Source organism: Rhododendron vialii, chromosome 8a (genome assembly GCF_030253575.1).
Source record: "Rhododendron vialii isolate Sample 1 chromosome 8a, ASM3025357v1".
Classification (NCBI taxonomy): domain Eukaryota; kingdom Viridiplantae; phylum Streptophyta; class Magnoliopsida; order Ericales; family Ericaceae; genus Rhododendron; species Rhododendron vialii.
In genome coordinates, this window is record NC_080564.1 from 15,501,660 (window position 1) to 15,558,516 (window position 56,857).

The 56,857-nt window shown below is 41.0% G+C and overlaps 4 protein-coding genes, 1 long non-coding RNA gene and 1 other non-coding gene across 8 annotated transcripts; 3 read left to right on the forward strand and 3 right to left on the reverse strand.

The window, feature by feature from the left end:
- Positions 1–498: 498 nt before the first annotated feature.
- Positions 499–606, reverse strand: LOC131299349 (small nucleolar RNA snoR100). Its single transcript, XR_009190735.1, has one exon. It is a non-coding gene; the product is annotated as a small nucleolar RNA snoR100 (small nucleolar RNA).
- Positions 607–1,699: 1,093 nt separating this feature from the next.
- On the forward strand, positions 1,700–8,239 carry LOC131335991 (dihydropyrimidine dehydrogenase (NADP(+)), chloroplastic). 3 transcript variants are annotated; one of them, XR_009202707.1, is made up of 8 exons: positions 1,707–2,272; positions 3,133–3,396; positions 3,503–3,673; positions 4,704–4,816; positions 4,898–5,084; positions 7,262–7,371; positions 7,557–7,825; positions 8,159–8,239. XR_009202707.1 is itself a non-coding variant. In XM_058371594.1 (7 exons), the coding sequence occupies exons 1-7, from the start codon at positions 1,982–1,984 to the stop codon at positions 7,711–7,713; spliced, it is 1,293 nt and encodes a 430-aa protein (XP_058227577.1). In that variant the 5' UTR covers positions 1,700–1,981; the 3' UTR covers positions 7,714–7,913. The 3 variants fall into 3 exon arrangements, 1 of the variants encoding a protein (XP_058227577.1); XM_058371594.1 differs by lacking the exon at positions 8,159–8,239 and having other exon boundaries at positions 1,700–2,272; positions 7,557–7,913; XR_009202708.1 differs by lacking the exon at positions 8,159–8,239 and having other exon boundaries at positions 7,262–7,446; positions 7,557–7,685.
- Positions 8,240–13,238: 4,999 nt separating this feature from the next.
- Positions 13,239–24,000, forward strand: LOC131335992 (uncharacterized). Its single transcript, XM_058371596.1, has 4 exons — positions 13,239–13,551; positions 13,710–13,792; positions 23,474–23,529; positions 23,638–24,000. Exons 1-4 carry the CDS (start codon positions 13,380–13,382, stop codon positions 23,714–23,716), a joined length of 390 nt encoding a protein of 129 aa, XP_058227579.1. The 5' UTR covers positions 13,239–13,379; the 3' UTR covers positions 23,717–24,000.
- On the forward strand, positions 13,800–20,575 carry LOC131335993 (uncharacterized). Its single transcript, XR_009202709.1, has 2 exons — positions 13,800–17,363; positions 17,565–20,575. It is a non-coding gene; the product is annotated as an uncharacterized LOC131335993 (long non-coding RNA).
- A 14,047-nt stretch (positions 24,001–38,047) lies between the features above and the next one.
- Positions 38,048–41,912, reverse strand: LOC131298596 (uncharacterized). The gene is made up of 6 exons (XM_058324077.1): positions 41,215–41,912; positions 40,285–41,097; positions 40,069–40,187; positions 39,879–39,989; positions 38,864–38,916; positions 38,048–38,327 (listed from the first exon to the last, which is right to left on the reverse strand). Exons 1-6 carry the CDS (start codon positions 41,219–41,221, stop codon positions 38,048–38,050), a joined length of 1,383 nt encoding a protein of 460 aa, XP_058180060.1. The 5' UTR covers positions 41,222–41,912.
- LOC131298597 (uncharacterized) lies at positions 41,276–43,253 on the reverse strand. Its single transcript, XM_058324078.1, has 3 exons — positions 43,156–43,253; positions 42,358–42,373; positions 41,276–42,154 (listed from the first exon to the last, which is right to left on the reverse strand). Exons 1-3 carry the CDS (start codon positions 43,251–43,253, stop codon positions 41,276–41,278), a joined length of 993 nt encoding a protein of 330 aa, XP_058180061.1.
- Positions 43,254–56,857: the final 13,604 nt, after the last annotated feature.

The following is a 56,857-nucleotide window of genomic DNA, read 5'->3' on the forward strand; positions in this document are numbered from 1 at the left end:
TCCCCTCCTGGGAAATGCTATTGTACACACCTCCTTCTTTTCTTCTTCCCTTTTGGGAAATGCTACTGTACACATCTCCGTACCATATGGTACATATTTTTAAGAGGTGTGTATTGTAGACTTTTCCGAGGGAAATTACAATAACATTTTACCATTGAAAGGCAAAATCAGGGACGGAACCAAGATTTCACCCTAACAGTGGCGAAATGTATACTAAAAAAATAAAAAAATGCATTATAATATTAATAGTCATCAGCTCCAGAAAAAATTAAAATAACATAATAAAAATTATAGTAAATGATGTTTTTCATTTGCACATGGAATATGAAAAAGGATTAATTTTAATTTTGGGTATCGATAACAACAACAACAGAACCCATGTAGTCCTCAATGATTGGGGATATGAGCGGGGGAGGATTGGAGACAGACCTAACTTTTGGCAATATGTACAAAGTGGCTGATCTCAGAATACCACTTAAACAGTAGCTCCCCTATACATATTTTACTGCGGAACCATGCCCCAAAATCAAAGCCAAATGGCATCAGAGAGGGCAGGCCTAGAGACCCAATTCAATTTATGTGCACATTACCATGCTTCCTTTATTGATAGTTCAAAACCTCGATATGCACAAAGATAATGCCACTCCCAAATTTATAATGTCACTCCCCAGATCCCTATATGGATTTTGCTAAAATGATAACCGCACTCGCTTTTAGGAATGATATTATAAATTTGGGGAGTTGCATAATAATTAAATTCCCTTAATTTTTTAGGTTAAGCTATTTTAAGGTTAGAATTAATATGAAGTTTTTTTTTTCTTAATTACACATCATCATTTATATTATTTCGTTTTGGCCCATTGATTTAGTTTTAAAATACTTTTTTGGGTCTTCTTTCTTGAAAAGAAAAATAGAAGATTTATGACTAGTATATAATAAAAAATAAGTAAAAAAAATCTAATAGTGGCGAGACTATATAAGTAGAGGATAAATTTTTTATTTCACATATAATAATTGTGTTTTCTAAAATTCTTGTCGTGGCGGCCGCCGCCACTAGACCCCCCTAGTTCCATCTTTAGACATAACAATTGAAGGAATATTTGATTAAGCCTTTCAATGGTTTGGTCATACGGGTACATATGGTACGGAGATGTGTACAGTAGGAAAGTCTACAATACACATCCTTTAAAAGTGTATACCAAATAAAAGATGGGCGACCATTCGCAGCCCCGTATTTTCTTCCTTCGGTAAATAGTTGTTGAAAATCATACATAACATTTCGGTAAATAGCTGTTGAAAATAAGATTATATTTCGGTAACTACATGTCGAAAATATGTTCAACCTTCGGTAAACAACTGACGAACATACATTTTCGAAAAATAGCTGTTGAAAAAATATTATATTTCGGTAATTGTATGCTGAAAATGTATTTCAATTTTCAGTGACTAACTGTCAAGTATAATTGAAAATTTTTAACGGGCTAAGAAAAAAAATACGGGACTGTGAATAATCGTCCCTTAAAAAATGTGTATTATAGTCTTTCCCATAACGAAACACTTCCTTAAATTGTTATGCCTCTCAATTGTAAAATATTATGTCTCTTAGTGACTTAATTATACCTCTCAATAATTTGATTATGCATTTTAGTAGTTTGATTATACGGGTGCATAAAGCACAGGCAGCATGACCCCCTCTTCTTCTCTTTCTTCACTGTGGAATTTTGTATTGTTGCCGACTTGTCAATGTTTATCTAAGCAGAGTAAGATATTCGTGTTAAGGAACTCCTCGTCGTCGTCGTCGTCATACATCGTCAATCCATCAAACAATACTCCGTATAAAATAAAAGACCCATACGATTCCCTCTCTCTCTCCGATCCCAAAATAATAAATACTGTACTAGCTTTAATCCTATTTGTTTCCTCAAAACTCACAACCAGCGAAGAGAGAGAGAGATAGAGAAAGCAGAAAGTGCTTTGATTCATGGCGTCGATGAGCTTCTTGAGTAATCAGATCACGGGTAAAAACTCATCATGGGTCGAGTTTGGGACAAGTCGTAGTGGGCGGGTGGGAATTGAGCGATGTGGCGCAGCGAGAGTCGGGCGGTTGAGGGTCTTTGCTTCGGAGGCTCGGACACAGCCCGATCTCAGCGTCACCGTTAACGGGCTCAAGATGCCCAACCCGTTTGTCATCGCGTCGGGTCCTCCCGGGACTAATTACACTGTCATGAAGAAAGCTTTCGATGAAGGTTGGGGCGCTGTCATCTCCAAAACAGTAAGCGTTCTTCCTTTTTAGTAGTTCTAATTTTCGAGCTATCCTTTGCGTTTTCGTTTTGGTTTTTTCAGATACTAAATCGTATTGATATTCCTGCAATTTGATACACCAGGCTTAATATAAGCACATGCCACATGCAGTTAACTAAATTTGGGCCACCCTCATTGTGCGAAATGCCTATGGCAGGGGAGCAGGGTCAGGTCCAGTTTGGGCCCATCCACTTTGGGGACTGAGCTCCTGTCCAGTCGTCCTTCCCCTCCAGTCCGGTCCAGTTTGGGCCCATTTGTGGGCCCTTCCATGCTCACAACAGTGATCGGAACCATTAACTTTTTAAAGCTTGCCGAGAACATTGACCATGTCGAAAGTCATGTTGATCGGATTCGGTTTGATATGTTTTTTTATAGCATTAAGCTTCAGGTAATTGTGTCAAATGGATCCCAATCGAGTGTTGCATACTTTTTTTACAAGCTAATGCATTTCGAAATCATATTAATCGGGATCTGATTAACGTGTTTTTTGATGTGGTCATGTTCTCGGCGAGCTCTAAAAAGTGAACGCGCCCAAACTGGACCGGACTGGAGGAGAGTTCATTTTGGGCCCTTTTCAGGCTCAATACAGTGATCCCAACCATTTATTTTGTAGCTCTTAAAAAAATTTTAGTGTGACGAATGTTGATAGATATGTAAACAAATCCTCTTAGCACAAACAAAAAGGAACAATATATGTGTAAATTCATATTTGCCGGCCATTTTTCTTGTATTTACGTGATTTATTCACTTAGCTATCAAGGTCTGATCAAATTAACTTTTTGCTCTAATGTACATTTCTGCGAGAGCTAAAAAATGAACTACAATGGTCAGGTATCATTGGATGCTGCAAAAGTTGTAAATGTTACCCCTCGATATGCTAGGCTACGAGCAGGAGCAAATGGTTCAGCAAAAGGACAAATTATTGGTTGGGAGAATATTGAACTCATAAGTGATAGGCCTCTTGAAACCATGTTAAAGGAATTCAAGCAATTGAAAGAAGAGTATCCTGATAGGATACTTATTGCTTCTATCATGGAGGAGTATGACAAAGCCGCATGGGAGGAACTTATTGACCGAGTTGAGCAAACTGGAGTTGTAAGCTCGTGCTCTCACTAAGAAAGTTTTTATCAATCGTGTCTGTGGCTAAGTAGTATATACAATGTAATTTTGTTCATCTAACATTTATAGCATTCTTTTTTAGGATGCTATTGAAATCAATTTCTCATGTCCTCATGGTATGCCTGAGCGTAAGATGGGTGCTGCAGTTGGGCAAGATTGTGCTCTTTTGGAGGAAGTTTGTGGATGGATTAATGCGAAGGCCACTGTTCCAGTTTGGGCAAAAATGACTCCAAATATTACAGACATTACGCAGGTTTGCTTGTCATCTTGTTTCCTCTTGTCATGGTTATTTGAGAACTTAATTTACTCTTCTAGAGAAAACTCAAAGATGTTGTGGCATGATTTCTTGTTTCCAGTCACATGGAAGAAGTTACAATATAAAATGTGTTTCATCAGTTTTATGTATTTGTTTTCTTTTTTTTGAACAGCAAAAAAAGAATGTTATTGGTCACTTGAAAAGACTACAATGCTTAAAAGGAACAAGAGCACAGTTTATATATTTGTGGTTTGAGCTATCCAAAGTCCAAACTTGTTTAGGAGTTGAGTTTTTAGAGCTCTCCTTCTCGCTATCTTGTTGAATCCTTGACATGTCTGCCCCATATATTTTATGAAGGGGATGATACTAATTTAGGTTTGTCTATAAGTACTTCTATTAGTACTTTATAAGTGGGGGCCAATAGAAACAGGAACATAAGGTTTTGAGCACTACTTGTCCAAGAAGGTTTAGGTTTTGATGGAGGGGACAATACTAAGTTAGGTTTGTCTATAAGTACATCTATTAGTACTTTATAAGTTTGGGGGCCAATAGAAACAGAGCACAAGGTTTTGAGCACTACTTTTTCAGTTCATGGCCATATGAAAGTTGAACTTATGTTTACTATGATAGCTTAGCTACTTGGCTGAGCATCTAATGTTCTTTGTCTCTCCTTTTTTGTATCCCTCCTTTTCCCCACTTACAATTCTTTTTCCAAGCACAGGCGTGAAGTGTCATAAAACTTTGCTATCAATACCCATGGCTAAGTGAACTCCTTGTTTCCTGGGGTTTAGGCATACCTTTTTCGAACAAGGGGTTTAGACATATTGACCAGCGGAATTTATTCTTTCAACACATAACAGTGAGGAGTGCATTTCTCTCTTCTTCTTCTTTTTGTCACCTTTCTATTTGTATGTGTTAGTTTCTTTTCCTTCAGATAAGTGCATTTTACCATGTTTTTGTCATTTATGAGAAGGAATGTATGGGTTTAGATTCTTATTCTTCTATTTCCATTCTTTGATTTTTATAGCCAGCTAAGGTGGCTCTAAGTTCCGGATGCGAGGGAATATCCGCAATAAACACAATAATGAGTGTTATGGGAATCAATCTCAGTACCTTGCATCCAGAGCCTTGTGTGGAGGGGTTAGCACTTTCACCCGACTATATGAGATTTTATATCGACTTTTATAATTCAGCAAGTTTTACATACAAAAATGATTTCAGATACTCAACTCCTGGGGGCTATTCTGCCAAGGCAGTCCATCCTATTGCACTTGCAAAGGTGATGAATATTGCACAGATGATGAAAGCAGAATATGGAGGTAAGGATTATTCACTCTCTGGCATTGGAGGTGTCGAGACAGGTGGTGATGCTGCTGAATTTATACTTCTTGGATCGAATACTGTTCAGGTTTGACATGATATGATGGCGTTTTATTTCTTTTTAATTTATGCAATGTTTTCACGTATTTATAGTTTGTGGCAGGTAAACTTTGGCTGCGTGTAGGCATGTCTTTCATTTCCTCTCATTGGTTTCTTTTTGAAACTCTGCATTGCCAATGTTTTTCATTTTAGGATGCAGATCAAAATACTGTCATGTTTGTTTTGATATTAGATGTGGTGATGAAGTATGGATCTGTTTTATCACATATTTTCATGCGGTGATGAAGCATGGATCTGTTTTATCACTCATTTTCACAGTCGTCTCTAAACAAATACAAGATGACTTTCATGCTATGGTGGAGCTCCCACTTAGGTTATGTCACACTCCTAGTCCTACTGATCTTAGTCTATTTGCTCCTCTAACCTGAGTTTCCTAAAGTTTCGTCTCAAGGATCTCACATCCAGCATTATACAGACGTCATGGAGGTATGGATATGCTCCATGTTCGATTTTTCAGTCTCATCTTAGAGCTTGCTTAAGGAGATAAATAGTTTTGATTGTAACTCCTTAGCAGCCTTCATATATCTGATCATACATCACAGTTAGGTGCTCAGCCATGGTATGCTCCTATTTCCTGGGTATTGAAAGATAGTAGTTGCCTATCTCAGAGGAAGTATGTGTTAGATATATTGTGTTGATTAGGGAGAGTTACTTTCTAAGCCTGACCAGTATCGTCCCTTGGTTGGTAAGTTGAACTATATTGCCATTACCTGTCAAGTTATCTTGTTTGTTGTTAGTTTGGCAAGTCAGTTTATGTCTGCTCCTTGTCTTCCACATTGAGAAGCTATTCTTAGGATTGTGAGATATCCCAAGGCTTATTCAAGGTGTGGTTTGCTTTATCAAGCTAGTGGGCACCTGCGTTTACCTTTCTTGGTGATCCACCCCAGGATATTTTACCCGTGATGAAAATCTTGTTACCTGGAAGAGTGAAAAGGAGGCAGTTTTTGCATGATTGAGTACATAGGCAGAGTACAGTGTCGTGGCCCATACTACATGTGAAATCGTGTGGGTGTACTCCAGCACATTACAGTTGATTGTTCTCCTGATCGAGAAAAGCTGGATAGTAGTGTGATAACACTCCCTTTGTCTATTGATGCCCAATTGGCCGAGATATTTACTAAACTGTTGTTCAGGCCACAATAAGAGATATTATGCACCAAGCTGGGACTTTGTGATGTTTATTCTCGAGTTTGAAGGCGAGTGTTAGAAGATATAGCTGTTAGTAAATAAGGAGGGTATTGTTGTCGTGAGTGAATAATGAGGAGGGTATTGTTGTCATTGTATTCAATCACGCTCTTTTATACAAGTATAATCCGTGTATCAGCATTAATTAACTGTTGGTTAACCCGAAACACTTGTACTCCATACATCTGGTGGCATCCCCTTCTTCTGTACAAGGGTGGCATCCCTTTGATGTGTTTTGAATAAAATCTATTACTTATCCAAAAGAAATGCATCACTTTCTGCAATTAGCATAATCCATCCAAATTCTTGTTGAAGTGCACTAGTTAAAGGCAAAAATGGGAGATGAGATCCAGTGTGTTTCGTGCATGAGAAGTCCAAAAACGAATGATCAATTAGGCGGCATGTACGAGAAGCCAACTGATGGCTGCTCTAGCTGCTTGGACTTCTAACGTGTTTCACCCTATCCATTGTGCATAAAGGGAGAAAACAAGCACTAAAAGCTCTGATACCCCCTTGGGCCACATGTAACAATTAGGTTTGAACAGAACTCCCTTTGAAATTTGAGCAGTGTGGTTATTCGGGTTGACCATGCAACCTTCCACAATATTCTGTTTTTGTCCACCTGAGACAAAAATTAACCATCTTAATCTAAAAATGCACTGAAATTCCATATAACTTGAACATTTTTTCAAGTCTGATCTAAAGTATTTTGATAGACCTTGAACTCTTGGACATCTTTTTTGTTACAGAGGAGCATACCATTTAAATGCAATGGCCAAAACTACTATGTGTTTTTTCTTATACGACTACTTGACTTTTTTTTTATCAGACTGCGACGTTTAGATGACCAATATTTTGTTGCACTTAATCAGATTTCTATGGCAGTTCACTTCAGAAGAGATGTGCCATTTTTTTTTATCTTCTACGAGTTAATGAGTTTATGCATTCATTTGCTTCTAGGTCTGCACTGGTGTTATGATGCATGGATATGGCATTGTTAAGAAACTTTGCTCCGAGCTGCAGGATTTCATGACGATGCACAATTTTTCTTCTATAGAAGATTTCAGAGGGTATTTTGTTTATTGAACAGTTTAACTACGACATTTTTACCTTGCTGATGTTCAACAATCTGAAGATTTTGTTTAGTGAGCAGTTTTCCAACAATCTGAAGATTTTTACGACTTCCATTGTCAACAATCTAAAGGATTTCCTATTTCTCTTTTTCTTATGTGTGTTTTATTGATTTATTGCCCAGGGTATCTCTTCAGTATTTTACAACCCACACGGATTTGGTCCGAAGGCAACAAGCAGCGATTCAACAAAGGAAAGCTATCAGGAAAGGTTTGCAGTCTGACAAAGACTGGACAGGAGATGGTTTTGTGCATGAAACTGAGAGTATGGTTTCCAATTGACTTGATAATTATACTGCAAATTGCACTGTCGCTGAAAAAATGACATAAACAAGCCTTCTCTGTTGTGCAATCTGAAATAAATTCTAGTTAACCACTCTGTATGTGGGATTGAGTGAAAAGAGACTTGTTTCTCCTTGAAATGTTGTAAATCCATATGGAAATCGATTGGTTTATTGAAGAATGTTTCTCATATTTCTCTATTGTACGTGTGTTCTTGAAAGTTGAACTATGAATTGGGAATTCGATGGGATAACCTGGATTTAGTTGATTGGTGGGCTTCCTACAATCCTACTTGACAGAGTGCAATTTTGTTCACCCTTGTTAAAAAATGGTGAATATTACCCTCCATTTTATTGGTGGAAATGGTGTGGATTCCACCACAAGTGATGTCATGCTTACCCCTGCAATATACTTTTTGGTAAACATGACATCACTTTGTGGTGAGATCTACAGAGACTTATTTCTCCTTGAAATGTTGTAAATCCTTAAGGAAAATCGATTGGTTTATCGAAGCTTGTTTCTCATATTTCTCTATTGTCCGTGTGTTCTTGAAAGTTGAACTATGAGTTGGGAATTTGATGGGATAACCTAGATTCAGTGAAATCGATTGGTTTATCGAAGCTTGTTTCTCATATTTCTCTATTGTCCGTGTGTTCTTGAAAGTTGAACTATGAGTTGGGAATTTGATGGGATAACCTGGATTCAGTTGACTGGTGGGTTTCCTACAATCCTACTTGAAAGAGTGCAATTTTGTTCACCTTCGTTAAAAAATGATAAATATTATCCTCTTTTATTGGTTAAAATGGTGTGGATTTCACCACAAGTGATGTCATGCTTACCCCTACAATATACTTTTTGGTAAGCATGACATCACTTTGTGGTGAGATCCACAAAGAGACTTATTTCTCCTTGAAATGTTGTAAATCCTTAAGGAAAATCGATTGGTTTATCGAAGCTTGTTTCTCATATTTCTCTATTGTACGTGTGTTCTTGAAAGTTGAACTATGAATTGGGAATTCGATGGGATAACCTGGATTTAGTTGATTGGTGGGCTTCCTACAATCCTACTTGACAGAGTGCAATTTTGTCCACCCTCGTTAAAATAGGGTGAACATTATCCTTCATTTTATTGATTGAAATGATGTAGATTCAATCACAAGTGATGTCATGCTTATCCCTGCAATATACTTTTTGGTAAACATGACATTACTTTGTGGTAGAATCTACACCATTTAAACTAATAGAAAGTAGGGTAATGTTCACCCTCTTTTAAGGAGGGTGAACAAAACTCAACTCTGCTTGACAAATGGTTAATGTGGCTGTGTGTACACATTTCTTAATCCCTCCTCAACTTCCCCTATTAATGATTTCTTGACCCATTGATCCAACCCAATGTATTCATCATGGAATGAGATACCAGTGAGGGGAGACCAAAGAAATAAGTAAGGTATATTTGGGCGATGGATGTGGTGGGGAAAGAAAAATCAAAGGGGGGAAAAAAAAAATTATGTTGCCATGCTGTTCAGCCAAATTTTACTTTGACCTCAATTATATGTGGCAGTTAAAGTCATGTACTTCAGTTAAAGCCATGTACTTTCCTCTCAAAAAGAAGTCATGTACTTAATTTAATTAATTGAATAACAGCTTCATAATTTAGGTGTCTAATTGGCATTTATTTAAGTTTGAGTGTCTATTGAGGTCAAAGTTTGTGAGGTATTTTACAAATTTCTCTTCCAACTTAAGCCATCTCAGGTTTTCAGTGCCAATCAGCTCTCTAAAATTTTTCTCCCATCGTCTGTCTAAGTCAGCAAATTCTATTTGCAATTTGATAAAATTAGACGGTAGAGGCTAATTGAACAACGAAGGAATAGTTAGGAGTAACATTGAAGTTTATAAATGTACAGATGTCTATAAATAGTTAGGAGTAACATTGAAGTTTATAAACGTATAGATGTCTATAAGACCATGAAAGTAAAGTTTCGGAGGTATTTTGAAAATTTCCCAAAACCGAATGGTATTGTTGATTAGTTTGGGTGATTCTATTTGCAACCCTTTATTTTCTTCATAGAACCCAATTTCTCCATACAAACCACAACTCATACCTACTTTCACAAATATATGCTTCTTTTTTTTTTTGAATCAGTCAATTAATTTCAAGCCCGAAGGCAAAGATTACCTCGCAAAATACAAAAGTGCACCAAACTACCTACTCCAGGATTACAGAACACCCTGCAAAAGCAAATCAGCACTAGGTGCCGATATGAGAATCTCATCCGGGACTAGGCAGAGAGATATCAAACAAAATCCCAGTATAAACCAGTAAACAATAATAACAGATGTAATCAAAACAACAAACAGATCACAAGCAAAAAAAGAAATCTAATCCCGTGCTGGAGACCGAACACTGCTTCACGCCTGAAACTGCCGTTAACGGCCTAGAACAAGAAAACAACGCGGGCGAACAAACAGGTCGAAGCTGCTACCGGAAAACCCCAACAACAACATCACTACTACCACTGCCGGAAACCCCCAAAAAGCACCACCGACACCACCGTCGACCACCACAGACCTCACTCTGAACACCCACCAAAACTGTAAATAAAATTATTTGCCCACCACCCAACACCCACCGGATCTAGAGCACTAGACCGGTACAAACCGGACTGGGGGAGACCCAGTCGGTAGAAATCGAGCCAAACGGCCGGAAAAAAACAAAAAAACAAAAAAAAAAGCCTAACCCCAAACCGCCATTATTACCTCCTCAGACGGCCACTAAACTCTGGATTCTGGGAAGACAAGGTGGAGCCGTGATGAAACCAGCCCACAGGTCACCAGCCGAAGGTTGGAACACCTGAAACAAGGTCACCACGAACACTGCAGCATATGCTCCCAAACCGATGAGAAGATACACCGACGGAGACGGGGGGGGGGAGGGCGGAGGAGGAGGCAGCGGCCCCCCTCCCCCAAAACCAGATCTGCTTTGGGGCTTTCTTTCTTTTTTTGAGAGAGAGAAAGAGAGAGAGATTTTTAGAGTTTTCGATAGCAGCTTTGAGCTGTCAAACTCACAAATATATGCTAATACAGCCCAATATGGAGAATTTTGATATGCTAGGACCCCCAAGTCATCTCTATCAGAGTTTTGGACTCAACGAGCCAACTTGTCCATTGCGAAGTCCATTCTCTTTGTTAATGATCATGTTTTCTTAAACATATTTTTTAATATATAGATAAACTTAAAAAGAATTAAGTGCTCAAATTTTCAATTCGTTTGAACCGGTGCGAAGATCTAGCTTTGTTTGGTTTCCATCTTTGGGTATTTTAGTTTTGGTAGTGGGTGGAGAGAGAAATATAGTAATAATTGTAGAGATGAGTAATGAGTAGAGAGAGATAGAGAAAGAAATGAAAGTAATAATTAGAGTAATATGGTAATGATTGAAGAGAAAAATAGGGTAATAATTAGAAGGGAGAGAAAACAAAAACAAAACAAAGTTAAAATGGAAAACGAACAAAGCCTTATTTTTTTTTATCATTTTATTCTAAAAGAGCATAATCAAATTTTGTCTTTAAGCCTCTTATAATCAAGTTTCTGCTCCATAGAATCCCAAATAATCATTTTCCAAGGAACACGTGTGACGTGTGGAATAAATTGGTGAGTTGTCATGTTTTCATTGGGTTGGCGGGAATTTCATTCTACACGAACCCTCTGTATAGAATTTATTCTCTCATGAATTTTTGAGCAATTTCTAACAAAGTACAAGACAATAAACTCCAACTTGCTTCCCTTCAAAAGGAACTGAGTCTTAATTCCAACAATCCTGTCACTCAGTCCAAGGAAAGAGAGATGTATAAGCAATTTCTTGTCCTTGTTAGGCGGAGGAAAGTCTTGCTAGTCAAAAGTCAAAGATTCGGTTAGCCTTTTTTTAATTTCAAGCTGATTTACCAAAAAAAAATAAAAATGGTGACCAATGCACCTCTTTCTTCTTCAAATCCTCAAATGTTAATTATTACTCCAACTCTCTTGGGCACATCACATATCACACCATCTAGTAAATCTAAACCCATCCAGAATAGGCCATATTATTTCTAAAATATTGTCTTTGGATCAGAGTTCAATTATGATTACTAAGATCACAGACATTGATATTAAGAACACCTTTTGGTCTCTTAATTCTCATGAAGTTCTTAGACCTGATGGGTATAATGTTGGATTCTTTAAGAGGCTTGGCCTGTAGTCGGGCACAAGGTGACTGCTAGAGTTAGAGCTTTCTTTAGATCGGGTCAACTTGTGAGGAAAACAAACTCCACAATTGTTGCTATTGTGCCTAAGATCCTTAATCCTTCAAAGGTTAGTGATTTTAGGCCTATTTCATGTTATGCCACCATATAAAAGTGCATTGCTGAAATCCATACTAAGAGAATCTAGTCTGCCCTCCCTTTTCTTATAGATCAAGTTCAGTCAAGTTTAGTCAAGGGTAGGAGAATAGCAGACAACATTTTTCTCACACAATAACTGATGAGAGGATACCATAAATTCTCATCTTCTCCTAGATGTGCAATGAAGGTTAACATCATAAAATCCTTCGACAATGTTAGATGGGAGTTTCTATGTGCTATTCTTACCTCTATGAATTTCCACCCCAAATGATTGAGTGGTTACAGGCTTGTGTTACCACAGCAAACTACTCCCTTAGTATCAATGGTGAAGTCACTGGTTTCATCGAAGGCAAGAAAGGCTGTAGGTAAGATGACCCTTTGTCATCTTAATTGTGATGGAAGTCTTACCAGTATTTTGAAAGAGAAATCTACATTGCCTGACTTCTATTTTCAATGGAGACGTGAGCAAAACAAACTGATTACCCTTCGTTTTACTGATGATCTCATGATCTTTTGTAAGGGGATACCAATTGATCTATCACTGAGTGCACTGCTTGAATTTGAAACATTATCTGGTTTATCTCCTAGTCCAGGCAAAAAGAACAGTGGACTTCGACTCAAATACACCACCACTAAGGTACATTCCATCAAAGATCCAATCGAAGGTGTTACGATCCTTTTGTATGCTCCATATGGGGGGGGTGTTTGGATAGTCATTTACTAATTCGAACTATGCATGAATCATCTTTTTCCTGCTTCACCAGTAGTTGCAGCAATGGAGAACAAGAGTGGGTAATGGGTGATACGGAGAAAATAATGAATTGTATTTAGAGTTGTCGGTGTTTACGCTAGTAATTAATTTATGCAGAATAATTTTTTGGTTTTGTTCTTATTCAATTTTTTTTTGCGTTTGATAATTTTACGCCAAATTTTTATTTAATATGAGTGAGTAAAGACGGGAGAAATCAGAAAAATAAAAATTCTGCACTCAAAAAAATAAAAATTATGATTCATTAGTTAATTTACGTTAAATGTAAATGGGGCAGTCGAATAGAACATAAAAAAATAGTAATAATAATAATAGCCAATAGCTTCAGAATCCAACGGCCAGGATAGTAAGTTAATGATGAGGGGTCCAGATTGTGTATGACGGTATTGATACGCCCCCTTCGGTACGCCAGAGTCATTCGCTTTGCTATCGAAGACCTGGAGCCGATCGAAACACATCGTCGAAGAAGAAGAAGAAGAAGAAGAAGAAGAAGAAGAGGGCTCGAGAGAGAGAGGGAAGAGAAATGGCGTTACAGTGGATGATACTGACGTACGTGGTAGCAGTGGAGGCGGCCATAGCGGTTCTACTGACTATACCATCTCCAAAGCTTGTCAAGTCTCGCATCGTGTCTCTCGTCTCTCTCATCCTCCAACCTTCCATGTTCATCGTCCCTTTCTCTGCTTTCCAGCTCCTAGGTCTTTCCCTTTCTTTTCTCCTCTTCATCCCTCCCTACTTGCACTTGTACGGATTACTCAATTGGGGTCCGTTGAATTCTTTTCAGGATTTTGGATTCTGAATTAGGTTATATATTTATTCTCCTGTTTTTTTTTTTTTTCTTTCTTTCTTTCTATAGATATCTATTGGAAGAATGAGCACCGATTGATGTGCACTGGGGAGTTATGCACTGCAGCTGAAAGAGATCGCTATGAGAAATCGGTTAGCAGTTTTATTTCTTGCGTGTTTCTGATTAGTTGATTACTTAATTTGAATTGTGAAATTATAGGGTACGCATTTAGGTGTTTTTTGTTATCGAGTCACTTTGCCAAGTCTTGGAAACCAAAGTTGCTTGAAATTTGCGGTGGGTTGTTGTCGTTCTCAGTCTGGATCATTTATATGTTTTATCAGCTGCGAAAAAGTCTTTCCATGTGTGTGTGTCTGTGTGTGGAAGTATTGATAGCATAGAAACGGTCAAACCTCACAGAAGGGTTCTAGAAGAGCCTAAAACAAGAGTTCAGGAAGCTGAAGTGTGTGATGTTAGACTTTAGATGTTTAGAAACTGCGGTTTCGAGGAGCAAGAGGGAATACGTAGATTGGTAGGTTGATACTGTTGAGTACTTGCATTTGTTAGTTGGCTATTGTGTCCCTTATGATTTTAGATTATTAACGTATGTTTGTTGTGTCTCAACTTTGTTTTGTTTCGTTGTTTTTTCTGCCTCCTAAGTTGTGTCAACTTGTTAGGGACAACATTTGCTTATAGGTCAATTATAACCTAAGAAGCTATAAGAATTAAGATTTTTGAGAAGCTCTGTAAATCGTTTTGGTTCTGCTTATGCTTTTATCACAATATAGGCTAGAAATAACACCCACTGGGTCTTAATTAAATTATTCATATCGAATTTGACACTGGTGACGGCTGGTCATTATCCTTATTATTCTGAGGCATTAGGACTCATGGTGTCTATTTCAGTTGAACTTTTAAGCTTAGGTTTGGGGGGATCTTAATTTATTAATCTTTTTTTTGACTAGGAGAGAAATTTAATTTGTTTATCATAGATTGAATACCTATTGCATGGGAAGATCAAGAGCAAATGCGTGGATTAATTAGTTGATAATGTTGACTACTCATACTAGTCAGGTGGCTAAATTTCTCTCTTGTCAAGTTCTCTTATGGGAATTAACATGCACTTTTCTATCCTTAAGAAGTAATTTTCTCCTCTTATTAGGTCTATGAGGTCTATGTTGTACTGGTCTTAGCGCCTGGAAAACTAGCAGATATAGGTCATTTAAGTGTGATTTTAATTAGCTTTACTGCATATGGTAATCATCAATTTTGTCCTACATCTAGGTTCTCTAACTTCTCTTAGGCCATGTGAGAGTTTCTTTCCCTATTTCACTTCCTTGAGCCGATTACTTAATCTACAGTCAACCTTTGCTTTTAGTTATTAGATCCATGGGAATGATATTGGTAGGGAACTTGGGATCGTCTCTCTTCCTTAAAGATTGCCTTTAGTCATATTTAAAGGGAAAATTCACAAGCGCATCTGATTTAAAGCTGTGGCTTTTAATAAAGAAGGGGAATGACAGTTACTATATCTAGGAACTTATCCTTTTCTTTCCTCATAGAGGCGGGTGGGCAGAACCTCATTTAAAGGAGACCAGAATTGCCCAAACTCATGATGTATCCACTTTTGTTTGTAATGTACTCCTTTAATCCTTATCTAACTAAGATGTTATCAATGATCTAAGGAGAGAAAGATTAGCCAAAAAAAGAGACCAAACACCCTTAGTAAATAAAAGATGTGTAGCATAGTGAGGGATCCCTGGTAGTGGGAGCTTGAACCTATCTATTTCGATTGGGAGAGCTATCCAATTCAGGGGTGGGCCAGTAATACTGATGAGCGGGCTAAAAAACACGTGTTAATAATCATGGGAGTAATTGCTTTTTATATATTTAACATGTTTAAGTCTTCATCAATATATAAGATATGAATTTGATTAAAAAAGACACCGATGACTTGTCATATTGAAAAGTAATGCACAATAGCCTCATAAGGATTAGTCCTAAATACAATCTTCCCGATATAAAAATATATCTATCGTTCATCTGTCCATTCCTCGTTGGACTACATGCCAGTTCTACACAAGTTTGGCTGTCAAAATAATTTCCTTTATAATTTGATGGGTGCTTAGGGCAATTTGATGAGTTTTATAGCTAGCTTGGGGCAATATTACAATTCTAATGGGGCAAATTTGTAAAGCAAACAGCAAATATGGTAGTGGAATAGAGATTTTGGAAACTTCAGTGGGGTCAAGTGACCCCACATACTCCTTCCCTCTGCCCTTGCTATCCATAGTCTACATGGAGCGGGTTAAGGTTGCCTTTTTTTTTGACAAACAAATATGGGTTTTTTTTTTACGAATGGTCCTCAAAGTATTAGTGAAATGTCAATTTGGTCCTCAAAATATAAATCGCGTCTATTGCATCCTCAATGTTTACAATGCACATTTAAATGGTCCCTGAGACTAACTCCGTCTATATTTACCGTCCAGTGCGAGGGTATACTTGTAACTTCGTCTTAAAAAATTCCGATACCCAAAATCCAGATAAGTTTTGAACAAAAGTAAAACCCAAAAAAATTCAAGGACATCGAAACAAAAACTAATCAAATGCAGTAAGACCAATCACAAGTTCTCCTATATCTGCATAAACAAAGAAACACAACCACCTATATACAAATCAAGCCAGATTCAACCAAATTCCCGAACTGTCAACTGAGGCTAGACTCAACATCGATTTAACCCATAAAAAATCAACGCTAAAAAAATTGGTCGAAACAATTTTGTGGGTCTATATACCTGTTTCAGCTCAAATCAATCGAAGATGTACGATGGCCGTTGGTTTCGGGCGAGACCTAGTTGGAAGAATCAGGGAATTTTTGTAGAGAGAAGAGAAGAAGAGAGAACGGTCATGGTTTTTGGATAGGGCCGCAAATCTGTTGGGATAAGCGGGTTCCATTCCAAGAGCAGAGGAGAATGATGGTGGAGTGCGACCGTGGGGCCCACTCTAGGAAAAATCCCTCTCTCCCTCTCTGTAACACTTCATCGTGAGCCGGCCGCCACAACCGGCGACGCCATCGTACAGGTGAGGACATGAAGATCTACGAGCTAAGGGGAGGAGACGGCAGAAATGTTTGGGGTTGTTTTCGGTGTTTCAGATTCAGGGGTTTTCCATTTGGCTGATATCGAGGCGGTTTCATAATCAATTTGCGGTTCGGCGATTGATTTCAAGTTGAATTCATTTTGAGTGATCCACGGCGGTTCTGACTGCGGCAAGGCGGTTCTACTTGACCTAGATTTTCCACACTCCTTTGCAGATGAAGAAGATAATGAATGTTGGGTACTTTTTTTTTTTTTGATTGTAAGGTGGGGTGATGGGTTGTGTAAATATAAAGTTATGAGTATACCCTCCCACTGGACGGTAAATATAGATGGAGTTAATTTCAAGGACCATTTAAATGTACATTCTAAACGTTGGGGATGCAATAGACGCGATTTGTATATTGGGGACCAAATTGACATTTCGCTAATATTTTGAGGACCATTCGTAAAAAAAGCCCACAAATATGACACAATATGATAGCATGGGTAATAAATTGGTCATCGTTAAACCCGAATAACTTGAACTAGACACCTGTAGACAACCGATGACAACCAATTTGAACTCCGTATGATTTTTCAAGAAATTTCTTGGATGTCTCTCCGATGATGAAAATGGAGCCTAGAAAATGTCATGAATTAATAACAATGTTCTAAAAGTCGCTCAGCGCTAGTCGGACGGTCAGCCACCTTCGAGCGATTAATCAGATTAATCGGCAATTAATCGGTGCATATTAATTAGTAATCAGCGATTAACGTTACTCGGACCTAATCGGGTAGGCCCCGCTAGCTATTAATCGGTGATTAATCACCGATTAATTCCTTGTTTTAGAACATTGATTAATAATCAAATCTCTTTGCTGTAAGGAAGTTTTCTGGAGAAAAAATTCCTTCAAAACAAATAGAAGAGACATACATAACCTCTGGCTTCGTCAAATTCAAATTGATGTAGGCCAAAATCTGCAAGGTTAGGAGAGTGTCGGGATGCTGCTCGACGGGGGCTAGTGGATGCCACTCAACAACCAAGCCACTCGCTGCGACCAAGCCACTTGCTTGATTGTAGGTGGAATCACTCACTCCAAGCAAGACACACTTGCAAATAATTCAATAATCAACTCAACTCCCCTTCTTGGTTCTTTAGATTACCTATTTATAGGCATTACAAAGATGATGCTTCCAAGATCTAGATAATTTCCAACAAGAGCTTTCCAAATACGTAGACCACTATTAAAACAAAGACACAACTTTCTAGATAGTCAAACTCAACTTTAAAACTACAATTACTAGGCTGTAGCCTGTAGCTAATTCCCACACATAAAAAATACTTTGACTAGAAACTTGACAGACTCAGTTGGCTAAAAGCGAAAAATGCATTTCTAAACGTAATCAAAATACGCCTAGGTTCCACATTACCATTGTTATGCTCATGTATCACAAACTGGCTGCAAACTGTATGCTAAGTCAACTTTATTGTTATGAAAGTCAAACATGGCGTACGCCACCATCAACGTGCCGCACCACCTTCAACATGACGCTAGGTTTGACAAGAAACGGTCTTTTTACTTGGCAGAATGCAAATGGGGTGTCAGCTCCTCGATCTAAGGCCATGCTGAGCATGTCCACCAATTGGAGAAAACCCCATTTGCCTATTAACAAGACCCTTGGCCTTTGGCATAAGGGTCCCATTTTGGCTAGATCTTGGGAGGTTTTAGAGAGTGAAAGTCATGAAATCTAGAGAGAGAAAGTCCAAATCTTTTGAAAATGCAGGCACAAGCACTTAAGCAAGAGTGACAATACTTAGTTATAGACCTGAAAAAAGGTAGAGAAAAGCTTGAATACTTGAAAAGTAGAAGTGTGAGAGCAGTATCTGGACCAGTGTCAATCTTCCATACTGCATTTATGAGCCTTGGACAGATTTTGAAAATTAGAAAGAAGAATCCAATCTTCTGCAGGAACCAATACTTTGTGTACGCAAGCACAGATCCTTGCATACGCAAGTTTACCGCATGTGTACAAGTTGCAACCTTACAGACACCAAGTGATGTCTCTGTTACAGTCTTTCTTTTGTCTGCGTATCTGCATGTAAATAAAAGCTGACTTAGCGTACGCAAGCTTGCTCCTTGAGTATGCCTGGTCTAACCATGTGTACGCAAGACTGACACCTGTGTTTTCTGTCGCATTTTATGCTTTATGCTCATCCTGCTATTGGGTACATTGGTTGCTTACTGTCTATGAGAGCATGCAAAGAGAGACTTTTTTGTGCGCTCGAATCATACGTTTAGTCTGACCTGGCATGTCCGCCATTAATCCTTGTGTGGGCAATGTCTTGTTCTGTGACAGTTTATCTATTTCTGTGTATTCTCTATTTAGTTTGTTTAGGTTGCTGTCTGGCCTATTTGTTACTGTTTAATGAGAAAACATGTTTATTTGTTATTGCTTTTATATTCCCTTTGCATATCCCCTCCCTATTTGTTTAGTTATACAAAGACAAAAACAACTGTAACATCCCTGAAGTGGTTAGTAGAGAATAACTGAGAAGTTAGGCGGGAACGGATGCCTAACACCTTCCTATCCCGTAATTAGCTCCCGAGTCTAGTAATCTATGGTGATGATGGACTACTAGTCTTTGCTTTTCTTGTATTTGCCTGATTGCTCAGGATAGCCTTAAACCCGAGTGGCACGTATGTTTAATAAAATGATCGATGACTTTTAGACGAGGAGCCTACAGCCGTGACTCCGCTGGAGATTGGTATGAGCTAGACTCAAAAGACACATGAGATTTTATGTTTAGTTTGATCTCAATTTGTTGCATTGCTTGTGCATTGATGTTGGATAACCCCGTTCAGCACTATCAGATATCTCAAAAAGTTACTGGACTTGGGCATTTTTGAGAGGCCAATCGCACCACTTGACCGTTCCTTTGCACTACTACTGGCAGCTGGAGGTGTATCTTGACTCTAGTAGAAGGTGTACCCTTGAGACAACCAGATTCCAGCATAATAGAAAACCATAGGACTTTCAAAATTAGGACAAAATACCTGTAGGATCACGTGTCATCTAGCCCTGTTAAAACCATTTATGTGGCAACACGCTACGCGTTTTGTTTTAGGTGCATTCATCATTGGAGTCTGGGTTTGAGAAAAAAGGAGGAAATATGCCTAAGAGTTTTATGCTTTGTTTGGTTTGTGTGATTTGAGTAGTGTTTTTGGATAATGAGTGCAGGGCCGGCCCCGATGTTTGGATTGACCAAGCCCGACTTCAAGCTTGGTTGCCCAAATACTATTAAATCATTAAAAACCAAAAAAAAAAAAAACATACAAGTAAAAAAAATCAACTTTACATGTGATTTTAGCTTGAATTGCATGAAAAAGTAAAATGTAATTTCGGTTATATTGCTTTATGATTACCACAATCTGATTTAAAGAAACTTCATCTTGCATTTAAGTAAAATCTTCAACTAAGTTATTGTACATTAGCTTAATCATGTACTTATTTTCAATTGAGCTCATAACCAATCCACTTAATCTCTCGTGTGACATATTAGTCAGAAGGTAAATTTTTATGTGATTTCAACTAACGAAAACTGCTCTCCGCCGAAATAACTGTTTTTACAAATCTTTTAGCAAAAAAGCCTACTATATAAAGTTAAAATTAAGCAAGTAATATTTATCAAGATAGACATTTAATGTCTATATTAGTTATTGTAATCAAAAGAAATATGAAAGTAAAACAGTTTGACCAAAACAAAAAAAAGATATATTACAACAAAGTTTATTTACTAAATAATTAAACCCTTTAACTTTTAATAGTAGAGGTCACATGAAAAAATAAAAGAAAAAGAAGTAATAGTAGGACTATAGGAGTTGTAAGTAAATAGGAGTAATAATAATAATAAAAAAGAAAAAAAGAGATGCTCTATAGAGAGATAAAGAAGGGCCCGAGGGAGGAGGTAATGATTGAGTTGAAAATTATTTTTTGAGTAGAGTAGTGAAGTGAACAAGGCATTAGTGATGCAGGAGCATACAAAACTATGAATAGCAACCGGGCCCACTAGACCGCTTGTTTGACTTTTAGTTGCATGAGTTTACTTATCTTTTGTTACCTATCTATTTGCTTTTCTTTCTTTTTTTCTTTCTCTAGTTGCCATATGTTAGTTTATTTTTGTAGTCATGTGCCTAGCATGTTACATTTTAAATAGTTGGATGGTCAAGATTAAAAGGTCATATGCCAGATGTAGGGCTTAGATGCTAGGGTTGCTATAACCCTAGTATAAATACTCTTTTGTAAGCGTTTGCAGCCAATTTTTTTACCTCTCAATCACAGAATCTCAGATTCTAGAGATGTCCTTGGGTTAAAACCCTAGAGTCTTCTCTCTTTTACGTTCTATCTTTAGTTCTACATCTGTTTCTTGCTGTTTTCTGGCTGCATCATTTAGGACATCCCTTAGGAAAACATCGATCTGAAATACTCGAAATCACTTTCCAAAAAATGGTCCGGTAATCTGACTTCCAAAGGATTAGGGAGATCCGAATCGTTGTTTGACTTGGTCTTTTGAAAGGTTAGAAACTTCAAATACAATGGTGAACAAACAAAATGGGGCGGAGTGAGTATGTGCCAATTAGGGCAATTATTGTGGTCATTGCCAATTTCTTTGTCTATCCGTGGGGATCGCCTTTCCCTAATGTGCCAATTCCTTTGTAGTACAAAAACACTAAATTGCAGTTATCTTTTTTCATTTTCTTTTCATCAAGGTTTTATTTATTTCGATTGGTCATCAGGATTGTTGTACTGATAGAATTCAGGTTAATTAGAATACTATTGTAGAGAGCAATAATGCTAGCTATAAATGTTAATGGAGGCTGTATTGAATTATTTGACTTGTCAGTTTGGACAGAAATTGTGCTTTACAGATCTGTGCGGATAAAAAGGGTGATTAATTCACTGACCAAACCTAATCTTCAATCTAATAAAAAATTTATTTAGAGTTGTGTGAGTTGTCTTTCATATGGCTTTATCGGCAGCGGCAATGATGGCTGCTTTCCTCCTCAATATGTAACGATTTGTAGCATGATGGCCTGATGGGTGTCAATCTATTTTTTTCTTTTGTTGTTATTTTTCCAAATGGTGGAGTTTTTTGAACGGTTTATTTGGGACACATAATTTATGTGGGGAAGAGAGAGCGACTTACAGAATTTATGGAGGAGAGAGAGGCTTATCTAAGAGGATCTATGATGGCCATTGGGTAAAATGATCTGAACCGTTCTAACAAAATGTATCTTTGTTGACCCTACACTGTCCTCCCTTGTAATGTAGATGTAAGAGATAATGCATATAGTTTGATAAATGAAGGACTATCATGAGTAACAATTTGTAGCTGTGTTCATGCTCCTTTCTTTTAAGGATTTTTGGAGTCCCTTAACCATGAAGATTCTTCATAGCTTAATGTATCATATGTTTTTTTTTTTACTCGGGACGTAAACCCATGGGTATGTAAAGGCATAATTATAGATTTGTATGTACTTTATTCAGCATATCCCTAACATGTTCATGTCCTACTTTCCATGAAAATAATGAATTTGGATGTTCATATCGTGTTGTATCCACGTCCCTTGCCCGTATCCATACTTAATTCTGTGGAGTGTGGATGACCAAAATCCCAGCGGAAGTCAAGGATGTAGTAACTCGGACTGCAAAAGCTTAGTGGTGGTTGTGTTGCCCTATATTTTGTCAAATTAACCTCATCTGATGCAGCTTTGGTAGGTGTAAAAGCTGCTGTAAAAATCAGATATACTTGCCCCCATGTTGAAGAGATATAATGGCGTGATTCCCATTCTCATTGCAATGTGTTATTGGAAGGAATAGTCTACGTTACATTGACTTCTAGATATGTGGAAGTTTGACATCTAGGTTAGTGATGGTTGTGTTTTCGGCATGTCTACTTTGATATAAAAGTTGTAGTCCGTATTAGTATAGTCTACTATGTAACTACACCTGGACTCCCTCTCTATGCACCACGAGTTGTATTTTAGCTTGTAACCACTTTTTTACTCCAAACAAGTGGGAAAATAAGTAGGAAATTCGGCCTTGTCTTGTTGTCCTTGGCAGGAAAAATTAGATGCATCCAACTCTTTGGACGCATACCCACACCCGCCACCCTTTACTGAGACCAAGTATTGTTGGGAATCCATTTGGTTTATGAGATTCATGAAATTTATTGCCATTGTTATAGGGAAGAATTTCTTGGTCAGAATGTGTGATGTATGACTTATCTTTCACAAAACATCTCTTAGATTTCATTTACTTCTTGCCTTTTAATCTCTCTTTTGTTTTCTAATAATTAGTCATCATCACTTCTTCTTCTTCTTGGAATTGACATGCAGCCTGTGTAAAGCTCTTCTTATTGAAACTAGCACACCTCGTTGGACTATAATTTAGAAAATTTGCAAGTATTGCAGAAATATAGGCGTGAGAAACACACTTAGAATCAAGTTTCTAATTTGGAGTTCATTTTAGAAAAGCAAATGGGAGTTCTTTTCCGAGTTAGATCAAACAACTGTCCCTTTTCTTATTGTCCCATAGAGTTACAGGTGGTTGAGTGCGAACTCCTGTTCTTTTGGCTTGTTGGCCTATTTCTAGCAAGTTGTTTGACTGAGAATTCTCTCTCTCTCTCTCTCTCTCTCTCTCTCTCTCTCTCTCTCTCTCTCTCTCTCTCACTGTGGTTGTATTGTGTGTGCTCCACAGATGTACAAAGCTCAGAGGAATGTGATTATGTGTGCTGCAGCATGCCTTCTATATTGGTATAGATACATCACATATCGATATTAACAGCCTATCAAGCAACTTTTCTGGAGCTCAGTTTTCGCTCCGGTTTCTAATCTGTAATCTTTGAATTTGTGGCAATGCAGGTGTGTCTACCGCATATGTAAGTATTACAAGGAGATTCAGAGTTTGGAAGAGGTGGAGAAGAGGTACAAGGATCAGTAGCTTTCCTTGCCCTTTTGCCTTGATCTGCTGAAGTATGTGGAGATGTACGGGACTAGTACTCCCCATTTTCCTTTGCGGTTTCATTCTGACGTCTGGGCTCTTAATTGTGCCAATTTCTACTGGGTCTGCTATGTGCATGAGACTAGTGTGCTTCCTTTGTATTCAGATTTCTCTTGCGTTACACCAAAAAACAAGACGGAAGTGGTTTGAGATGTAATAATGCATAAGTAGTACCACAATATGTTCTATTCCGAATGCTATATGGCATATGCTCTTCTAGTGCTTGCTTCGTGTTTTCAACAAGAAGTTGAATGCTTCCAAGTTTCCAACTTATACACATCAAGGTTCTGGCAAAGCTATTTTGGAGGACTAAGTATTTATTGAGGAGACATTATCAGTACACTTTTTACATGAATTTTTATGTCCATTTTCCAAAATTATTGTCTACGTTTACCCATTAACTTTTTACCTGTTAACTTTTCAAAAGAACAAATTATAATTGCACAAACATTTAACCATAAACTTTTTCAAATGAACACTTATTAATGAAACATCTCAAAATAAAATACTGCACTCTTATTTAGGGGCGGAGGGAGTAATTTTATTGAAAAGGCATTTTAGGGGATATCACCCAAGAACAAAAGAAAGCGAGGAAAATAAAGGAAAGGTTGAGCAATGAAAGGACCTGTACACTTTTCTTTTTTTTTTTGAATTAACATCAAGCAATTTATTCATCACCCAAAGGGAAAAGATTTTATCACAATATACAGGATTGAACCAAAATTACCCAATCAAAGACATGAATTACTGTTAGAAGCACATAAGCTATAGACTCAAGGACAACCTGTCGAAGCAAACCTACACTAAGTGCTGGTATGAGAATCCCATTTGTGACTCAGTAGTAGAGTCCAAGCTCCTGTCGGAGGGAACGAAATCACCGGCTAGCAAAGGCGCCGATGGACGAGTCCACTAACATGAGTACTACTTCACTCCTGTGCGAATCCCGATGACACATTAGACTCTGGCATGCGGGATAGTTGTCAGCAAGATGACCACCTGGCGTGGCCACAATGAAGCTCTCTCTCTCTGATTGGCGATCGATCGATCGCGAGCTCGCTCTATCATTACCTCTATCATTGCAGGCTAGGGTTTCTCTCTCTCTCTCTCTCTCTCTCTCTCTCTCTCTCTCTCTCTCTCTCTCTCTCTCTCTCTCTCTCTCTCTCTCGTATTTTTATACAGCAATCTGTTTGTGTATTGGCTCTCTCTTTTCCAAGCTAGAGTGTGCGCGATCTATCATTGTTGCGATTATTGGAAGGTATGCCTTCGATCGAGAGTTCGCTCTCTCTTTCCAGATACAACAATCAGTTTTTTTACTAGCTCGCTCTTTTTCATGCTAGAGTTTGCTTGTTAGTTTTTGAAATGATTTTTCAATTATTTTTTTTGTTGAATAATTACGTTGTAGTTGTTGTTGCTGTAGTTGGTTATCTGTCCTATTCTATTGTGGATACATAACATTATGTGTTGTGCTATTATGTGTAACCTTATTTGTGTTTGAGTTAAGGATGGATATAGAAAGAGCAATGAGTAATAGAAAAAAGTTATATGTCCTCTTATTCTTTTATTATTGTGTTTTTGCATAATAGAATTACACTATTCCAATGGCTTTTTCTGATCTATTAATATGCAAATATGATGAACAGTAACTCGATGAACAGTAACATCTCATGTCACCTTAGCCGATGGCTTTACCACAGTAACGTTACCATATGGTAACATATGGTAACGTTACTGTCCCCCGGCAAAATATGATTTTTCTAATCTCTCTAGCACTTCTCATCCATATGGTAACGTTACTGTCCCCCGGCAAAATATGATTTTTCTAATCTCTCTAGCACTTCTCATCCTATTTCTCGGTTTCTCTCTTATACTCCTCTCTCCATCCCTTCGTGCTTTCACTACTACTGTTTCCTCCGTTTTTGTTCCTAAAACTGTTCAGGAGGCATTATCTCGGTCTGAGTGGCGGACAACTATGGTGGATGAAATGTCTGCTCTTCATACTAATGGCACATGGGAGTTGGTTACTCTTCCTGCTGGGAAATCTACTGTTGGCTGTCGTTGGGTCTATACTGTCAAGTATCTACCTGATGGCACTATTGAGCGTCACAAAGCTCGCCTGGTTGCTAAAGGCTACACCCAAACTTATGGTATTGATTATTCCGAAACGTTCTCTCCTGTTGCCAAGCTTGGCTCTGTGCGAATTCTTATTTCTCTTGCCGCCACTCTTGGCTGGCCGTTGTATCAGCTTGATGTCAAAAATGCCTTTCTCCATGGCGATCTCCAGGAGGAAGTCTATATGGAGCAACCACCTGGGTTTGTTGCTCAGGGGGAGCATCATAAGGTATGTCGTCTTCGCAAGGCACTTTATGGACTTAAGCAATCTCCTCAAGCGTGGTTTGGCAAGTTTAGTGAGGCTATTTTGAGATTTGGCATGCATCGAAGTCAATCAGATCATTCTGTGTTTTCCCTTATGTCGGCTTGAGGGAAAGTATTGCTCATTGTCTATGTAGATGACATTATTATTACTGGAGATGATCAGAAAGGGATTGGTGAGTTGAAACAGTTCTTACATAGTCAGTTTCACACTAAAGACTTGGGTAAGCTACGATATTTCTTGGGTATTGAGGTAGCAAGGTCAAAGGATGGGATTAGTTTGTCCCAGAGGAAATATGTGTTGGATATTCTAGAGGAGACAGGTTTGCTCGGAGCCAAACCTGTGGAGACTCCAATGGATCCTAATGTCAAACTTTGCGTTGATCAGGGGGAGGAATTTTCTCATCCAGACCAATATCGTCGCTTGGTTGGTAAGTTGAATTATCTTACCAATACACGTCCTGATATCTCATTTGCTGTTAGTATGGTGAGTCAGTTTATGTCTGCTCCTCGTCTTCCACATTGGGAAGCTTGTATTCGTATTGTGAAGTGTCTTAAGGCTCATCCTGGACGTGGTTTATTTTACCGTTCCAATGGTCATTTGCGTGTTGAGGCATTTACTGATGCAGATTGGGCAGGGTCACCTTCTGATAGACGTTCAACAACTGGTTACTGTACATTTGTTGGTGGCAACTTAGTTACTTGGAAAAGTAAGAAACAGACTGTTGTTGCAAGGTCTAGTGCAGAAGCAGAGTATCGTGCCATGGCTCATACTACATGTGAAGTTGTTTGGTTGAGATCATTTCTTGAGGAGCTGGGATTTCGGGTGCAGTTACCCATTCCTATGTATTGTGACAATCAGGCGGCAATACATATCGCTTCGAACCCTGTGTTTCATGAGAGAACCAAACATATTGAGGTAGATTGTCATATCGTTCGAGAGAAGGTTGATGCTGGTGTGTTGGCTATGCCTTTTATGTCCACAGGTGCTCAGATAGCAGATGTTTTTACCAAATCACTGTTTAAACCTCATTTAGAATTTTTATGTAACAAGCTAGGAATTTGTGATATCTATTCTCCAGCTTGAGGGGGAGTGTTAGAAGTGTTTATTAGAGAAAGTGGGTTTGTCCCACATCGTCTATCTTATGTATGTGTAACTCTCCAGAGTAATATAAATAAAGGTATATGTGTAAGGGTTCATTTATACCCTATACACTTTTCCTCATCTCTAATAACAAAAGCAAAGGGGGAAAACCATCGCACGTCATGGATGTGGAGTATTGTAATGAGAGTAATCTATTTATAAGGTTCTTTCTAGCGTTTGATGCATGCATTAAAAGTTTCAACTATTGCGGTCCTATCTTGGCACTTTATGGTAACTTTTTAAAGGGGAGATACAAAGGAACACTTCTTGGAGCTATAGGAAAGGATGCTAATCAAGGCTAATTATTTTTTTCTTACTTTATTTTGAAAATTGCAGAGTATAGGCTTGCTTTTTCATGAATGTACAGACATCAACTTAGGCCAAAAGTTGTTTGTCTTCCATGCATGTACTGGGAATAGATTATCAAAGATGATGGTAATTGTTGCTTTGTTTTTGTGATACAGAGAACATATTTGGATATATACTGTCATCTATTTTATTTTTCCCGAATGCACAGGCAACAACCATTCACATATTGTTAAGGAAATATATTGCCAATTGATGTTGAGATGGATATAAAATTTCTCCATAGTATTAGAGCAGGCAATAGATCCTGTGTTCGAACCTCACCGCTTACCTAACGTTAAAATATTTACACGTGTTTAGCCCATTTATGGAGGAGAACCTGGGTACACGTGAGGGGGCATGTTCAAGGCATAAATAATAAAGTTGTCCATCTCTCTAGTAGTTTAAGCTTTTAGATGAGTTGATAGTTAACAATCTAATACATATAATGTGGGAGGCCTAAACCCTTGGAATGGAGTATTGATGATTTTCATAGATAATCATATATGTCTGTTTATTGGTATGATACAAAGCACAAATTTTGATAAATAACCTTATTTGTTGTGTTATTGGGATAATACAGGGTCCAAATAACCATATATGTTCTGGTTTTTGGAGCCTTTTGATAGATAACCATTCACATATAAAGACTAATTCTACTTCCCAAAAGATCATAACCCTTGTGGTCCGATTTCAGGCCAACAGTTTAGCACAAGACAACGAAAACTATGTACAATACTTGGTACGACAAATTCCAATTGTTTGGAACCGACCATTCACATAAAATGACAATAGTTGTATGCAAAAAAGAATTGTACTTCTAAAAATTGACCAAAAGTATATCCCAAAATGTACATTTGAAGCATACTTTGCAAGTGGTTCAGTCTGTGGATGTTGACATTTTCAGTCATAGCTGTATACTACCCTAGTTCTCCCTTGTCTATGTTCTTGGAATCTAATTCATGTTCTTCCTCCTTGTCTTCATCGTCTTCAATCTTCTTCTTCTATGCCTTTCAATTCCTAAGGTTTTTCTTCTTGATTTCATTCGTCTTTTCCATTTTCTTTGTAGCCCTTTGAACAACGTGTTTTGCTGAACATGTGTTTTCCACAAAAAGTACAAAACCAAGTTGGCTAGAGTTGCGGGCGTGCCAAGACCAAGTGACAGTCCAAATTTGATACCAAGGCCTGATTGCCTGGATCTGACTTCTATTCAATGAATGTGCTTGGCTTAAAAGGTAAGGCCTATGGATGGTTTGTTGTTTGTCTTTGCGGGATAAGAACTTAAAATTTTCTGACCATTGCTAATGGAAAGAAATATAAGAAGAAACTAAACTCGGTTCAAACGAACTCCATTAACGGTTTAACAAAGTTTGGATACAAGGATTATGATAAAAACTTAAACTACTATGAAGTGAGTACAAGCATTGTTTGCAAGAAATGAGAATGTGGTTGCATAAGCCGTGGGCTCTTGAGGTCGTGGACCTTTGCCAAGGCCTTCCATTCTGGTATTTATAGGCAGCCACCTCTGGATTTGGGCAGCTTGAGCAACTTTCAAAACCTCCAATGAATGCGCGTCATTTGTCCTTTTCTTGCACCTTACTCCAAGATCTCAGCTGGTATCTTTGCTTGAGGCCTGAAATAAACCTTTTTCAGGCCCAATTCTCGCCAAAAGGAAGATATTTGGGGCTCCCAAGACTAAAGATCAAGACCTTTTTGCAAACCAGCAGACTCCTCATCTAGTTTTTCTACTTTTGAGGCCCTTAAAGGGTCCGGATTAGTCCCTTAAGGGAACAACTTCGATACAAAAGGAATTTTTGGGATTTGGTCCATCTTTCCTCGTGCAAAAAGCTAAACAAGGCCAAGGTAAGCTGCTTGTGAGCAACTGCCCCTAACTAGCCATCCAATTGAAGGTCAACCTTGGAACTTGTGGCATGGGACCCATTCCTTCTCTAGCAAGCTTCCTCTCAAGCCTTAAGCTACCACTTTTTCTAGAGCTTCTTTAAGATTCTACACAAAAGAATACTGGGCCCGGGGCCCCGAAATGCCGGGCCTTGAAGATGCATATGAACCCTTCATAAGCCCAATCCATGTAGAGCCCAGGCCTCCTGACTCGCCCCTGCCCTTTTAAGAGCAGGCCTGCCAGAAGCAGGCCTATAACTAAGTTGGACCTACTGAGAAGAGTTGCCAAAAATAGGGATTGGATGCCCTGCTTCTAGGCCTACTGTTTCGCCAAAACCTAACCGTTGAAATAGGTTGATTTACCTCGAGCGTAGGGCTAGGTCGTTGTCAGCATAAATACCGAAAAGTCCGGAATCGTTCCCATAGAGATAATCTTTATAGCTTGCTAGGATTTTTAGATGTAAGGGTTTGCGGCGTTTAGACGGCCAATTTTTGGTTTTGCTTTGAAAGGTGGAAAATGCTCCTATGAAAAAGACTAGAAATGAGTTTTAACTAGTTTAAACAAGCAGCAAGGCGTAGAAGTTCATAACACTCGTAACTTAAGTCATCTAACCATTCTCAATGAAAACTTGGTTGAATCGCATGGCATAGGCTATCAATCGGCAGATTTAGCTATGAAACCAATAAAGACTATGTAGACACCCCAATCTGATTTCCTGATCGTTTTACTTCGTTTTTCGGTTTCTTATTTCCCCGATGATGATTCAGGTCGAAAACAGTCTTGAGAGAATGAAATGGCTTGAGCTGGGAGTGTGTATAACCCATCTTTAACCCTGAAAACCCTTGAGTTTGAGCCCTGACCTCAGTTTTGACCGTCGCGCTACCCACTGGGTCTTTCGCGCGATGATTTACTTGCCAGGTGGTGGTCAAAGTCAAAGTTTTGACTGTTGACCGTCGCGGGCAGTGATTTAAATACGCGAGGCGACAAAGCCATCATCGGAGCGAGGTGAGGCGAGGCGAGCGCCTCGTTGAAGCGAGGCGAGCGTTTTAATAAAAAAGTAATAGAAACTATATAAACGACCAATATTCACTCCTACCATCAAAACAAGAACAAACATCACCATATTGCATAATAACCAACAATCCAACATTCCAACTTACGAATTACTAGTAAAATACGCTCATAAAATGTAACAAACTAACAATCCAGATATTCCAAACAAGACATCATCAGTCATCCTTTCATCACTCATCACCAATATCTTCATCTTCTTCATCATCATTTGACCGATATCCATCCACATCTTCCTCTTCTCCTTCATCTGAAACAGTGTCATTAAATTCTTCTTCTTCCCAATCATCTGCACAAAAACTTGATGCTTTTGAACGCTTCTTTGAACTTGTTGGTTTATGAGTTGACCTAGTTACTTTTCTAGGTTGTTCTACCCCACTAGCCTCCGCAACAACATTCCAATCCAAATCTTCACCTTCAAATACAAGCTCATCCTCCAATTTCCCAATCAACCATTCATTACTCTCATCAATGTTCTTCAAGAAAATCGGGTCAAATTTGCTGTAAAGACCCGGTATTTTTAATAAATAATAATAATTTCCAAAACAAAATTAATATTTTGCTCGTAATTTTATTTAATGCAAAAAAATTATTTATATCGTCACGCCAATTTTATTTCCATAATCGATTGTGCACGCACGTATCCAACGAGTAATTTTCCAAGTGTGTGCATGAGTTGCACTGGATCATTTTCTTCCCAACCCAAACCAATACTCCACCATCACCTCACCTCCTTCTCCCCAGCCGAAACCCACCTTCTCCCCTGCAAAAAAAATCAGAAACCCACTCTCACACACTATCCCCTTATTATAATCCAATCCCCTTTTCCCTTTTTTATTTTTCTGTTTTTCCCAGCAAACACACACACACGGCAGAGAGAGAGAGACCAAGCAGCCATTGCCGCCACCTCCCACCGCCAACCGGTCGCACCACCATCATCCTCGCCAACTCCACCACCTTCGGCCAATCCCCTCCCCACCACCGGACTCCACCATAACCACCGCCCCACCTCTCCGCCACCTCCACTTTCCGTAGACCACCGAGCACCAATCGGGCCACTACCTCTATCGCCACCCGAGCATCACCATCGTAGTCCATCTCTTCACCACCGAGAACGCCACCACAACCGGCCACCATCACCATCTCCATCTCCAGCCGTACATCACCAGCGGAAACTCCTTCTCCTCCTCTCCGTGGTAACCGGACGCCACCCATGCTAACCACCACCTTCGGCCTGCACCTCCTCCGTCCAGCCGCGAACCACCACCTCCTTCGGCTCCTCCTTCTCCGTAGCAGCCACCACCCCCATCGGACCCACCTCCACCAGCCGGGTCACCATCATCCCGTAGCTCCGCCGCCACGTACCGAACTCCGAAATCGTTTCGCCGACGCGCGAGGTAGTCCGAGCTCACCTCCCTAAATATAAATTATATTCCGTATTGATTGTTTCGTGTTTCGGTATGATAATAACTAAACCCGACGTCGTCGGCCGAGTTCGGGCCGGAAACTCACTTTGTTCGACCACTGCTCCTGTTTTGGTTTAAAAATAAATATAAAAAAAAGAAAAGAAAAGAAAAGAAAAGAAAGGCAGCCGCTGGAAACATTGTAATGTTTTAGAAAATTACAGTTTGGTCCCTCAAGTTGTTTAGCTTATAAATCTAACTCTAGTGTATTGAAATCTATTAATATAAGTCCCAACATTAATTAGTTTCGAGGCGATCCTAGTTTGGTTGTAAATGCGAATTTTTTTTAATACCTTCAAAACCCCGAGATGATTAAGAGTAAACGTGGATTTTAGCTTGGAATAATAAAAGAGAAAATAAAAGGAATAACGTAATTTGTTTAAATCGCATGATTAGTGTTATCGCACGGTTAAATAATTTTAGCATGTTAGTGGGTTTAGTTGGATCATTGAATCACATGATTAAATTGAACGTATGATAAATTAATACGTGTTTAGCTTTATCGCATGATTTGTTATTATCGCGAATTTAGTTGCTGGTAGCTTGTGAGCATGTTTCGAAAAATGTTGCACTGTGAAACGTTGTTGTACTGTTAGATTGGACAAATAGGTTCATGGGTTGGTTGCGATGTGCGGACTTATCATTTTAGACGTTGAAATATGGTTAACGAAAAATTGAATAAAGTGAGAGATTGTGATTGTGATTCCGGACAAGGAATCCGGGGATTAAATTGTTGGAGGTTGATTGGTGGTGATTTGTTGAGAGTGTTGATTTACGAACCCTGGGTACGGCATGGTGGTGATCGGCTCTCGGATGTTTGGGACGGGACATAAGGGTGGTATTGTGCTTGTGTCACAACCCGGGCTTGAATGTGCTCGCGTGCGCATCCGGTGAAGTTTTATCCGAACTTATGGTCGCGGATGGGATACCGGGTATATAACTTAGGTATTTTTCATCCGGATCTGGAAAAGGGGAGTCGGACCACACCAGTGCCTTACGCCAGAGGTTATGGGTAGGAACGGATCTGTGGATAAGATTCGAGATCTCACATAGGTTAAAGGATAGTAATGAAAGAAAAGTTGATTGCCCTCTTTTGATGTTATTTTTAATGCGTACCAATTATATTCCTATTGCTTGTAAGTTATGGGTTCGGGTGGGTTTTGGCTACTGAGCGTCATTGCTCACGGTACTATGTTGCCCTGGTAACTCGAATGCCAGGTAGCGAAGACGGAGCAGAAGTGTCGTACGATTCGATTGAGTTCAATCCTATTGTGAAAGAAGCTGAAAACCTTGGTTTCCGTGCGCATAGTCTCTCTGATTAATTTAACTTGACTTTATTTTGGAAGCTTCTAAGTTTATTTGGAAATTGTAATATGTTGATTTATTCAAAACGTTTGTAATATAATGACATATGCTTTTAAACTAGTGACGTAGTAAATTTATAAATTTCTTTTGTGAAAATAATCTTTTAAATATTTTTTTAATGTCTTCGAATTTTCGGGGCGTTACAATTGGTATCAGAGCTTTAGGCTCAAAACCTCGGCCATGGGTAGAATGGGTAGAACTATAAGATAGTAGTCCGTTGCACAAATGAGAATTGAGTTTAAGTTTACCGTCCCAAATTGGGTGGAATTCGGTCAAAACAATCTTTGGATTGAAGCAAGGCGCGGAATTGGCAGTACAACCGAGCTGGGAATTTCCGAACAATTGGTTGATGACTTAAATCAAGAATCGAATGTGAAACTTAGAAACTCGAAAACATTTTGGTGTTAGTAAACCTTTACGGCCCGTTCTTGGATAAATATTTTCTCACGCCTCCTAAGGGACGAGAGCGGAACCTAGCACCGAGTGCCGAATACAACCCCACTAGGCGCGGCAAAACCGCACCCTCCAAACTTCAAATTTCAAAATTTAAATTTCAAATCTTTTCCCTCCACAACACCCCTTTTTCCGTCTATATATATCACACCACCACTTCCATCTCTTCATCTCCCTCACCATCTTAACCCCTCCAAATCGCTATCCTATCGTACCGAGCCATGGCAACCCGACGACGAGGATTTCCGGAAGACGCCGTGTTCCGAGAAATCGAGCTAGCCGAACTAACCATAACAATCCAAACCCTTTGGATGCAACTCTTCATCCTCATCTTGTTTGGTGCGGTACTTACAATAGGCATGCCACGGTGGTTCGCCGAGAATAACCGTCTCAACACCTTCTGGTACTGGACTCTCGTCGTGGCCGTCGCACTCGCAGCGTTCATAAAAGAATACGAACGTCGTTTGCGCCAAGCTTTCGATGAAAGATGGTAAGAAATCTCGAGGAGGGCGTGACCGAAGACGCCAATTAGGCATATCTTAGGGCGGCCTAGGAGCAATTGTAATCCTTCGGAATATAGGATGTCGGAAACTAGGATCACTTCTGTTTAAGAATCTCCTAAGTTGTACTCTTCCTATGTTGATAATAAAAGCCTTATTGTGATTACTACTCGCTCTTATATGATATCTTTGGTATTAGGATATGGTCCTGATAGCCGTAATTGTATTTGTGGCATTAGGGCAAAAAGGAACCTTTTGGTAGTAGTAAGTAGGATCTTTCTAACTTGTACTAAGAAAAACCTTATCCTTGTCCCTACTTGCCGTTGTAGTAGAATTCTATGTTTATGATTGTATCTCTCTTTTACCTATGAAAAGCTCGCTCTATTTTAAAGAGTACTATTGCATATTACTTGGAAAACTACTTTCAATTCTAAAAGGAAAATGGAGTATTTGCATGTCATTGTATAGAAAAATTTAAATTTTTTTATTTATTTATTTTATTCTTGCAATTTCAAAATCCTTTGCTACGAATCCGTAGTGGAAACCCTTTAACAACTTCGCATGAACACTACTGCCGACGCCGCCCACGTTATCAACATGTTTACGCCAATCTCGAGGTTAACGCAACACGAAGCCCTATGTGATACCGAGTAACATGGAGGTCATGCAACTTCTACAAGCGATTGCCAGATCGACCATTTTGACACCCCAACCTTCAGCGTCGTACACTCCTCGAGAAAGTAGATAGATTGACGAATAAAAACATGATGTTGTCAGAGATTCGAAATCATCACCCAGCTATATACTATGCAAACTGAATTCAACGACGGCACCATCATAGTTCAAACAAACCAGGAAGAGCTCAAGGTCGTGAATATTTGAGAAAGCGGCAACCATTCTCTTGCAATGAAGTTCTATTTTTGTCTTAAGGGGGATAGACGAGCTATTGACGACTATTCATCTAAGTCTCCATTCTCATTCAATCGATTGTATCCTAACTGCCCGCTACCTTCAATCTCTCTTGGCTCTTCTTAAAATTACCTTCATTATGACTCTCCATTGTTAGAGCTGCAATTTCAACTAAAGCTCAAATCGTAGTACTCCTTGTCAATTCCAAAACACCTAATCCTTGTGATATTTTCTTTTAGGAGTTGGGTATTCCTAAAGATCATAGTGATCCAACCTTTCTTGATTTGATTGTGAAGTCAACAGTTTACTCAATTATGAGTATAACCTTTTTGATCCATTGAATACTGCATGTTTGGAGCAATCCTCGTTTATTTTGATCAGCGCACTATCAGCTATCCACTACCTTCAATTCTTTTGATATCACAATAAGATATGTGTCTGACCTTACAAAACTCTAATTCCGTAAACGTAGTTCAATTTTCAATGTTGGAGTTGTCAAATCCTTGGACGCACATATTATTGTTATGCTTCACTTTCCTTGAGCTTTGTATCACGCCTTGAGCTAATACGATTCAATCATCGTTCTATTAGTGACTTTTTCTATTTTTTTTGGATTCGAAAGTCATTGTTTACTTTTCACTCGTGCCCCTTATTTTTTTCTTTCTTTTAAATAACTAGAGTTAGATGCTTGTTTTGGAAACGCATTTGGCCAATGTGGTGCAAAATAAATATCTAGTTCGGTTTCATTGTCGGACCTTGTAATCCTTCAGAACTTATTGTGGTAGATCTAAATTTCTTAAGAGAACCCACCTTATTTATTCCATTGCAATGTTTTGAAGCCCAAGTACTTGTTTGTTTCACTCGCTTGTTAAATCTTTAATCAACATTATTAATTACAATGATGAAACTCTTCTTCCAAATCATTGAGTTTACTTCGTCTAACTTAATCATTATTCTCATCGTGTTCCAACTCCAACTCAAAAACTACTCAAACTTCTGACTCTTGGAGGAGGAACTATTCGTACTATCTATTTGGTGCTATGACCTTTGGACAATTGGCTCATGTTGAAACCTTTTGAACATTTTTGTAATCTTCTCATTCATTTTGGAGAAAAGTATCATTCACCATCCAAGAGGTAGGGAATCTTATAGCAGACTGTACGACAACAAGATTATTCGATTGCACGGAGTGCTGGCATCTAGTGTTTCTAATCGAGACCCCCGTTTCACCTCAAACTTTTGGGGAAGCCTGCAAAAAGCATTGGGAACAGATATCCGCCTAAGCACAACTTCTCACTCTCAAACTGATGAACAATTGGAGAGGACGATTCAAACCCTAGAGGACATGCTTCGAGTTTTTGTGTAGGATTTTAAAGGAAGTAGGGAGAGACACCTACCGCGGGTGGAGTTTGCCAATAACAACAGTTACCAAGCTAGCATCGGGATGGCCCCTTATGAAGCATTGTACGAACGACCATGCTGATCGCCCATCTGTTGAATCGAGGTTAGAGAAGACGTTTTGCTTGGACCTGAACTAGTCCGAGAAACTATTGAGAAGGTAAAGGTGATCAGGGAGTGACTTTTGATCGCGCAGAACAGACAAAAGAGTTATGTTGATAAGAGAGTGAGGCCTTTGATGTTTAATGTGGGAGATCATGTGTTCTTGAAAATCAAGCCGCATCGTGGGATCATCTGATTTGACAAGAAAGAGAAAATATTGCCTCGCTACATTGGTCCGTTCGAAATCTTGAAGCAAATTGGAGAAGTAACCTATCGCCTCGCTTTACCACCACAGATCGCCAAAGTTCGCAACGTCTTTCATGTTTCTATGCTACGGAAGTATATGGCCCATCCCACCCATGTGCTCAATTGGGAGGAAGTCACAGTACTGGATGAGAATACTACTTTTGAAGAACAATCGGTGGAAATTCAAAATCGTGGAGAAAAGGTTACCCGAGGGCGAACAATTGAATTAGTCAAAGTCTTATGGAGGCACCGGGGACTAGAGGAATCAATTTGGGAACGTGAGGACACAATGAAGGCCAACTATCTGTTGCTGTTTCAAGTCGAAGCTACATCTTAATTTCGAGGACGAAATTGTTTTAAGGATGATAGATTGTAAAGACCCGGTATTTTTAATAAATAATAATAATTTCCAAAACAAAATTAATATTTTGCTCGTAATTTTATTTAATGCAAAAAAATTATTTATATCGTCACGCCAATTTTATTTCCATAATCGATTGTGCACGCACGTATCCAACGAGTAATTTTCCAAGTGTGTGCATGAGTTGCACTGGATCATTTTCTTCCCAACCCAAACCAATACTCCACCATCACCTCACCTCCTTCTCCCCAGCCGAAACCCACCTTCTCCCCTGCAAAAAAAATCAGAAACCCACTCTCACACACTATCCCCTTATTATAATCCAATCCCCTTTTCCCTTTTTTATTTTTCTGTTTTTCCCAGCAAACACACACACACGGCAGAGAGAGAGAGACCAAGCAGCCATTGCCGCCACCTCCCACCGCCAACCGGTCGCACCACCATCATCCTCGCCAACTCCACCACCTTCGGCCAATCCCCTCCCCACCACCGGACTCCACCATAACCACCGCCCCACCTCTCCGCCACCTCCACTTTCCGTAGACCACCGAGCACCAATCGGGCCACTACCTCTATCGCCACCCGAGCATCACCATCGTAGTCCATCTCTTCACCACCGAGAACGCCACCACAACCGGCCACCATCACCATCTCCATCTCCAGCCGTACATCACCAGCGGAAACTCCTTCTCCTCCTCTCCGTGGTAACCGGACGCCACCCATGCTAACCACCACCTTCGGCCTGCACCTCCTCCGTCCAGCCGCGAACCACCACCTCCTTCGGCTCCTCCTTCTCCGTAGCAGCCACCACCCCCATCGGACCCACCTCCACCAGCCGGGTCACCATCATCCCGTAGCTCCGCCGCCACGTACCGAACTCCGAAATCGTTTCGCCGACGCGCGAGGTAGTCCGAGCTCACCTCCCTAAATATAAATTATATTCCGTATTGATTGTTTCGTGTTTCGGTATGATAATAACTAAACCCGACGTCGTCGGCCGAGTTCGGGCCGGAAACTCACTTTGTTCGACCACTGCTCCTGTTTTGGTTTAAAAATAAATATAAAAAAAAGAAAAGAAAAGAAAAGAAAAGAAAGGCAGCCGCTGGAAACATTGTAATGTTTTAGAAAATTACAGTTTGGTCCCTCAAGTTGTTTAGCTTATAAATCTAACTCTAGTGTATTGAAATCTATTAATATAAGTCCCAACATTAATTAGTTTCGAGGCGATCCTAGTTTGGTTGTAAATGCGAATTTTTTTTAATACCTTCAAAACCCCGAGATGATTAAGAGTAAACGTGGATTTTAGCTTGGAATAATAAAAGAGAAAATAAAAGGAATAACGTAATTTGTTTAAATCGCATGATTAGTGTTATCGCACGGTTAAATAATTTTAGCATGTTAGTGGGTTTAGTTGGATCATTGAATCACATGATTAAATTGAACGTATGATAAATTAATACGTGTTTAGCTTTATCGCATGATTTGTTATTATCGCGAATTTAGTTGCTGGTAGCTTGTGAGCATGTTTCGAAAAATGTTGCACTGTGAAACGTTGTTGTACTGTTAGATTGGACAAATAGGTTCATGGGTTGGTTGCGATGTGCGGACTTATCATTTTAGACGTTGAAATATGGTTAACGAAAAATTGAATAAAGTGAGAGATTGTGATTGTGATTCCGGACAAGGAATCCGGGGATTAAATTGTTGGAGGTTGATTGGTGGTGATTTGTTGAGAGTGTTGATTTACGAACCCTGGGTACGGCATGGTGGTGATCGGCTCTCGGATGTTTGGGACGGGACATAAGGGTGGTATTGTGCTTGTGTCACAACCCGGGCTTGAATGTGCTCGCGTGCGCATCCGGTGAAGTTTTATCCGAACTTATGGTCGCGGATGGGATACCGGGTATATAACTTAGGTATTTTTCATCCGGATCTGGAAAAGGGGAGTCGGACCACACCAGTGCCTTACGCCAGAGGTTATGGGTAGGAACGGATCTGTGGATAAGATTCGAGATCTCACATAGGTTAAAGGATAGTAATGAAAGAAAAGTTGATTGCCCTCTTTTGATGTTATTTTTAATGCGTACCAATTATATTCCTATTGCTTGTAAGTTATGGGTTCGGGTGGGTTTTGGCTACTGAGCGTCATTGCTCACGGTACTATGTTGCCCTGGTAACTCGAATGCCAGGTAGCGAAGACGGAGCAGAAGTGTCGTACGATTCGATTGAGTTCAATCCTATTGTGAAAGAAGCTGAAAACCTTGGTTTCCGTGCGCATAGTCTCTCTGATTAATTTAACTTGACTTTATTTTGGAAGCTTCTAAGTTTATTTGGAAATTGTAATATGTTGATTTATTCAAAACGTTTGTAATATAATGACATATGCTTTTAAACTAGTGACGTAGTAAATTTATAAATTTCTTTTGTGAAAATAATCTTTTAAATATTTTTTTAATGTCTTCGAATTTTCGGGGCGTTACATTTGCCGCGGTTCATATATCGACGCCTCAATGCTCTATTGTACTTAACAAACACCAAGTCGTTGAGGCGCTTTTGATCTAGCTTATTTCTTTTTTTGGTGTGAAGCTGCAAAATAAAGTTAAAAGGGATTTAAGTTCATATCACACGATTCACACCTTCAAAATGATTAGAAATCCCTACTCACATGTTCGAACACACTCCAATTTCTCTCGCATCCGGATGAACTGCAAGTAAGGCTAAGGATCTTGATGGCAAATTTTTGCAATTCAGGAGTTTCACGACCAAATAACTTCCACCACTCAACTGCACATTATCCATTAGTTATATTGTCGCAAATGATAAAGAATAAAGAGGTAGTATTTAAGGCTTTTAAGCACAAAGAGTAAAAAATTGGGATCACCTGGTGACCTTGTAACTCTTTGCCTAATTGCCATGTCCTTTTTGAAGATTCCCTCCTCCTCCTCATATAATGCTATCTGATGAAGAATTTCATCTTGCATCCTCTCAATTGGTACCAGTCTTTCAATACAATCCACCAAACCCTTCCATACCTCTTTATCAGCTTTCATCCTTGCACCATCCTTGTAAAAAAATGCAGGGTTCAAATAGTAGCCTGCTGCATGCAAAGGTTGATGCAATTGCACTTCCCACCTCGCATCAATGATTTCAAACATAGTTTTATACTTGTCTTCGTCTCCGCCAAACGTGTTTATAATAGTTTCTTTAGCCCTATCCATGGCCTCGTAGATGTATCCCATTGCGGGTTTTTCTTCACCATCAACCAAACGAAGTACTTTAACAAGAGGACATGCAAATCTTAGGGCCAGCAAGACATTGTTCCAAAATGATGGCGATAACATTATTTCTGCTACCTTTTTACCATCCGCCTCCTTTGCCCACTTGCTTTTACTCCAAGCCTCTGATGTGAACATCTTTCTTAGGTTATTCTTTTGTTGATGAACCCTTTGTAAAGTCAAACAAGCTATTACAAAACGAGTCTTTGCTGGCTTAATCAACTCTTTTCTTTGGGTAAAGTGTCTCATCATGTTCAACAATGTCGGACGGTTATAGATATAACCGTGTACCTTGATCGCCCTTTCCCATGTCCTCTTCAAAAATGGCAACTTGAAAATGTCTTCTAACATTAAATCCAAACAATGGGCAGCACATGGAGTCCAATACAAATGTGGTCTTTTTGCCATTAACAACTTCCCTATCATAAGTTAGAACAGGAGCAATAAGATTCTAAGAGTAAGTAATAGAGTAAGAAATAATATATTTGAGACTTTGAGTAGTAACTAGTAACTAACATATGGCAATTCATTGTTACCTGCCATCTTATTGTATGCGGCACTATCTGTGACAACTTGGACCACATTAGCTTCTCCGATTCACTCCACATACTCGTCAAGCAACCTATACATGCTGTCCCCAGTTGTGGAACGACTCGATGCATCAACCGATTCAATAAACATGCTACCTTTAGGACAGTTAACCAAAAAATTTATCAATGACCTATTCTTTCGATCCGTCCATCCATCACACATAAGAGTGCATCCATTTTCCTCTCTCTCCTTCTTGTGGTCCTCCATTTGTTTGTTCACATTTTCCACCTCTTTTTTAAGAAGAGGGACACGCACTTGATAATAAGTCGGCGGTGTTAAACCAGGGTCATATTGCCCAATAGCCTCAATTATCGGTTCAAAGGACTCCACATTGACAACATTAAGAGGTATTCCAGCATCGTAAATCCACCTCGCAATAGCTTGATGAGCCCGCTCTTTCAATAACTTCTTTTGTGGTGTATTATCGTCAACTTTAGGTTGTTTACCACTTCTCCTATTCTCTACCTCGATCTCTGGGTCAGGGGTGATATAAGCATCCATAGGCCCTTTGGTCTTTGGCTTCTTAAGTTGGAACTTGGAGCCGGAGGTAGCAGTGGCAGCAGGCCTCTTAGGAGGGGGCTTCGATTGTACATTAAACTCATCCTCATCAATGTCCTCCTCATTGCTCATTTCATCAAAATCTGGAAGAGGAGCTATGCTAGACGCCGTCTCCTTTTTTTTACACATAAATGCCCTAATCTCCTCTTTAACTGGTTCTGGGCAATTAGGACATGAAATCACATCAGGGTATCCTCCAGCAAAATGATGCTTCACTTGGTAAACACTCCCAGTAACCACTTTGTTACAAAAATTACATGTGAACCTGAACTTAGTATCTTCATGTCTCTTTGAATACTTCCAAGCAGGATCGGTTCTATTCGACATCTACAATATCTATACAAACAAAGGAGATAAAACATAATTCACAAAATGCAAAAATCGTAGAGTATAGAGATGGCAAATGCAGAAACTGTTCGGAAAATAGATGGACCAAAACTGTAGAGTATATAGATTCATAGAATATACTATATTATATACACCCACTAACTAAGAGAATATATATAATATACACCCACTAACTGACTAACCAGTAAACTGTGAACACTGAACATGTAAAACACACAAAAAAAACTCAGCAGTCAGTACACTCACGGACTGACCGATAAGAAGACATGATGCACACGGTTTCTAAGAACGAGAGAGAGAGATCAGAACAGAGAGATCAAAAGAGAGAGAGAGAGAGAGATCGATCAGAACAGAAAAAGAAAGAGGGATCAATCGATCAGAAGAGAGAGAGAGAGAGAGAGAGAGAGAGAGAGAGAGAGAGAGAGAGCAGAGAGCTTACCTGGGTGTGTGTGGGCTTCGGATCACAGAGCAGAGAGAGTGGGCTTTGGATCGCAGAGGAGAGAGAGACAGAGGGCTTCGGAGCTCAGAGGCAGAGAGGCGGCTTCGATCGATGTGGGTGTGTTACTTGTGTAAGTCTAATTTTGCCCTTTTATTATGTTTGTGACCTGGACGACGCCTAGGCGAGCTTTTTATTCGCCTCACGCTTCGCGCCTAGGCGCGACGTCACCACCTAGTCGGTCGCTTCTTCCATTCTCACCTCGCCTCGCAACTGCGAGGCGACCCAGCCTCGCCTCGTCGCTCGCCTCGCCTAGGCGCGATTTTTTAATCACTAGTCGCGGGGCTAGTTTAACACTCATGAGGTGAAACCACTCCCTCGCGCGATGGTCAACACCTGTCATTTTCACCTATTTCCAGCTGGATTGTGTGATGATCAGGGGGCTACAGGCCTGTGTAACCCCGTTCCGTCGACTGGACAGCGTTCTGCAGGGCTGCCCTTGCACCACCTCTACCCCACTCTCCCATCACCTTTGACACCCCACTTCTCCACCAAGTAACTGCAACCAGCCTTATTGGCTGGTTGTATTGCCTTGTTTAGCCACCAACCAACACCTCTCTCCTTTCTATAAGTACCCCCCATGGTCCATCTTCCAAAGGGTTACCAAAATTTTCAAAGGAAGAGAAAGAGACACAAGCCTAAGCACTTCTTCCATTCAAATCACTCCCACATACTCACTTTCCGATCTACACCACCTTATTCAAGCCACTTTCAAGACACTCAAGCAAAGGTATAATCCTTACTGTTTACTTTTTTGATCCCTGAGGGAGGCTGGCAGGGCCAAGGCTGGTAATCAATACCAGTCCTGGTCCTAAAGCCAGCAAAGTTACAAGTTGCCTTGGATCAGCTCTCCCACGCGCGAGTGACCCACATCGTCGCGCAACTTTTCAAGTCAACACGACATGGTCCTCGTGGGGATGGGATCCTGATCTTTCTTATTTATAGGATTTTTCTTCCCTTCCGTGAAATATATTCAAAGTTATCTCACTGTTTAGCATGCTAAAACTAATCAGCTTAGCTTACTTCATTTCTTTACTTGCTTTGGAATGCCCCTGGGTTGCTTCTGAATATGTCTCAAAGCCCAGGCATGCAAAGCAACTCCTGGAAGTCCAGTCAGGACACTCGCGCGATGATCTGACTCCATCACGCGATGATCACTCTATTTCCAGTTGTTGCCCTTGCATGGGCAGTTAGGCTCTTGGCCCTGGTTTTAATATCCCCCACTGTTTAGGGGTTATATCTATTCCTGTTAATCCTGTTTGTAATAATTATTTGCTTTCAGTACATATAAAACTGCTTGGTTTGGCCTGGGTGTGCACTGGTCCATTCCAGAGCCCAGAATGGGGTGAAATTCAACCTGTTGGTGGGATACCAACACTCGCGCGATGGAGTGGGTTCGACGCGCAATGGTCAACTGCATGCTGGCAAACCCATGCATGCAAGTTGGCCATTGTTCGTATCAAACCCATACACATACGCTGTTTTGGTATCTAATCTCAGTGTTAGACTTCATCTCATTTGTTTCTCGCCATTTCATCCATCCATGCTATTATCTATCACATCCTGCAAAATGTTACAGTTTTAAATCCTGATTAACTGTTCCTCCGCCCTAATTGGCTAAAAATTGATTATTAAAACAGAATCGCAAACAAACATCTTTCGCAAATGCCTTAGTAGAGACCGATCTCCGGATTGGGCGAGAGGGGTGCCATAAAACCCTTCCCCTCTCGTAACCTGGCTCCCGAATCCAGATATGGTTATGACGGACTGGTTCATTAACTTTTTCAAAATAAATAGCGTGGCAAGTGCTTCGAAATGCGGTTCCTTGGGTGTCGGACCTTCAAACCAGAGTGGCGACTCTGTATTTTACGAGCGCTTGTCGTCCAGCTTAAAGCGCTCCCGCGAACCAGCAATTCTTCTTGAGGAAGGGAACGGAATCCTTTCCTGGAGAAGGAAAAGGGCACACTGCCCACAGTGGCGACTCTGCTGGGGACCGAACCAGTATTAATCCATACTTAGAGTTTAATACGCTTGTGAACAATCCTTTAAAAGTCTGTCAAAACGGTGAGCTTTGCGCTGCCAAAGGTTGGAATGGTGATTTAACAGGACCACGTGTCCGGCCAATCTAATCTGAGACTTTTTCGATTGATCACTTGTGTAGTTTCCTCTAAAGATGGACTAAATAAAGTGAGCCAAATTTGAAAAGGGATTTACGAATTTGCGATTCTGTTCCATTAATCAAAATTCTTTAGCATTCTTCATTTGCATCGATGTGGGATAAGCCCCGTTGGATCGTTTTGGCAATCCGACACGGTTTACCGGAGCCCGGGGACCCCGAATGACCAACAACCTCCGACAATGATAAGTCATTCTACCGTTCGACTGTTGCTCTGCGGTCACGCGGGCAGCGGGAGGTATATCTTGGCTTTAGTCCGAGGAACCTGTTACAAGCCAAAACCAGCCTTTACATATACAAAGCATTAGAACTCTCCAAACTTGGACAGGTACCTACAGGGTAAGATCTACTTGCATCTAACTCCATCTACTGTCTACGTGTTATTGCTTTTCCTATCGCATGCACTGTACATGCATACCGTTTTGCGTAGGAGCATGTTTAGGGCGGCTTCTAGGTTATCTCTCTTTCAAGTCTATCTTATGCATATTAGGACGTTGTCATAGCTCGATGAAGAGTCGTGCATCTCGATGGTGCACGTTGCTAATTTTCAAAGTCCTTAGATCAGCGAGACTTTGGGAAATCAAATCTTTTTAAGTCCTTGGCTCACGCCCGATTGAAGTTTCAACCGAAAGTAAAGAACCACAAAAGTATGGATGTCGTGTCACTGGCACTACCTAGGTTGAAGTGCGAAGTCACTATACACCGCGGCGTACAAAGTTAAGGTGTCATGTCATCAATACTGAGTTGTTCCGAATTCAAAGTTGAAACTTCAAAAACGGAATAGTCAAAGGCTTAGACTGTTTTGACATCTCTTAGTGTTAGCCGATCTATTCAAATGACACATCTCGAAAAGAAATCCGAGGATTTTGGCAGCGTCCGAACATCATGAGACAGACTCGTCTGTAGTCTTAGAGTCTAAGGGTGACACTGATGACGGTGGCTGTGTTTTCGCTTTAGTATTTTATTTAGAGTAAAGTTGCTGCAGGGCCCTTATTGAGCCTTTTCTTACTTTCTGCTAGCAAAATTCTGAACCATTGCACCGCCAAGGAAAGTATCGAGGCAGAAAGCCAAACCCACTTGGGAACGTCTGCATCGGAATCCAGTTCAAAGGCTAGTCAGGTTGCAAGCTCAGTCAGTCACAACAGAAAACTCTCCGTGTTCCCTATTGGTCGCTTTACAGTCAGGATCACCGTCAGTTATCCAGGAAATTGAATCTCTGGCGTCACCCACTTCTTCGTCCTTGTCAAGTTCATCTGGGACCTCCGTTATGGCAGATCATCCGCAACCACTAAGTCTCGAAACCATGCTCATGAACATTCAGAATAGCATCGCCACCATGCAACAAAGGGCTGCTCAGACCGATGCTAATCTCACTAGGCTCAACGACTTTATCAACACTCGTCTTCCGCTAGCTGCAGAAGCGGGGGGCGAGGTCGATGAGGACGACTATGTGGAACCGATCTTTGTTGAAGATCCCAACCATGTAGGGCGACTTATAATTCAGCCCAACCCAAGAGAAGCTCGCCCGGAAGCAGCGAACCTGAACCTTGCTGTTGTGAGACCCATTCCAGACCCTAACATGACTGCTCTCATGGCAAAGATCGTTAAACTGGAGGAATTTGTTTCCAAGTCCGAGAAGATCAGTGCCGGAGGGATCGACCTAGATCGCCTCTGTTTGTATCCCAATGCCAAGCTCTCCGACAAGTTCAAGATGCCTGATCTCGCCAAGTTTGATGGAAGCGGCGACCCTAAGACTCATCTTTATGGCTATCATGCTGCCATGAAACTCTTGGCTGTTGAACCTGAGGCCATGTCCCAGCTATTGATCGAAGCCCAATTCGGTAGTCGTTGAAGTTTACCAAACGGCCGTCAAATTCAATTATTTATTAACCGGACTACAACTAAAGATTTGCATAGTATAGTGACGAAGTCCGAGTCGATCCACAGAGAGTTTGAATATAGCTTGTTCGGATTAGATGTAAGGGTTTCCGGCATTAAGGCGGCCAACTTTTAGTTTTCCTTTGAAAGGTGAGAATTGCCCTTATGAAAATGACTAGAAAAAAAGTTTGGACTAAGAATTAAAGGCGGCAAGGCAATGGAGTTTCTAACGCCCGTAACTTAGGCCATTCAACAATTCTCAACGAAAACACGGTTGAATCGCACGGCATAGGCTATCAACCGGAAGATTTTGCTAATGCAAATGGTTAGACTTGATATAGAGTTTGAACAACAAGCTTAACACAAGGCGTGACATAGCTCCCGGAACCATGTGAGCGAACACATGATCACCGGAGATTAATAACGCCAAGACTTGCATTCAAACTAAATATCAAGGTCAAGAACTAGAAGCAAGGTTTGGAAAGTGAGCAAGTTCTTGGGTTCTTTTGGCAAACACGAGGTGAGACATAGCTCACGGAACCATATGTGCAAGCATATGATCACCGGAGGTTAACATCGACAAATTTTGTTACATAAAAGGTGAACCACACACATTTACAAACCAAACCTCAAGTCTTAAGTTGAGAAAGACAAGATTAACCAAAGTCACAAGGCGTTATTCACCCCATGGCCAAGCCTAAATGACTACTCACACATAAAGAAAAGACTAGAAAGCATGCTAGAATTGGAAAACATGTTAAATCCATAAAACCGAAAATAAACTTGATTTATACAAAGATCCAAAGCTTAGCTACAACATTAATACACGAGAAATTAACGTAACATAAATACCTTAATGTGTTCTTGAGAAATTAAAGCTTGAAAAGCTATGGAGGAAATTATGGGAGAAAAAAAAACTTAAAGTAAAATGTATCTAGCTACCAAATGAGAGAGAGAGTGTGTGTGATATTTATACAATCCAACCCTTCTCTCATAACAAATATCTTAGCACTTTCCAAAAGTAGCAACTATTCCATAAATGGAAAGTTCAAAAAGCAGAAAAATCTGTCGGAAAGCAAACTGTATCCATACAACCAAAACGGTTGTATGGATGTCGGGCTGTTAAGCTTGTGTTGGAAATGCTCTGTAGAAGAGCTGTATGGATACAACCAGAATGGTGTATGGATACGCAGGAATCTGTTCAAAATATAAGGCCACCGTATGGATACAACCAAAACGGTTGTATGGATATCGCCTTGTTAACTGCAGAAATGGCCCCTAGCTTCAAAACTTGGCACCCGACGCTTCCAAACTTCACCCGATGCTTCGTATCTTGCTCATTAGAGAACGGTGGCACTTCGCCACTTGGTCTTGGAAGCTCGGACTCCCTCGAGGCATGTCCAAGGCATCAAAATCACCCTTGTTAGGGCGTAAAACCTGAAACACCCTCAAACGAACCTTACGTGCAAAATCATTATAATAGCTAAATAAACCCAAGTTAAAACAATATAAAACGGGACTAGTCGCACCAAATATCTACAATATTGGGTGCTCATCAGCTATTCCCTCAGACTCTCTCTGGACCCGCTTTTCACTGGTTTTTGTCACTCGACATCGCCAAGAGGGGGACTTGGGAAGACGTTGGTGCTGCGTTTATTTCGCAGTATAGTTACAACTCCCAACTCAGAATGACAACCCGGGAACTTGAGTCCACCAAAATGGAAGCTAAGGAATCCTTCGCGGATTTTGTCAAAAGATGGAGGGCAAAGGCCGCTCAGATGACCGATCGCCCGAGCGAGAGAGATCAGCTCCGAATCATCTCCCGCAATCTCCAGCCAGATTATGCTAGGCATTTAGTCCTTGTCCAAGCTTCTTCAAACTGACACCTTATTCGAGTCTGGGTTGGCCATCGAGGATGCACTACAAAGTGGGATTCTGTCAAGAGGGGAGTCTTCTAACCCTCCGAAATCAAAGCCTCGGGCCTACTCAAGAAACACCAATGCATTGTTTGGAAGTGGGACATTGTCCAACACAGCGACCAGCGGCACTAACGCCTCTTCTTCCAATACGACCAATCATATTGCTGATGTTAATCAGGTGCAAACCCCTCAGAATAACCGGCCCCGCAATCAGCCCTGCAGCTTCTCCGCGTTTAAAGCTCCGTTGTCATCCGGTATGGAGAAATTGATCCAGTCAGGGCATCTGAAACCCCTCGACCCGACTCCTCTGCCTAAGAACCCTTTACCCAACTTCACGGCCAATCTTTATTGCGCCTACCACCAAGGGGCTGGTCATCTTATGGACTCCTGCTTCCGTCTCCGTCATGCGATTCAGGATCTCATAGATGAAGGGACTCTCCACGCTCCACCTCTACCAACCCAAAAGCCAAACATCCTTTCCAACTCCATGCCAAAGCACAATGCTGCTCCACACATCAACCAAATATCCCTTAGCTCCACTAATATCAACCCTAACTCCACTATATTCAACCCTACCGACCATATAGCTTCAAAAGACCAACCCAGGCCAGTCGTGCCCATACCTTCTCAACCCGAAGCTAAGATCTTCTATATTCACCTTGAAGAAGGACATTCATCCAATTCCAATGTGCCCTTCACATGCCTGCAGAATGGAACGTTTGTGTTCAACGCTTCTATCAGTGACCTGTTCCACCAGTCTATCCCTTCCGTGCAGCTCAACTCTGCCTCTTCCTTGGACAGCCCGTATTTCAATGAGACGGATCCAAACCCCTCTTCGAGTTTGATGAGCCATTTTAGGTCCGCTGTCCCTCCTCTACCGGAACAGCAGATTGATATGCAAACAGTGGGTTGGGCCATAGCTGATAATGATGACTATGCAACCTCCATAATCAATGAATGGACGGAGCTAGAATTGGACGGTTTCCCCCAGAACCCTGAGTACGTCCCTTTTGACCATGCTTGGTATGACGCCTAGATGGCTAATTATGAGGCAGACATGCTTGATCCTTTGGATGGGTTCTCTTTGGACATGCTATTTCAACAGCCTGAGCCCGTTCTGCCTGAGGAGGAGTACTATTGGGATCCCGAACCCACGTGGCAGTTTTCGTTGGAGTTTGACCCTAATCCTCTCCAAGGTTACGCTCTGCCCAATCATGAGATTCAGTTTATAGAAGATGGTCTCGTTCAGGAAGAAACTTGTGTCTTGGGGGAATGCTTTTTCCCTTCTACTCTTGACAGGCTGGTCGACTCGGTAACTGACGTCGAGTATGACCCTACGTTTTACATCGTCAACGATGAACTCTCGTGCCCCACACCGCCTTATCTAACCGAGGAGGATTGTAGCATTATGGTTACAGACCTTATTCCACCAGCTGACCTTTGGGACGTTGATGATGTAGTCAATATCCAAGTTGGATCTGAGGTTTGGACTGTCAACCGCTCTTTTGCCGATGGGGGACTTTGAGATGTCCCATTTGTTGCTAATACAGAGCCTATTGGGGAGGCTGTAGCTGTTAAGGATCCGGACTTCTGAGAGTCGCTGTTGTTGAAGGATTTGGCTGAAGACCTAGGCTTGGGCATGGAAGTGCCTATAGCCCTACCGCCCTCTGACAAAGGGAAGCGCAAATTAGGGGAAGTCCCTGCTGACCTTTGGGATGATAGTCAAGACCCTCAGGTGGTTCCATTTCTAGAGAACGTTCTCAACGTTACGAGGAGTGGACGAGTTTTTCAGCCTGCTAGTCTGCAAGCTGGGAGCTCGTCCAATTCTTCTAATCAAAGGAACGAGCCTTCTGCTTTCTCAAGGTCTGCACCATTTGAGGTACCTCCTAGCTCCCCGAATGATGACATGATTCAAAGGCAATTGGAGCGGATTCCTGCTGCTATATTGCTCTAGGGACTAATCTGTTCCTCCCGTGAACATCGTCGGAAGTTCTGCCACACTCTTTCTCGCCTTGAGATTCAACCGGATGTCACGCCTGAAGCAATGATATCTCTTATCCTCCCGCCTACTTCTAAGCACACCGTGATCTTCACTGACAAGGATCTACCGATCGAAGGGGTTGATCACAATCGCCCCTTACACATCACCGTTAAATGTCAAGGACTTTGGATTCCAACTGTTCTTATCGACAATGGGTCGGCGATCAATGTTTGCCCGTTGAGAATGGCTTACCGCTTAGGGCTAACCAAGAAAGACTTTGCACCTTCCAATCTAGCTGTTAAGGCATACGACAGCACTCGTCGTATGGTCAAAGGCACACTTGTGCTCAGGCTTGATGCTGAGGGATTTGAAATGGATGTCGAGTTCTATGTAGTTGACATCCCTGCCACCTTTAATCTCCTGCTAGGAAGGCCATGGCTTCACAGATCTGACATCATGGCTGTACCGTCTACTCTTCATCAGAAGGTTATGTTGGGACTCCCTACCGGCACTTTGACTAGCTGGGGGGACTCGAGCATTCGCCCGCTTAAGGAGGATGGCACACCTGTTCTGGGGATCGCACACGGTGACGAAGATGTTGATCTCGGGGGTTTCTCTTTTGACACTTCTGGTTCGATTTTGGCCATCAACGTAGATGGGGACTTCATCATAAGCTCTGTTGCTTTAGACATTATGAGGAGGATGTCCTATCTACCTGGTCTTGGTTTGGGGATTCACCAACAAGGGATCCCGAAGTTCCCTGCCTTTCCTTCCTGCGAGGGCCGCTTTGGTCTGGGGTACTCCTTTTCTACCAAGGATGCCAAAAGAAGGAAATGCACGGGAAAACCTTAATCTCTCTATGGTGAGCCCTACAGCTACTTTGTGCGCGAAGTGGGGAATGATATCTACACCGGGCAGGCTGAGCCTTTCGTCGATTCAGTCACTGAGGAGCTATTACCCGGGTTTGAGGTCTTCGCTGATGACACCTGGTCCTCTAGTGATGAAGAACCAGCAAGGGCAGGATTCAAGAGGAAGCTTAGCCAGCCCAAGCTGAAGACTGATTGGCTGAGGTCTTTTGATCAAGGAAGCTTAGAGCAACTGTTCTATGAGTTCTCCCAAGTGGGTTTGGCCAAGGAAGCTGAAGAGGCCGAGGTGTTCATGCTCGGGTCCGACGATCTCAAGGATCCCATCTCTCTTATTACAGAAGCCAATGGTAGTCTTAAATATTGCATTTTCAAACCACGCTTAACTTGCATTGATGATGTGTTTGAGTATGAGTTTGACACGGAGTCTTCTGGGTCTAGCTTTGAGTTGGAGTTTGTGCCTCTTGACCCTCCACGTTATAGCTTTTTCTTTGAGTTTGATTTTGCTGCACTTGGTTGCCCCGAAGGGCCTTTTGGAATGAAAGAATCCACTTCTGACTACTTTGATGATTTATACATAAACTGTGTCGACCCTGACGATGAAGGGATAGATTTCGATGGGGATATTCCCAAGGAAGTCCGTGCCTTCATCGAAAGGGAAGATCAATGGCATGCTCAGCCGTTAAAAGAAGAAGTAGTTTCTTTAAATTTGAAAGATGAAATTGATCCCCGAATGGTTCAAGTGGGCTCCACTTTATCTCCAGAGGAACATCATGATTTCAAAGAACTGCTCTCAGAGTTCAGTGACATTTTTTCATGGTCCCATCAAGACATGCCTGGCATTGACCCAGAGATAATGGAGCATCGAATCCCTTTACTACCGAATGCCAAACCCGTAAAGCAGAAATTAAGGCGAATGAGACCGGATTGGGTACAGAAGATCAAGGAAAAGGTCACTAAGCAGATCGACGCCGATTTTCTTATGGTTTCTCAATACCCCACCTGGGTTGCCAATATTGTCCCGGTTCCTAAAAAGAATGGGAAAATTCGGGTGTGTGTTGATTTTAGAGATTTGAACAAGGCGAGCCCCAAAGATGATTTTCCCCTGCCGCATATTGATGTACTTATTGACAATACGGCGGGCCATGCCATGCTCTCATTTATGGATGGATTCTCTGAATATAACCAGATTCTCATGGCACCGGAAGACCGTGAGAAGACGACATTCATCACTGAATGGGGGACTTATTGTTATTTGGTCATGCCGTTTGGTTTGAAGAATGCCGGTCCTACCTACCAGAGAGCTGCTACGACCATTTTACATGACATGATGCACAAAGAGGTTGAGGTCTACGTGGATGACATGATTGCTAAATCAAAAACTTGGGAGGGGCATGTTCCCGTATTGAGGAAGTTTTTCGAAAGGCTCCGTAAGTTCCGTATGCGTCTTAATCCACAGAAATGCACTTTCGGGGTCACAGCAGGCAAGATGCTCGATTTCATGATCACTTCGCGTGGGATTGAAGTCGATCCATCAAAGATCAAAGCGGTGCTTGAAATGAAGCCACCAGAGACTGAAAAGGAAGTGCAGAGCTTTTTGGGGAAAGTTCAGTTCATCAGCAGATTCATCGCCAAGTTGACCTTAACTTGCAAGCCGATGTTTCGTCTACTCAAGAAGGATACCCCATTCGTATGGCCAGACAAATGCCAAGCGGCCTTCGTGTCAATTCAAAACTATCTACAGAACCCGCCTATTTTGATGCCACCAGTGCCTGGGAAGCCCTTGATTCTATACTTATCTGTGAACCCTACATCCATGGGATGCTTGCTAGCTCAAGAGGGGGACCAGGGAGTTAAGAAGGCCGTTTACTACTTGAGTAAGAAGATGGTTGGATCTGAAGAGCGCTACACCGCCTTGGAAAAAACGTGCGGGGCCCTGGTTTGGGCCTCTAAGAAGTTGAGACACTACATGCTGGCTTACCCAGTAAAGTTGATTTCTCGAATGGATCCTCTCAAGTATCTGTTTGAGAAACCAGCACTCACTGGTAAGTTAGCATGTTGGTTGCTCCTCCTGGCAGAATTCGATCTCAAATACGTCACGAGAAAGTCGGTGAAAGGGCGAGCCATTGCTGAATTTTTGGCTGATCACCCTGTGGATGGACCGGAAGATGTAGATTTCGTGTTCTCGGATGAGGAAGTGCTAACAGTTGTCAAAGACATTTGGATTCTTTACTTTCATGGGGCAGCCAATCAGAAAGGATTTGGGATCGGGGTCTTGCTAGTCACTCCTGACGGTTCTCATATTCCGCTTGCATTCAAGCTTAACTTTGATGTTACAAACAACCAAGCTGAATATGAGGTCTGTATTGTGGGTATGGAGGCTGCACTCACGCTCGGTGTTGAAAGGCTCGAAGTCATCGGGGACTCTAATCTCGTTGTATCTCAAGCCAATAGGGACTGGAAGCCGCTTGAAGAGGGATTGAAGCCTTACCATCAGGATTTGGAAGGGCTAATTTCTCGTTTCAACAAAGTGACTTTCACTCACATCCCCCGTTTGAAGAACCAATTTGCCGATGCACTTGCGACTTTGGCTTCCATGGTCGAGTTACCTTTGGGAGTCAAACTCCCCCCCAATCTTAATCGAACAGCGGGACTGCCCCGTTTATCAATATATCAACGCCATCGATGATGTTGATGATGGCCTACCCAGGTACCATGACATATGAAACTTCATCGAGAGTGGCTTGTATCCGGCCGAGGCCTCTAAAAAGGATCAAACTGCGTTGCGGAGGATAGCTGCCCAGTACATCATTTGTGGGGGAAAGTTATATAGGAGATCTCATTGCGGAATGCACAAGCTATGCGTCAATGGCACCGAGGTTGTCAGAATCATCGAGGAAATCCACGAAGGGGTCTGTGGCCCTCATATGAGCGACATCATGCTCGCTAGGAAGATCTTACGCCAAGGCTATTTCTGGTCTACCATGGAATCTCAGTGTGTGGATTACGTGCGGCGATGTCACAAGTGCCAAATCCATGCTAATCTAATGCATGTTCCGCCCTCTAACCTATTTGGCATGGCATCGCCTTGGCCTTTCTCTGTATGTGGTATCGACGTCATCGGCATGGTTAGACCGTCTGCTTTGAATGGTCATAGGTTTATCCTCGTGGCGATAGATTATTTTACCAAATGGGTGGAAGCCGAATCTTATAAGACCCTGACTGTGGTTCAAGTTGCTCATTTCATCAGGAAAAACATCATCTACCGGTATGGGGTTCCGCAAGCATTTGTATCAGATAATGGGAATCATTTCAAAGGCAGGGTCCTGGAGCTCTTCGAAGAATTCAAGATCCAAATTCATCATTCAACGGTCTATCGCCCTCAAACGAATGGAGCAATTGAAGCAGCCAATAAGAATGTCAAGACAATCATCAAAAAGTCCGCGGAGTTCGCCAGGGACTGGCACGAGCAACTGCCTCTAGCTCTTTGGGGTTATCGAACGTCGATCCGAACATCAACGGGGGCAACCCCCTATTCCTTAGTCTACGGGATGGAAGCAAATCTCCCTATAGAGCTCGAAGTGCCATCTCTGAGGATCATGGTAGAATTAGAACTCTCGAAATCTGAATGGCTCAGTGGAAGATTTGTTGAACTCATGCTTTTTGATGAAAGGAGGCTCCGGGCCTTGTATCATGTTTAGGGGTATCAACGGAGAATTGCCTGGGCATTCAACAAAAGAGTAAAGTCTAGAGACTTGGTCGAAGGGGACATGGTCATGAAGGAGATTCGAGCGCCAATTTTCGACCCCCGCGGCAAATTCTGACCTAAGCGTTCCGGACCTTACATCATCAAGACCATTCTTTCTGGGAGAGCGGCTCAGCTCATTAATCTCGACGGCAACGAATTCAACACTCTGGTTAACCTGGATCAACTCAAACGATACTATCCCTGAGAAAAGCTCGTTGGGCCAGAAACCACAAAGGTGGGCGGTTCCAAGCAAAAATTAGAGCAAGCCTGCTAGACCGAAAACTTGAGAAGGCGGTTTAGGCAAAAATAAATAGGAATCAATCAAAGCTCGCTAGGCTGAAAACCCAAAGTGGCGGCACTAGGCAAAATTTAGAGCGTAAAAGGAGAGCTAAAATACTTGAGTGAACCTTAGCCTGAACTACGTGCTGACCTGATTCCTTAAAAAGGATACGTAGGCAATCTCTCTGTGAGATTCGGTCACAATCCATCAACTTGATCCACGGTTTCCTATTACCAGAGGTCAACTCAATGTTCGAAATTGCGCGGCATTCAACACTTGAATCAAATGAGAGAACTCTTGAACTCTCATTTTTATTTAAACTATAACTTCTATTACACAGGCTGTGCAGTCTTAAAAAGAGTTAAGCATAAAAAAACAGAATAAAGTGCTCGAGGCCTTACCAGGCTCACGATTTATTCTAGATCATCGGGGTCCGTCAGAAGTCAGTCATTGTTTAACCTGCTTGCAATTTCCCTTCTTAGCCATACTTGATATCGGTGCATAAGTTCTGTGCTGAAATCTGGATCAGCTCCTCCGAGTTGCCTCAGACCCCAATTATGCTCATATCCTCTCAAATTCTGGGCAGTGAAAGCAGGGATTTGAAGTCTTCAATCCCAGCTCGATGGAGCCCTTGGCTCATTCCTAACTGACGAAGGACGCGACCGGGGATATAGAATGTGAAAGCGGTCAGTCCAGCTATCACCATTCTCTCGAAACCTGCAGAACTCAGGGCCATATCTGGAATGTTCAGGGCTTCATGCCGCCAAATGATTTCACTCGGCAACATTTCTCTCATGAATGTGTACCATTGATGCACAGACATTTCCGGGTAGATCATGCCCGCTAATGCATTCGACCGGGCAGATGAGGCCAGTTTGCTTCCGGTGCTGTAAGCAATCCCAATTTGTCAGACAGTCAGAGCTGCATGAGTGGAAAAACAAGTGAGGAGTCATATAAAAATTGGGAGGAAAGACAAATGAGAAGCTTCGATATAGCCTTAGCCGAGAGATGAGGTAAAAATAGAACGTGCGAAAATCGGAAAAAGGTGTGCTGAGTGAGAGTTAACTTGCAGTAGGAGCGGACTACCACCGAATACGTTTGTTTGGCCGGTAGAAACCAAATCCAAACCCATGAGTGTCTCTGCCAGAACCAGTGGCACCACATTTCTTCGGGCACCCATTTGAGCTGCAACGCTCACCAGCATGGGGTTGACTTGCCCATTCGGAGATACCAGTAAATAAGCGGCCAACACGCTGACTGCCAGAGCAAATCGACGCCGAGCCTGCACGGCTGTATCCTTTATGTTCCCCTCTAGCCCATACCACTCCATTAGGCGCATGA

Excerpts from the sequence above, each read along its gene's own strand:
- LOC131335991 (XM_058371594.1), top strand. The coding sequence starts at position 1,982 with ATGGCGTCGATGAGCTTCTTGAGTAATCAGATCACGGGTAAAAACTCA. Across the intron at positions 3,397-3,502 it reads GAGTTGAGCAAACTGGAGTT|GATGCTATTGAAATCAATTT; the intron begins GTAAGCTCGTGC and ends ATTCTTTTTTAG. Across the intron at positions 4,817-4,897 it reads CCAGAGCCTTGTGTGGAGGG|ATACTCAACTCCTGGGGGCT; the intron begins GTTAGCACTTTC and ends AAATGATTTCAG.
- LOC131335992 (XM_058371596.1), top strand. The coding sequence starts at position 13,380 with ATGGCGTTACAGTGGATGATACTGACGTACGTGGTAGCAGTGGAGGCG. Across the intron at positions 13,793-23,473 it reads GAGATCGCTATGAGAAATCG|ATGTACAAAGCTCAGAGGAA; the intron begins GTTAGCAGTTTT and ends TGTGCTCCACAG. Across the intron at positions 23,530-23,637 it reads GCAGCATGCCTTCTATATTG|GTGTGTCTACCGCATATGTA; the intron begins GTATAGATACAT and ends GTGGCAATGCAG.
- LOC131298596 (XM_058324077.1), bottom strand. Across the intron at positions 39,990-40,068 it reads ATTGGAGTGTGTTCGAACAT|CTTCACACCAAAAAAAGAAA; the intron begins GTGAGTAGGGAT and ends TTTATTTTGCAG. Across the intron at positions 38,328-38,863 it reads CATGCGATAAAGCTAAACAC|GGAGGTGAGCTCGGACTACC; the intron begins GTATTAATTTAT and ends ATTTATATTTAG.
- LOC131298597 (XM_058324078.1), bottom strand. The coding sequence starts at position 43,253 with ATGGGGGGTACTTATAGAAAGGAGAGAGGTGTTGGTTGGTGGCTAAAC.